Genomic DNA, 62636 nt, shown 5'->3' with positions numbered 1-62636 from the left:
GATGACACTACGGAGTATTTCGTATCCATGCTTAGGCTTGGCAGAATGCATAATTCTAGCCAACTAAGTTTTGATACGCTAAAGAATCTGTGCGGAGCCCAAGATGTCAGATGCTATGCCACTGAAGAGCAACCTTCAGTTGGAGTAATCAACATATGGGGAGTTCACTTTGTGAGCCTTTCCCTATGTCAGAGCAAGTGCATCTTGGAGGTAATGGACTATTTGTCCAAATGGATGAAGCACTTCCTATGTTGCGGCCGACTCGAAGAATTCAAAGAAGATGATTCAGGAAATCACATTTCCTTGCTTTGAATTTCCAAGAGTCATGCTTGGTAGTGAAGGCTCACACTTCACAAGACAAGACCTACAGGAAGTGTCTCAGCGAATTGAGAGTAAAACCACTGAGCTGCTACTCCATACCATCCCTATACCAATGGCTAGGTGGAACATCTAAAAAGAAGATCAGAAACATTCTGCAGAAGATGCCATGCGGAAAGGATGGAATAGCATGAAACCCAAGGCACTCTGGGCATATTGAACAACCATCAAGACACTGATAGGACAAACACCGCACCAGCTGATCCATGGCAAAACTTGCCATATACCAGTTGACCTTGAGTTGAGATCCCACAGGGCAATTAAGAGGTGAATAATGGATCTCCAATCAGCCAGGGTTAAAAAGGAAAATCCAATAGGCTGAATTGGATGAATGGAGGAAGAAGGCCTGCCACAGCTCCAAGCTCTACAAGAAGCAGATGAAAAGATGAGACGATAAGCGGACCAAGATCAAGCATTTCAAAGTGGAAAATAAGGTATTCTTCTCTATTTCCCGCCTTCGTTTGCTCGGTCTGGTAAGCTTAGAAGTAAGTGGAAAGGGCCTTGTCTAGTGAACCCTCCAGGACAATGCCGGGAATATTGAAAATGTTCCTCGAGCCCAAACTATCGGAACTCAAAGAAATAGATGTCTTCGAGTTATCCGAGCTAGAGCCCCCGTCTACGGTCATCGCCAGACCTTAAATGTGCCTTACCCTAGTCTAGGATAATGGGCGCCAATTTATTTCTCAAGTTTTGTTTCAAAAGCGCCCAATTATGTTTGAAAAAAAACCTAAAATAAAATGAAATAAATGCTTCATGCTTGTGCTTTAGTTGGTTGGTGCACATTTGTGTGCCAACCGCCCCCCCCCCCCCCTATTCTAATATTTTTATCAAGTGCGCAGATGAACATCATGAACAACACTGAGACGGACTCCTTGGCGAAGTTGAGCAAAATTTGATGCAACTCAAGATCAGGTAACCAGATTAGACCCGTGCCTAACCAAAACATCGACATAACAACTCGTCATGGAGGTTTGCGACCCTATCCTTCTTTTCCTTCCTGATTTCATTCAAATTAGTTCTAAATAAAAGTAAAATTTGGATGAAACTCATGGAAGAGATGAATTCACACATGACTTCCAAAGGTGCCTAAGTTTTATTTCTTATGCAAGTACTTGTTACCTTTGGAACCTACATGATAGGATTAGTTGAACTTTTGTTTATTGACCCTCATGAAATAATGAAATGAGACACATGTTCTTTCAAATTCGAAGTCTTGGAGTGTTTCTTTAAAAAGCTAAAAGGAGGCAACTCTCATTCACTTTCAACCATACAAAGTCCTATCCAGAACCATACAAGAATAGAATTGAACCCACATAGCTATCTTTTGACATTTTGAGCTTGATCAAACATCATTGCCTTTCGAGAAATGTCATGATCATCGAGTACTTTGGTCATCTACTGTGCATGTTCATTAATAAAGTCCATCAAAAGTGGTCCACCAAAAGCTCCCCATCCCCCTGAAAAAAAAGTGAGCAGCAATCTTACTCGAGCAAAAAAAAGAGGACAACGGGGAAAGATGGAGAAGCCAAAGTTAAACACCACTCACAGGGACATTCATCCCTCACACACACATGCACATGACCAAGTTCTAAAGATGACATGATCTCTCAAAGACAAGATCTTTGATCTTGCAAAATAAATGAGGAAGATATGCAGTTTATCCTTACCTTGAGCCACACAAAAGCCTATTTAAATATAGGAGAGGTTTTCTCGAAAGACCTTAGTGAGGTTCAAACACAAAATGAGAGACTAAGAGTGAGTTGAAAGAGATGAGAGCATGCCTCCTGTTTTGAAAATCTTGCAAAACCTCCAAGTACAGAGAAAAGGAAGTGAATCATGTTCTACATCGAGTTATTCTGGGGATCAATATTCGAAGGTGAAGGTGTTAGCCACCCGGAATCCAAGGTATGAGGAAAGCTTAGAAACAAATCTTATGTATTCTTTGAGTTCATGAAACCAGGCTTCGCTCTTTTTCAACCTTATTGCTCGGGGCGAGCAAAGTCTGGCTGTGGGGCTGTGTTGGCGGTCGATATCGGTGATTTTCGCCGCCAACGCTCCGCCTGATTTCATGAAACAAAGGTCACATTCATGCCAAATTCACTTATATTAACAAGTTCCACGAGTTTTGGTGAGTATTTGAATGCAGGAACAACATGTACAAAATTGGGCCAAAATGGGAGAAAACCCAGGCCGGGCGGCCTAGGCCAGGCCGGCCGGCCTATCCACCTTGCAACTCAGGGTCGTCTTTGGTCAGAGTGCTCATGAGTGCAAATACAAGCCAATCTAATGTGGTTTTATACAAAATGCACAAACAAAGACTGAAAGGCTTGAGCCCTGACAAGTTGGGTCCACCTGCAGTGAGCAAACTCAGAACCAAATCCTAAACCGACATGAGGAGGAAAATACAAGCGTTGATTGACATGTCGGTGGAACGAAGGGCCGAGAGGGGACAACCCCAGGCCGGCCGGCCTAGGCCGGGCCACCCGTCCCCTAACTGCCTCATTTCAGACCGACCCTAGAGCAACCGACTTCATCAGGCAATCAGGAGCATCCATAGAAAGGTGGCACAAAATTGATGGAGATCCTAGGCCGGTCGGCCTGGCCTTGTTGCGCCACGCGTGCAGCCTTCTAGAAGGAGTTACCACTGACATGTGTGCAGCCCTCAAGTGGAGGTTACAACCGCCATGCATGCGTGCACAGCTTTGCTTACAAGTCAAGAGAACCATAGCTTAGCTTACAAGCTAAGCAACCTTAGCCTTGCTTACAAGCTAAGCAACCCACCTTGGAGGCCTATAAAAGGAAGCCCCCACCATCATTTCAGCACACACCATTTGGAGAAGAGAAGAGTCCAAGATGTAGTCCCCCTTAGTAGAATAGGGAGAGTGTGTGGTGAGAGTTTTGGCGAAAGCCAAAGTAAAGGAGTGGTTCCGAGTTCTCTCGGCCTTACTCCATCTTGTAAGCCACCTTAGAGGAATGGAATATCTTCGGAGTGAAGTTCCTCGTCTCCCGTCGATATCTCGCTAGTCTTTCTCTTTACTTCAGTTACTTGTTTACTTCCTGTCATTAATCTGCGGGATCCCTAGTCTGTGTAAGTAGCAAGTTCTACTTATTTGAGAGTGCTTTCTATCTTGCCGGGAGGCAGGAGTGCGTAACTCGATAGTGTTAGGTGTGGTGCCTAGACTTGGTTAGTTACATAGGGTTGTGTTCCACCCCACAGAACCGTTGTGGTAGGCGGCAGGTGGTGACAGCCCTGTCCGTCCTTTGTAGTCCACCACATTTGGGTGTTTTCATAGTAGTAGTTGCACGTTGCTGTTGGACTCCCCTCTCATCCCTTTCTGAAGTCCTTCCTCTTCCAACCGCCGAAGCAGATCAAGATAGTTTAGTTGCAATTCTTCTGGGTAACGAGTTGGCTAACCGACATTAGACCCTCTACCCACTTACCTCTCTTCCCCTGGTGGGTCCGGTTGAACTAGTTCTAGGTTTGGACGAAGCTTTGCCGTTCCTTGGATCCGATATCCCAGGTATACTCCCTGGTGAAAGCTACATCGGTCTTTGTGCGCTTGCGGAGTAATTCGTATAGGCTAAGGAGTGCCAACAGCGACCTTACGCCACACGTTTTTGGTCATCTTTGTGAATCACGTGGTCGTACGATCTTGATTGTAAGTGGTCACTTCGGCCTTTTCTTGTGTTCTTGGCCCAATGTTGATCATTGAACATTGTTCCTTCTTGGGCCAGAACGGAAATTTCTCTTCTTTCCCATTGATGTTGAAGCGGATTTCTCCAACTCCCACATCGATGTGTGCTCCGGCCGTGCTCAGGAATGGTCACCCAAGGATGAGTGGTGTCTCTTTTGATATTTCCTTGTCAAGCACTACGAAGTCAACTGGGATGAAGTAGTCTCGAACTCTGACTGGAACGTCTTCAGCGATTCCCTCTGGATAGCGGACCGAAGAGTCTGCTAACTGGAGGTGAATTGGTGTTGGCGTCAGATGCGTGAAGTTGAGTTTGTCAAAGACGACCTTGGGCATTACGCTGACACTAGCCCCAAGATCACACAAGGCATTGCTAAAGTGTTGAGTGCCAATCGAACAATTGATCGTTGGGCATCCCGGGTCTTCTTTCTTCTTTGGAGGTTGGTTGAGTATAGCAATGCTACATTCTTCCGTAATCTTGACAACCTCCATTGTGGGCAGCGGTCGCTTGTTGTTGATGATGTCCTTGATGTAGCGGGCGTAAGTTGGTACATGCATCACGTCTAGCAATGGGATGTTGACATGTATCTTCTGGATCATCTCAACAAAATGAGTGAACTGCTCGTCCACGGTGATCTTTTGTTTCCGAGAGGAAAATGGGAGGAAGCTTGTATCGAATGTTTTCTATGGATTTTCTTCCTTGGGTTCTTTAGAGTCATCTTGTTCTGTAGATTCATCATCCTCTGCTTGTGGCCTTGCTGCTTTCTCTGCATGGTTAGGATGCGGTGGATCACGAGTGGACTTACCACCCCTCGTGGTCACCGCATTTATCTTTTCTAAAAAAGGAGCAGCAACAGCGATTTGTGCAAGTTGCGTTTCTATCATTTTGTTGAAACTTAGTTGGTTTTTATGAGCGGAAGAAAGAGTTTCAACTTTAGCATGTATACTTTCCAAAATTTTATCATTGGCGGCAAGCTTCTTGTTTAAAGATTCATTTATTTTAGCTTGGCCAAAAACAAGGTCTCTTAAGGAGGTTTGGTTCGAATTGAAATTGGAATTGGAATTTGAGTTAAAGTTGTTACCTCCTCCTTGGAATGGTGGGCGTGCTTGACCCCACCCCTGGCCTCCTTGTGGACGGAACCCGGTGTTGTTGTTGTTGATGTAGGCTACATTTTCTTGGGTCTCGGGGCAGTCATTCCCTGAGTGTCCACCGTCACCACAAACCTCACACATTAAGTACGAGTTCATGGCATGAACGGGAACGAGTATTTGTTTCTGGTTCCCTTCGTCAAGCATCTTCATTAGGAGGTCCAGCTTGGCGGCGAGCATGTCCGTCTCCTTGATGGTATGCATTCCGCCCTTGGTTCTGGGCTGGGAACGTTCCTCATTCCAGCACTGGTTGGAGACCATCTTTTCAATCAAGGTTGTGGCCTTGGCAATTGTAAGGTCCAGATAGGCTCCTCCAGCAGCAGCCTCAAGGTGGGCTCTAGATGTTGTTGTTAGCCCGTTGTAGAAGCTTTGGAGCACGAGCCACTCATCCATCCCATAATGAGGACAGGCGAGTATGTGTTCTTGTAGTCTCTCCCAAGCTTCTGGGATGGATTCCATCCCTGTCTGCTGGAAACTTGAAATTCTTCCACTCAGGGCATTTGTTTTGTCCGACGGGAAGAATTTAGCGAGTAACGCCGTGGAACATTTGTCCCACGTGCTGACGGCTTCCTTGTTCTGATAAAACCACAATTTCGCTTTCCCCAAGAGGGAGAAAGGAAACAGGCGGAGCCTGATGGCGTCTGCCGTAATGCCACGTATGGTTACAGTCTTACATAACTCCAGGAAGTTCTGGAGATGGGCGTTAGCGTCCTCATTTGGCTTGCCACAGAATGGGCTAGCCTGACCCATGTTTACGAGGCTGGACTTCAGCTCAAAGTTCACGTCCCCAACATCAACGTTGGGTCCAGTTGCCACATTGGCAGCTGAGGAGACGGAGAAGTCGCGGAGAGTCTTCTCAACCATGAGTTCGGTGATTGATGGTGCTTGGGAAGCTAGTTCACTTGTTGACTACGAGAGCGGAGGAGGGACGACGCGAGGTCTGACCCTTCTCACGAGCTTCTCAGGATTTTCAACAAAATTTGTTGGCAAGGAGAAACCAGACATACACTACCCTATTTTCATCCAATCAAGAGAAAACAAAAAGATAAACACATTAGCCTGTATAAGCAGTAGCTACCTCTTACTTATATTGCCATGTTTATGTACTTTGTAAATATACTTTACACCTAGCGCCATCCCCGGCAGCGGCGCCAGAAATGCTTGTTGTCATTTCTTAGCATCATTACTAGGAGTGGTTAGTTCCTAGCAACGGCGCCACGAAAATGCCGTGTGGTTTGTCTTAACATTTACAGAGGGATCCGCAATCGCACGGATATACCGTTGTAGCATTTCACCCGGAAGTATTCAGGGTATCGTTATTTATATTTTCCCAAGGGATGGCTAGGTTGTGTAAAGTTTATTTACTTAGTTGCAAAATCATGACACATATGAAGTAAGATGAAGACCACAGACTATACAGGGGTAAGTGATAAATAAATGATAAGCAGGGGTAATGTGACACACATAGAATAGCCAACTCTCATGAATAAAGAATAAACAAGCAATCCTAAGGTTAGTGGGAGCATAGGTAAAGATTTCTAGTATACTATTCATGTTAGCAGATAAGTTACATTAGCCACATGCTTAGAACTACAGGTGCCGGGAAATTAGGGACATCGGGGAGAATGACCCGCACTGGAGAACATCCAGTCTCGTTTCATCTTTGCATGAACTCCTACACAGTACCCGAACGCCGACGAGTACGCTAACCGAGAAGCAGCTTCCCGGCAGAACAACAGGGTTGTCACCATCTGCGGTCTACCCCAGTCACACCATGGAGCACCGTCATATCTGAAGGATCCCGCATACCCGGGCACCATGTCCGCATATGAAGTCACTACCCTAGCACCCCCGGGTCCCCCACCCTTCGGATGGACAGGTAAGATGCTAAGGCAAGCCCGAAAGCACAACGAACCGATATCCTTACCCAGATCATCTGGTCTAAGCAAGCAACTACTATAACTTGAATAAGCACTGATCAAGGCTAAGCAAGCTACGAACATAGCAAGATTACCAAGAACGAACTCTGAATGAATAATATAACGAAAGTTGGAATACAAAACCATACCAGAGGCCAAGGATTGCTCGCCGACCCCGAGGACGACTGGATTCGCTAAGGAGATGAAGTACTAGCCTAGCTCCACTACCCTAAGGAGTATAAGTCACAAGAGAGTGTAGAGAGAGAGGCCTTCAAGTGGTGTGTGTGGTGAGAGTGGTAGGAGGACCCTTTTATAGCTTGAGAGGTCGGTTCCCGCCATCTCTAAACATGGAAACATCATCAACCGCCTTCAGGAGGATAGGATCAAGCTTCCCGCCAAATCTCAGCCTGAATGGCTGACTTGTGGGGGTCAGCCGACCCCCTCTTCCCACCACTGGCCACTATCCTTCTCTGGTACACTGCCTGGTGGGTCCTGATGTCAGATGGTCAGGCCGGGGCTTGGTTGGTCGGTTTGGTCTGGTTTGTGGGCCTCCTTTGCTCATGTTACGCAGGACACGATCGTCTGTGACTTCTGTCTGCGTATTCGTCGTATTTTCATCTTATTCCGGACTTGTGCTCTTGAAATCATGAATCTTCGAAAACAACTGTGGAGCTAGGTTAGTGATACAAATATGCGAGTAAGAGTTATAGTCTATCTTCTTTTATGAGTATAGTTGACGGTCATATTTCGCACTTAACGACCGTCAACAGGGTCAAGATGGAGCAGGATCTGCTTGATAGAGGTATCACACCTGTGACCATAAACTGGCCTGAATGGTCAAGGACCTGGTTTTATGGTCACGAGGGAAGCTTGGACCCAGTGACTGGGGCCTGCATCTATGCCAAAAAATTTAGCGAGCAGCCCAGAGGCTACAGGAGGTTATACAAGCAGTTGCCGAGGGAACATTTCAGCCAGATAGAACAAGGGATGAGTTGACTTACGCCCTTGGGAATCCTGAACATCCGGGGCACACATGAGGCAAAGGCGTGGTTCCGTGGAAGTATGGGTTCAGGGATTACATTGAATCATACAGAAGTCGGCAAAGAAGAAAGAATGAGGAGCGAGAGCACTTGCCAAGGCTAGCGAAACAGCTCCTCTCACACGATGAAAGACTGGCAGAAGAGGTTCAGTGCACAGTGGCCTTAGCAATGAGCCAGCAACAGCAAGCACAAGCGATGCCTCCAGAGCCTAATGTCGCAGCGGATCATCTATCTCAGTGGAAAAGCACCTGCACTTCCATAGACGTTACTGTCGATACAATGGCAATCCCGGCCGCAGTTGAAGTGACAGCAAAGCAGTGGTATCCAGTGGATGAGATCACCCTGTAGACGCCTTGTGACCTGCAGAGTGCCGTCAAGAACTTAAAATTCACAGTTGCGTACAGTACTGCCATGCCAACCCAACCAGGCGACGTGTACCATGGGCAGCAAATTTCAGGTGGATACACTAGAGTTGGCATGGAGTAGTTGTGCGAGGGTTGGGGGACGCTCGAGTTCGATATCCTGGAGGCGACGAGGAGAGGACACTAGTAGATGCCATTTATGGCTACATCCTATGGGATAAGCGCTACATCATCCTGAACTCGGATGATCGGACAACAAGGCCCACATCTCTGCAACCCTCTCCAAGGTCGACATCTCCACAACCCTCTCCAAGGGCACCACTGTCTTCGCAAGCTTCACCGGAACATTCTCCATCACCATCATCTCTTGGGCAGCCAATGAACACTCAAGCCTCACCGTCGCCTCCATGGTCACCTCCTCCACCGCCGACAAAGAAGAAAAAACAGCCGCCGAAGAAGCAAGCACTGGTTAAGGAGCCTTCAAAGAAGAAGGGACAGAAGAAAAAAACAAAGGAGGCTCATATTAAACCCTGGGACATGAGTCTTGAAGAATGTGCAAGGATAAGAGATCACTGTGTTAAAGAGCACTGAAGCCACCAGAGAAAAAGGAGAAAGTAATAAATCTGGGAGATTTGAAATTTTTTATTAGAATGTGTGGATTAAAAAAGAGAAAATTGATTCCGAAAGAGCCGCCTTCAGACTACGACCGACAAATTATTAAGTCTTACAAGAAGAAGAAGAGACAATCAAGGTCGTCGTCATCCGACGTTCCACAGTTCGGAGCCCAAAAGAATCAAACAATAGCGCCTCTCATAGTGGAACAGACGCAACAACAAGACTTGATTACCTTTTTGAAAGAACCAAACCTCACGGGGGCTCAGGTTGCAGGGGGACAAGATATTCCAAAGGCCCAAGTAGTCACCAGATGGAAGTATAAGATGGGCACAGCTCTTGTGCCCCCGAAATCGTGCCTATGCTTCCAACGCAAATGCGAAGGCTACACGAGCAATACATGCTTGCGATGTCCCAGAGCATCTTCATGCAGGGCGCGAAGATTAAAGATGATGATTTCTTTCGGGGAGAGGCCATCATATAGATACATTGGAAAGAAATTTACCAACTATACAATCAGGATGCCCTCGACATCTCTTTGGTCGGCTTGTGGGTTCTATAAGTGGTGTTTTGTTATATTTTACTTGTTACGTATTGTATTGCATGACCTCAACCTATTAACTCTTATTTTATTTTGTATCATGTAGAATGGGGATTCAAACTTGCAGGAGAAAAGGGTACTCCCACCCCGTCTTCATGGACCCAATCACTGTTAATTACAAAAATCTACGTGAAAAGCCCGATGAGATATTTCAAAGCTTGTACAAGTACTTAGCCGTTCAGCACGACAATTACAAGATATTGTTTCGTTACAACTTTGTGTGAGTGTTTCCTACCATCTAAATCATTCTAATTCTGTATAATCGAATTGTTTAAACCATACCGAGAACTGCCTCCTTATAATCATGCAGTGATCACTGGATACTACTTGTCATAATTCCCGAGATGAGCTTAGTGATGGTTTTGGACTCATTGAGGAGAAATCCTCAACAATACAAAGACCTTACTGACATGTTGAAAAAGTAATTCTAGCACAACTCCCTCGATCACCGTTACTTTGAAACCATTCATTACTTCACTTTAATTGTTCTAATCATGCACAGGGTTTGGAAAATATTAATTCAAAATCATAAAGATAAATACAACAAGGAATTGAAATTGAAGACAATTTTTGCGGTACGCACTAGATGATTTTTTACACGTTTCATTACTTTTATTATATATTCGTGTAAATACCTGATAACTTCTTTTCTCTTAAAGTGTATGAGGCTGGCACAAGGCACTAATTTATGTGCGTACTATGTTTGCGAGAACATCCACGGTCTGGTAGATCCTCGGAAGAACTTAGCAGATTGGGAGCTCGAAGTAAGTAAGAAACTTATCAATGTTTGTACTCGTATTGTAATTAGTTGTAATTAATATTCCCATTTTTTTCATAGGTCAAGGCGATGCGCAATGAACTAATACTAGAGGAAAAAATTCTCGCGATTCAAGAACACTTGTCTGTATTTATTGTTGAGCAAGTCCTCGAGCCAAATGGCGAATTCTACTACATCATGGAGTGTCGAACGTCAATAATAGAAGTGAATATGATAATGTGCGCAAATGGCGAATTCTACTATCATGGAGTGTCGAACATCAATAATAGAAGTGAATATGATATTGTGTGCCTAGGTATGTAATTAAGAATATGCATATGTAAATATACATGTGTATATATCTAAATATAGTTATTTATGTGTGTATGTATGTATCTTAATATACCTTCCGCGCCAGCACCCACCGGACCTGCACGGCAGCCCCCTGCACCAGCGCCAGCTCCATACACCACCCCTGCTGTACCAGCCCCACGTGAGCCCCTGCACAAGCCAGGTGAGAGAGAGGTTGGTTGACGTACTATATATGCATTCAATTATTTTTGTGTCCTTTTTTCCGCAATATCTTTTCACTCGAATATTCAGTTCGCAAACGGTCTTCACCACTAGATTACTGACGTTTTTTTGCATCATATGAGATCCATTTTGAATATTTTTTTTGAAAAATTTTGAAATTTGAATCTAAGCATCATAGATACCCATAGTTATAGTCGTAGATGCATCTATCCTGGAAACATGGTATAGAAACATATGTGTCCTGGAATCAGGGATTTGGTCATAGAAACCTGAGCATTTAATATATAAATTGGTAATTTGATAATAGAGACGAGCAGTTTGATCATAGAAACTAGTAGTTTGATCATAAAAACTATTGGTTTGATCATATAAATTAGAAGTTTAATCATAGATTCTGGGATTTCGGTCATAGAAACCCAAAGCATATAATATAGAAACTGGTAATTTGATCATAAAAATTAGTGGTTTGATCATATAAACTGGTACTTTCATCATATATTCTGGGATTTCGGTCATAGAAACCTGAGCATATAATATAGGAACCGGTAGTTTGATCATAGAAACTGGTAGCTTGATCATAGAAATTGTTAGTTTGATCATAAAAACTAGTGATTTGATCATATAACTGGTAGTTTGATCATAGATTCTGAGATTTTGGTCATAGAATCCTGAGCATTTAATATAGAAATTTGTAGTTTGATCATAAAGACTGGTAGTTTGATCATAGAAACTAGTAGTTTGAACATATAAACTATTGATTTGATCATATAAACTGAAAGTTTGATCATAGATTCTGAGAATTTGGTAATAGAAACCTGAGCATATAATATAGAAATGGGCAATTTGATCATAAAACCTGGTAGTTTGATCATATAAACTGGTAGTTTGATCATAGAAACTGGTAGTTCGATCATAGAAACTGGTAATTTGATCATAAACTAGTGGTTTGATCATATAAACTGGTACTTTCATAATATATTCTGAGATTTCAGTCATAGAAACCTGAGCATATAATATAGGAACAGGTAGTATGATCATAGAAACTGATAGCTTAATCATAGAAACTGGTAGTTTGATCATAAAAACTAAGGATTTGATCATATAAGCTGGTAGTTTGATCATAGATTCTGAGATTTTGGTCAGAATCCTGAGTATTTAATATAGAATTTGGTAGTTTGATCATGGAGACTGGTAGTTTTATCATGAAAACTAGTAGTTTGATCATAAAAACTGTTGGTTTGATCATATAAACTGAAATTTTGATCATAGATTCTGGAATTTCGGTCATAGAAACATGAGCATATAATACAAAGACAGGAGCATTGATATTTTCTCGAGCATACAAACATAGAGATACGAGTATGCTTGTGTCTCTAGGTTTCTATGCTCATACCCTTATGTTTCTACGCTTGAAACACTTTCTATGCTCATGTCCCTATGTTTCTATGCTCACATAAATTTTGAATTCAAAAAATTTATTCACAATGGATCTCAAATTGTGCATAAAAATGTCACGAATTTTATGGTGGAAACTGTTTGTGAGTTGGATATTCGAGTGAAGAATTATAACAAAAAACTAAAAGAAAAAGGTGAGTTTGCATGCATGCACAGGTGGGAGGTGGGAGACGGGAGGTGGGAGATGGTTCGACGGTGTAATTGAAATGAAAAATAAATGAGAGAAGGGTCACAGGAAAAAAAAGGGACCAATCAGGACCAAAGGTCTCTTTTAATCCCCTTTTGTCCCGGCCTGGCGGTCTCGGTTTGAAAACCGGGACAACAGAGATTTTTATTTTCTTATTTTCTAAAAATAGGTGCATGCCTCATATGGGCCCTCTGCTAGGAAGTGAAAGGAAAACTAACTTTCTGACAATTTATAGTACTGATCAATAGCTCAAGTTTCTCATCTGAAATATCAATAATGCGCACATTGAAGGATTTGCTCACTTCATCCATTGATGGTTCCTTCCAATATAGCCATATTAATTATCAGAAGAATCTAACTAGTTCTATAATCTACTCCCTCCTTCCCAGTTTATAAGGCATACCGTATATCAAGATTCAAACCTTCTCATCTTTGACTAAATATTTGACTATTAAATTTTATTTTATAATGCAATATTTCATATGATTGGATTCATAATCAAATATAGTTTACAATGATTATAAGCTTATAATCAAAGTGATATAATATATGATAAATAAATGGTCAAAGTGTTTGTTTAGAAGACCGTGTCATGTTCTAGAAATACCGTGCCTTATAAACGGGAAGAGGGAGTATATATAATGCCAAAGAACATATTGAACCAAATGACGTGGATCGAGTTCAAATGACGTATTAAGATGGCATTAACTTCATGAATATGAACATATTGAAACTGCTCACCACCGAACCAAATTAATGACACAAACAAAAGGATACCAGTACATAGTATGGCTGGCTAATTGGCTACCATGAAACTAGCTAGACCTGCAGCTAGCTACAATATATATAGGCAAAGATGGAGTCAGAGTTCCAGGCCATGCTCTAAGCGATTGAGACCAAACTCTCAATGTAAGGCACGATGTGGTGTTCGGATCGGAACGACAGGGGCAGATAAAACTTGGATCCGTCGCGATGCTCGTACATCACGTTGTGCATCTCCACCACCGCTTCCTCCGCACCTTGGTTACCCATGTCGTACTTCCACAGCGTGCCGCCGGCGTGGGCCACCAGTGTGTCCCCGTCGAGGGCGGTCACCGGCATCAAGTTGTAGTGGACGCCGGGGTTCGGATCGAGGAGGTCGATGCGGCAGCGCAGCGACCACCGCAGCTCGTCGTCGTCGTCGGCCAGCCAGACCTGGAACGACGCCTCCGCGGCGGCGTGCACGTAGCAGAGCTTGTTCCCGTCCTGCAGCTCCGCCATGTCGTCGCCGGAGTTCCAGCCGGTGGGAGGGCGCCGCACCACGGCGAACGCCCTGTCCCGCAGGCCGAACCGCATCAGCCGCGGCTCCGGCTCGTTGGCGTGCCAGTAGAAGGCCCGCCGCGTGCACATCGGCCTCTGGACTCCCACGGCGTGCGGCGGGTCCTGGGTGAGCTCCCATGAGTCGCCGCCGGCCCCGAGAGCGAACACCTCGTGGCCGACGTCGTCCTGGCCGCCGCCGTACGTCCGGTAGAAGTACCTGGCGACGACGTAGCGGTTGCGCCACCGGTCGAAACCGAGGGCCACCTGCGGGACGAAATCCTCGCAGTGATCCAGCTCGGCGTTGTGGCTGCCGAGCGGCAGCGCGGCGAACTCCCCGGTGGCCGGGTTGCAGACGAACACCCTGTCCGAGACCGTGGCGATGGCGACCAGGCCGTCGCAGTGCGTGGGGGCGATGAGGCGCGTGATGCCCTCGGGCCACGCCTTCTCCAGGACGAGCTCGGCGTGGACGATCCCCGGAGGAGCCCGTGCCCGTCGTCCTGACGGCGGCAGGAGGAGACGGTGGAAGCTGATCTCCTGGCACGTGGCGCGGTCGTTGTCAGGGACGGTCCGGCGAGGGATGGCGAGCACGGAGGGGTGCTGCTCCGTGCGGGAGCGGGACAGCTCGAGGTGGCGGCGGACGAAGGCGGCGCCGGCGATCCCGGCGCGCCAGGAGCGGCACACGCACCTGCAAAGTGCGAGGGACTTGGCGGGGAGGTGGACGAGGACGTCGGAGACCAGCAGGTCGTCCGGGATGGTGGCAGCCGTGCCCGTGATGCGGCGGCGCTTCTCCATCGTCTGCCTCTGCCTGCTCCTCAGGTAGAGGTGTTAGGCGTATATATCATGGAGGAGGGACGAGGCACGCCGACTGAATCCGGGTCGGAGATGATGATCATTGTGAGTTGTGACCAGAGCCAACAAGCACATCACGAGATCCAATCCAAGGAGCCGAAACCTACTCGGATTCCAAACAGAGGATGAGAAACGGATCGGATTGGGTCTCGGAATCTAATACGGCAAGCACATCACGCACGAGATCCAAGAAGCACTGCGCTGGTGGGCTCCGCCTTCGCCCGACGCCACCTCGAGCTGTCCCGCGCGAGGCCGCCGCCGCCGTCCGTGCTCGTCATCCCCCGCGAGGTCGACGACGACGCGTGGAGGTCAGCTTCCGCCCCCTCGTGCTGCCGCCGCCAGGACGCACCATCGCCGAGGCAGATCTCATGCTCGAGAAGGCGTGGCCCGGGGGCATCACGCGCCTCATCTTCCCGACGCACTGCGACGGCCTGGTCGCCGTCGCCACGACCACGGACACGGTGTTCGTCTGCAACCAGGGACGTGAGGCCGATCTCGATCTGCACGCCAAGAAAGATCAACCACCGCACGCCATCGGGGACGTGAGGCTGATCTGCACGCACGGCGGGCCTTCTACTGGCACTATAATCGCCAAATGGGTGGCCCGGCACGAGCCCATTTAGACACGGATTAATAAACGAATCGTGTTGTGTCTGTCTATGGGCTGAACTGCCGATTCAAATACGGCCCGAAAGTGTTTTAATCGTGTCGGGCCAGCCCGTTTGGCCCGACAGCCTGGTGGGCCGAAAGTGATTTAATAAGATTTGATAATGGGTGGGCTGATATTTAAATAGGTCTATCGTGCTACCCATCGAGCCGATCAGACTGTCTATTCTTGTCTAGACGCGTCCAGCGAGCCGGCATTGAGGCTCAAGCACAGCTCGGGTATCGGACCCGTGCCGCCCGGAGCCCAATAATCACCAGGCCCAAGCCGTGCTGAGGACGAGCTAAATTGGGCCGGGCCTTGGACCCATGGGCATCGAGCCAAATGGCCAACTATAACCGGCACTCCACCGAGACCAGGCCCGGCTGATCCGGCTCAGCCTGCAGGATCGGACCGGGCGTTCGACGTGGTGTCTCGCCCTCCCATCGGCTGGGGCCCCATGGACGACATGACGGAGCTAGAGGGCAAGCTGTGCTACGTGCGCGCCGCCGCGAAGGCGTCGTTCCAGGTCTGGCTGGAAGCCAGACGAGAGGCCCGAGGTGCAGTGGTCGCTACGCTGCCGCATCGATCTCGTCGACACGGTCCCCAATTGCTACTACAGCCTCATGCCGGTCGCCGCCGACGGGGACGTGCTAGTGGCCATTGCCGGCGACAAGGTGTGCAGGTACAACGTGCAGAACGGAAGCGTGGAGGAAGTGGTGGACATGGAACACCGGCTGCAATACGGGCGACCAGACGGATCCAAGTACATGTGCCAATCATACTATACACGCTATGTCGTGCCCTACATGGAGAGTTTGGTCTCACCTCGCCTAGAGCAAACCAGTCGATCGATATTCCGGACCTTACAATTTTTCTAGAGCATTCATACATTGGCCTTGTTTGTTTCTGATTATAAACCGATTCTGGATAAAAATAATCGAGAATCACACCCAAACGCCTAGCTTATTTTTCGCTTACCTAAACCGCCACTTATCTGGGAAAATTGATTCGCTTATCTGAGAATCGCACATTGGCCTTACAATTTTCGCTTATTTTTCCATACAAGTGAAAATTGATTCTTCCCAACGCGTCGCCAGACTCGCGCACGGGAGAAGGAAGCGGATTTTCTTCCTGCAGCCCCCGATACCCCTCTCGTTCCCCCATCTCACGAGCTTTGACCCTCTCTCCTCCCATGATATCTCACCGCCGCCCCTTACCGCCGCCGCCCTCGGGGAGACGCCGCCCATCCTGCGCGGACCCGAGGCCCTCTCCTGCGGCGCCCTGCGGAAGGTCCTGCAGCCCTCCTCCCTCAGGCCGGAACCGCGCCGGCGCTTGGAATCGCGCGGCTCGAGGTCCCTGACCCCCGGATCTGCTGTTATGCGCGCCGCTGCCCGTGGGATGCTGCTACGCGCCGCCCGACCTCCCTATCCTCTGTTTCTGGTTAAACCAATTAAATAGGAGTATCCACCCAACTTTTATATGATGTAGTTCCTATACGCTAACGGGTTAATCTTTATACGCTATTGATTTCATTTGTATTCCAATTCGTACGTATACCCCTGGCCCTTTGTCATCGAATAAGAAAAATGAGAGAGAAAAGAATTAGAAAGAGTCCTTGGTCCGAATGTACTATAATCTTTTTTTCCTTGGTCCGAATGTACTATAATCTTTTTTTTTCCGCGAGTAATATAATTATGCAGTCAAGATACTCAAAAAAATAAGAATTATTCAATTCTCCATGTATTTAGCAAAAAATGAGATATCATCAGTCTCAGAGGCATTTCAGACAATTTACCACTGAACTCAGAGAATCGACTTAAAAATAATCAGGATTGCCAAACACCCAGCTTATCCAGATAGCCGATTCTCAGAAAAGCGAGGTCCGAAAAAGCGAAAACAAACAGAACCTTTGCCGGTTATAGCATATGTTTCTCGGCTGTTTTCATACCAACATAATCTGTTTGCATCCGGATGAATAAAATTCTTTTTTCACTGTAACAATTGGTATCCTCCGTTTGTGATAATTGGTACCAGAGTTAGGTTCGCAATCTCTTTGTGCCCGTGCACACTCGAATGGTGTAGGCCCAAATCCCAATGAACCATGGGTCCCATTTGAGCCCGTGTGTAGGGACGATCACTGGCAGACTGCGGGTGTGGGACTCGGTCAATGCTAAGGGGCACCTCGTTTGTACCTGTGTGTAGTGCCGATCACTGGCGGACTGTGGGTGTGGGACCCCGTCAGTGCTAAGGGGCACCAAGGTGCGACAGGGGAGATTGTTGGGATTACATGGCCCACATTGGTTTTAGGGGAGGTTGAACCAACTTAAAAAGTGTGGGAGTCTCTCACCTCTTGGACTATTTTTTGGGGTGTAACAAAACTTTCTCCGGGTGTACGCTTGGTTGGGTCAACTCTTCTGATTTTAGGCTAACACAATGGAGTTCTTTTCAGGGTGTAGCAAGATTTTCTTGAGATGTACGTTTGGTTGGGCCAACTCTCTTGATTTTAAGCTAACACAATGGAGTTTCTAGTTAGGTGGGCTTGAGCCCTCGTGCTCCTACGCTGGATCTTCCCCTGCGGACCAGTGAGAATCTGACGCCTCAAGGTGGAACGCAAGCTTTAACTGATGCATACCGATTCAAATAAAGGGGCTGTCTCGATTGGATAAAATATTTTCTTTCACTCATTCATCACCACGTAGTAATATGTATCGATATATATTGACCAAGTTTATGAAAAAAGAGTAATAATATTTTGAATATCAGATGATAATAATTAGATTTATTATGAAATATATATTTATAATGTATTTATTTGATGTTTTTTTAGATAAAAAAATATTGAAACAATATCCCAGCCTATATATCAAAGAGATATATCCGGCCTTTATTACAAACTATGAAGAATAAACATAAAGCAAATTACAAGCCACAAAACCTATTGCTAAATTGCCACTCGTTCCACGCAAAGATGTTCATCGCCGTCACTTCCAAAGCGCGATATGCATGTGCAATCAAGCTCTGTCCTCCTCCTTTTGCAAAATCGCTCATGTCCTGGTGAGATGAATGGCCCTGAAAAGGATATGGAGAATAGTTTGTCTTTGAGTATTATGAAAAACTACATTTCTGGATAGCTAGATTGACCATAGAAGCACACATAAACCTGTGAACATAATTTTTTTACTTTCCCACGTAAAACCCTGCAGCCAAGACCCGAATAAATTCTCTCTATAAAGTTTATTTGATGTATTAGATGTTAATATTCTCTCTATAAATTTAGTTAAATTTGGACTAGTTTAACTTAGAGCAAATCAAAATATCTTATATTTCAGGATGGAGGGAGTAAACTACCCGAATAAATTTATTTGATGTATTAGATGTTAATATTCTCTCTATAAATTTAGTAAATTTGAACTACTTTAATTTAGAGCAAATCAAAATATCTTACATTTTAGGATGGAGGGAGTAGACTTTTGTTATTGGTAGGTGCTATCGCCGGATAATAAGAATGCTCCACGAGTGAATTAAAAACATCTCTTCTCTCATCAGGTTTGTTTTGTAGGTAAAATGGTAAAGAAGGTGCATTCGAGGCAGAGGTCTCAGGTTTGACTCCTATGCACCGCATGTCTTCCCCTAGGTTTAAAATATTTTTTAACATCTTACAAGACACTTTAGTCATCATTGATACTAAAAGTGACTTCACCCGTTATTAAACACTGAGATTTTTTCGTTGTACTATTGGAAAACCAAGACTAAAAAGATTTTCAAATCGGTAAAAGTAGCATTCTCTAAAACACTTTTGCCAATAAATACTCGTGTGCGAGAAAGAGGAGAGAGTGGTGCACACTGTATTTGAAACCAGCCCCCTCTGTTTAGTTTCGAGGCTCTAGAAGAAAACTAGGTTTTTGGGTTGGGTACTGTAGCACTTTTGTTGTTATTTGGTAATTAATTTTCAATTATAGAATAATTAGACTTAAAAAATTCATCTCGTCATTTTCAGTTGAACTATATAGTTAGTTATTTTTTTTCAACTGTATTTAATGCTCCATGCATGTATTCGAAGATTCGATGTGATGGGTACTATAGGAATTTTTTTGGAACTAAACAGGGACTTATACCAATAATTCGTGTGTAACCTGATGAAAGCTATAGTAAATACTAAAACACCCATAAAATTATAAATATGCAGAAACAATAGGATTCTATGTGCCACGAAAAAACAGGGAGTTTACATCTGTGCATGCTGAGTATATTCGGCTGCTATTTTACAAAGAGAAAACCTTAACAAATTTAGGGCAGCCACAGCGTGCTGTGCAATATTGATGCCAGAAAGTATCACATCACTGCCGGTGCTGCATTTTGTTTTCTTACCACAGTGTTGAGCAAATAAGCATCGCTTGTGTAGGCCACGCTAGCAGTTAAAGAAAAACTAAAATAACTCTTATCCTCTTCACTGTCAACCTTCGAGCCGGTGAGCAGCAGTACATCAACCCATCATCGATGCAGGCTTTTTACATTTTGAGCACACGGCAAGCAGTGTGCAAACCTCGGCAAACACCGATGCTTGATAAGGGAAGAGAAAAAGGGGAGATTGCTTTTTATACACACTGCGGGTGCTCTTATACACACTAATTGTGGAAGGAGGAGGAGAAGCTTATGCGATCAATATCACCATCCCAACAATCCTTTGGTGGGGGCGCTTCTCGACTTCCCCTTGCTACAGGAGAGAGGGCGACCGGGAGGGCGAAAATCAAATCCGGAGCCAAATCCACTGGTTCTCCTCCTCTCCGGCGCTCATGCCGGCGCCGGAAAGGAAGGGGAACCGGAGGGATTTGACTGCCGGCGATGTATATTACCTTATATCTACTTCATATAGCGGTATGATAATAAAAGGTGGCTCGGCGGCATCGATCCGGCGGCGGCCCGGCCTTCTGCTCCTCCGCATCGGCGACAAGCTCGGCTCCGGCGATGGGGACGTGATCTGGTCGGCGTGCGAGGTTGGTTTGGTCCTTATCCTTTGCAATTGGATGGGATCTTTTGCTATCGGTTTCCCTTGTGGAGGCAGCTGTGGATTCGATTTCTAGGCTGTGGATGCGATTTAGGCTACTGCGGAGGTCGTTCATGGTGGCGCTGGATCTTCACTTTCCAAGTCACCACCGGAATGATGGCGCTGATGGTCGTTCAGTGGGCATAGTACGTTGCGGTGGTCGATCTGCAGCGTTGGCTTTTGCGGCATCTTCCAATGTTTGGAGCTGTACTTCGGTGTGGGCTTGTGGATTTTGTTCTGGGCTGTCTGTTCCTCGTCTTCCCGTGGTCGTTCGGCGGCGTGGTGGGCGACAACGGTGTGATGGTTTCCCGGCGGCACTCGGATAAGGGAGTCGGCGTCGCGTTCGTGGAATAAAGTACTACGGGCTTCTCTCTCCTTCGTTGTCGTGTGCTCTGGCGACGGCGTTGGGTCCATGAGTTTTCTTGTACAGGAGTTTGTCGTCGGTGAAGCTTTGTGCCGCCTCCCTCGCGTGACGCCACAATGGTCAGTACAATGTGCCCGTCGTCTGCAGAACCAAGCTGGCTCTGCCGATATCATGAGGGACGCGATCATTTTTCTGTGTGTAGATGTAGGTCTGTATGTGTGTGTAGGGGTGTGAGTGTGTGGTGCACTTCTGTACATGTATAAGAACAGATACTACATCCGTACTCAGAAAGGGAGGCTTCAAAAAAAATTGTGGAAGGAGGATGGTATCTAAATCTTTCAATCGATGGCATGTAATGTAACTCAGATGGTATTTTTCCTTGAAACACCCAAGCGTCTTACACATAGGGGCTGTTTAATTGGTGGTCAGCATCCTCCACGCCACATAATGGCTCGCCACACATCCGTAGACGCTTGTTTGGTTTGTACTTTAATCGAGGCCGCCACAGTTGCCATCACAGGTTTACCAGTGCAAAATCTCGCCACATGTGTGGCGGCCGTTTCTTGCGTCACAGAGTGTGGCGACGCTACAACACGTGTGGTCGGTTCCGGCTACGAGCCCCCCATATAATCCCTTTACGTAGGATATTAGAAAGATGATCAAAATATTACCTACTCCCTTAAATCAATAAATTGTTTTGAATATTAGTATTTTACATGACACGTTTTTAGTGTAAATTTGTACCATAGTGATTTGGGTTCTTGCCTACCCATGACCAAACTACGGAATTACATCTAAAGAAAAGCATGATCGCATCATTTTCAGCGAATCTACAGGTATTCAAAAAAAAAAACTTCCATGCGTGGCAAACTGGCAAACCGGCGAAAAATCAACCCATGGGCTTCTGCCATCGTGCTGCGGACTTGTCCGAGTCATCGTCTTCCCGGAACCACCAACCGCATTGCCCGTTGGGTCTAGCCGAGCCCGAGCCAGGCGTTTGACCCACCCACACCACGCGGGACGGGGCTCCGACCCCGCGCCGACCTGACCGACGCACTCGGGCTCGCTGCCGTGCCGTGCCGCCCTGTTCATCGGGTCAAATCCCTCGTCTTCTTCCTCGTCGCTTCTCTCTCTCTCTCTCTCTCTCTCTCTCCACTCCCCATCCCCCGCCTAATCCTAATCCCCAATCCGGAACCTCACCGCCGAGAACCCCAGATCAAACCCCTCCCCCCGCCCGTTCACATTCCCATTCCGCCCGCGCGATCCAGCCTTCTTCCCTGCCCGCCAGAGGGTGGACAAAGAAATCGGGCCAGGAATCTCACCAGCCCCCGGGGTTTCTTGATCCGGGCGCGGGATTGGTCGCGCCCAGGACCCAGAGCAAGGCGAATCAAGAACGCCCCGCGGGTGCCAGGGCCGGGGAGGAATCAAGATCGCTTTTTTTCCCCCTCTCTTCTCTTGAGGGCTGTCGCTTCTGTTCCGCTCCCCGCGCGGCAATGCCGGATCCGGCCGGCGGCGCCCCCCGCCCCCACGCCGCCGGGCTGGCATGCCCCGTCTGAGCCACCCCGCCGGCCGCCGCGGCTCCCGATGCTCGTCTGGTCCACGGGGGCAGGAGAGGGAGCAGCGGCCGTGCGCGTGGGCGGCGGCCAGCGAGGATGCAGATCCGCCTGTCGCCGAGCATGAGGAGCATCACCATCTCCACTAGCCATGGCCTGCTAGACTTTATGAGGCTCAAGGCCGCCGCGCGGCACTTCTCCTACCGCACCGTCTTCCACACCGTCCTCATCCTCGCCTTCCTCCTGCCCTTCGTCTTCATACTCACCGCTGTCATGACGCTCGAGGGCTTCAACAAGTGCTCCTCCCTAGGTACCTACTCCACAGAACCTGCAACCGCTGCTGCTGCTACTGCTAAGGAAATGATGCATATAGTTAGTTTCAAAGGAATGATCTTACGCTATTGAAATGCTGTGCTTTGCTACTTTCAATCCTGAAATCACGTGGTGCTGAGCAATGTTAGTATACTGGACAGTTTAGGTAATGCACTGGCTGACTAGATATGCTCCATGTGCCCACGGTAGCATGAATTGTGTGGTTTGGTCGGTGAATAACGGGAATGAAGCTGACAAATTTGGCATTTTTAACCAGAATTCTTGTTATGTTGCACGCACACGTAACTGCATTAGTCATGACTCTAGTGACTCATTACACTTTCTGCTGCTAGAATCTAGGGCCTCTTTGGGCAGCTTATTTGATCGCATACATGCTTTGTGTGCAATTAACTGCCAACATGCCAACTTGGTTTCCTCCTGCTTCCAGAGACCGCTTATTTTGGCCTATGTAGTATAGCATGTACATTAAAGGCTCTCCAGAGGAGGATGCTTACTGCTTATGCCCCATCTTAAGTAGTTGCTAGGTTGCTTCCGGAACACGTTCCGTTGCTGATTAGTAGCATCATGGTTTTTGCATGGTTTAGTGAGAAACTGATTGCATTTTATTGGTAGAACAGCTTAACAAGTTAATATCTTAAGCAATACCCCTACCTTTCTACACTACAAGAAGCCATGGAGGCTGGATTTTGTGCACTTTTTCTTTGATACACTTGTTTTAGATTTGAAGCTGCTGCAGAGAGCAATGATTCGTTTGCCATCCTGAAATGCTACACCTGGATGAACCATTGCTTCCAAATGGATAAGAGTTTATATCTAAACGCTATGTATAGTGGATTTTGAGATCTATTTGCCAGCTTTAGTAGATCATGATCATAATTGATACATTAGTTAAAGTGCCTCTTACTTCTGATTTTCAGAATTCCATTATATATACTTAAATAAAATCTTACTATTGTTGTTGCTGGTTAAAGGCAATATGCAAAAGCATGGGGTGGATTCTCATTATTTGGCTATTTTTGCAACAATTTTTATTCAATGCTGAATTTTGTATATAAAATGTAATTGTATAATATTTAATATGTCTGGTAAACAACTTGTTACTAATCACCAGCTGCTATTATCAGATTGTCTGGGAAGACGGTTAGGTCCACGGCTTCTTGGTAGGGGCAATGATGGTTCCATGGTACTTTTATGTCCTTTAAGCATCTATTTTCTTCCATTTTGAGTATTTGCTTTATTTACTTGAATTTTGTGTTCTAATGTGCAGAGGCTTGTGAGGGATTTGTATTCAATACTTGATGAAATAAATGCTGAGGAAGCTCCTGTTGATTTGAAGGTTCCAGAATCTTTTGATGAATTTATCTGGGATATGAAGAATAATGATTACGATTTAAGGTCATTTGCTTTTAAGCTGAAGGCTACGGTACGCTAGCTTATTTCTCCCCACTGCATTTAAACATTGACAGTACAAGCATTCTGGTTTTGGCAGTAAACTGTTAGCTTATGTCAGTTCTTAGTTATTCACCCATGCTTCGCTGTGAGATTATTATTGATGTTTTCTTGTACTGTTGACATTAATGAAAAGATTTATATACACTTATATATTGTACAAAGGTACTATAGGAATGTTTTGTTTTTCTATGAAAGGATGCCTTTCATGTAATAATGTATATGGTTTCTGTGCTCACAGACTTATGCCTTTTCAATTGAAAGGCATTTAATTGAACCATCTCTTAAGTATTTTCTGTTCTGAAGGTTAATAACTTGATTGAATGATGTAATGACGATGCTACACTAGGACCCAATTTTTGAGTAAATAATAATTATCAACTCAATCTAGCTAACTCTAAATCTGAAGTTATTTTTACAACACTGACAGTATGGTTTTTGTGTAGAAACTATTAACCTTTTTTGCTACTTACACAGCATCCCACAAAGCTGATGCACTTAATGTGAGCGATCACCAACCTAAAGTTTTAATATCAGCTAGTGTTTCATGACGCCCTTTATACAATTTCTCTGCTTCGGTCTTATCAGCAAGCTTCAGTTCTTATACTGATTTTCTTCATTATGCCAGATGGAGAGCATGGATAAGGAATTGAGATCATCAAGGTTATCAGAGCAGCTAAACAAGCACTATGCTGCAATTGCTATTCCTAAAGGCCTTTATTGCCTTTCGTTGCGTTTAACCGATGAATACTCCTCAAATGCCCTTGCAAGGAAACAACTACCACCCCCTGAGTTGGTGCCTCGTCTTTCGGACAACTCCTATTACCATTTTGTTTTAGCATCAGATAACATCCTTGCAGCCTCAGTTGTGGTTAGATCGACAGTTCGATCATCACTGAAGCCTGAGAGGATAGTCTTCCATGTTATTACTGACAAAAAGACCTACCCTGCCATGCATTCATGGTTTGCTTTGAATTCTCTCTATCCCGCTATTGTTGAGGTGAAAGGTGTGCACCAATTTGATTGGTTAACAAAAGAAAATGGTCCTGTACTTGAAGCTATAGAAACTCAGCGCACTGTCAGAGATCGTTACCATGGAAATCACCTTGCAAAAACCAGCGCTAGTGACAGCCCAAGGGTCTTTGCAGCCAAACTGCAGGCAGGAAGTCCAACATATACTTCCGTGCTCAATCATATTCGAATATACTTGCCTGAGGTATTACAATTTTCTTCTTACTATTATCTTAGCTCTTTATTTTCTTAGTGCAGTTTTGTCAGCTCTGGCGTATTTGAGAGCAGGTAAATCATGCATAGTACTTGGTAGAATAGAAGTATGAGCTCAAACTATGAAACACGCAAAATAATCGAAGTATTATTTTAGCTTTGTACTCTGTAAAATTAGCCACTGTGAACCTGTTGTAGTTATCTGGTCCTGTTGGCATCAAGAAGCAAGTGATGCTGAATAAATACATTTTGTTTGTCTTGAGATATCTGTAGCTTTCTCTACTTGTAGATACAAAATTTGTATAATGCAGTCCTTTTTGCTGAAAGTTCCATAACTACATGATTTAACTATAATCTGTAAATGCAGTTGTTCCCAAGCCTCAACAAGGTTGTATTTCTTGATGATGATGTTGTTGTCCAGCATGACCTATCACCACTTTGGGATATTGATCTAGCTGGGAAGGTTAATGGTGCTGTTGAGACTTGTAGAGGTGGAGACAGTTGGGTGATGTCTAAAAGGTTCAGGAATTATTTTAACTTTTCTCATCCCCTCATTGCAAACAACTTTGACCCTTCAGAGTGTGCTTGGGCATATGGCATGAATATTTTTGACCTGAATGTATGGAGGAAGACAACAATCAAAGACAAATACCATCATTGGGTCAAGGAGGTAACAATAGATACTTTTTTTTGTCATTTTATAGTAAAACAAGGGAACATGTATAACTATTAAGAGTTTAATATGCCCATGCCCTACATTTGAACTATACTGGTAGCAAAGTTCTAAAACAGACCAAATAATGAAAATCAATACATGTCCGCTGATCTGCTCGAGAACTAAAAGCTTGATAACAAAAGCTTGTGATAGTTACTTTGTAATGATCTGAATTCTATCAGTATTAATTTCAAGTTTAGTTGATTATAGAAAATATCCTGCAGTTTAGTCTTTATTGTTATATTTTTTATGTTTGAAAGTAACTGATGAGCTTCCATTACTCGTTTGCATGCAGAATCTAAAGTCAAACTTCACACTTTGGAGGCTTGGAACATTACCACCGGGGCTTATAGCATTTAAAGGCCATGTTCATCCAATTGATCCATCATGGCATCTGCTAGGCTTGGGTTATCAAGAAAAGACAGATATCAGTAGTGTTGAACAAGCAGCAGTTATACATTATAACGGGCAAAGCAAACCATGGCTGGAGATTGGTTTTAAACATCTTCAGCAATTTTGGACAAGACATGTGAACTACTCAAATGAATTCATAAGGAACTGTCATATAATGGAGCCTCAGTTGTAGATTGTCGTGACAAAATAAATAAAAGCATATATTAAGTGAAATTAAATTCGTTATTTGGAGAACCAGACATCAGAGAATTCGTTAAGGGTAACCGGGGAGCTTAGTAATCCCCCAGATGGTTACATGCGCTGATGGAGATACTTGATGAACAGAAAGGAAATGTTTTTTCACCCATTACTCTAGGACCTCTTTCTTTTAATTTATTCCATTTGTATCATAGCTCATGAAATTACAATATTGTTTAGGATGGTTCTTTTGTATTTGATGGAGCAATATATAAGTTGCCTGATTCGGCAGAACTGATGGTAGCCCCATCACTATTGTAATTGATGAAGAGTATACACAGTTCACCATGTGAACAGCATGGGATTTTGATTTTGCAAAGGGAACCTTGTAGAGTTGCTCCTTATTTTTATGTCCGATCATCCAAAACAGGTTAACCATGTATATGTGTATCCATTCCATTTGAATATATATTTTTTTACAGAATAAAACTGCATGTTTGACTAATTTTAATCGGTGGGAAGATCAATACAGCTCTGAACAAAAGTATAATTGACTCACAGCCCAGCAAGTTTGAAGGCACAATTTTTCAGGAATTAGATTGATACAGGGAAAAGCTGAACAAATCTTTCTCGAGATGTTGCTGAATTGTACATCAATGAAGGCACGAGGCATTGACATGAATCAGTATAACATTAGTAAACAGGGGACTCTATTTGTTGGGAAAATGTGGCCCCCAATTGGGACAGATCAGAAAACGAAAACACATATCTTTACAGTGTTCGTGTTCTTCAGAACATCTCTACAGTTAATCATCGACCACAAGCTTCAGCCTCAAAGTCTGGGAACACGACGAACGCAATGGTCAGAGGAGCAACATAGATTGGTGAATTGACCGAAACTTCCACAGGATACAATGGAGGGATGTCACCATCTTCAGTGAGTTCTAGAGGAACTCCGTTCAGGAGCATGGTCCGGGCAAAGGGGTCCCCATCTTTCCCCGAGAGATGGTACTCTTCCCTCTTGGAATACCCGTCTGAAGCTTTGCTCCCGACCCAAGAAACTGTCCTTTTAAGGCCATGGACAAACACATTGTCCCTTCTGATCCCTTGCCCCTCTTCGAGATTGACATTGAGGTCGTTCCTGACTGAAACCATGAATCCCATGCTTCGGTGCAGGTTCAACAAGAGGAGTGTGACGCCCCCCTATATCAAGAGCATTTTGGGAGCGATGAGATCAGCATCGGTTGAAGGTTCACTTGAAGACTCAGAATGTTATGTTTGCTAACAGGCTGACATGACTGTGCATTGCAATTCTAATATTTCCTTAGGTTGTTTCAGTTTCGTGGGCACAAATGGTGAGTAATCAAAATATTGGGGAAGAATTATACCTTTTGCTTCCCGCAATGAACATAAGCACGCAAGTATGGAGAACCACTGATGTCTGTGGAAAGAACTCCCGTCCCCATGAGCCGATGCCACAGCAAGGCACTGAACAGATACTGTGGTTTAGTCCAACGCATATGGAAATAGTAAAGCAAGTTTGTGGCAGCATATTCACTATAGAAACTTGCCTGTAGTAATCCGGGTTTGGTACGAAAGTGTCAGTGTCAAGAAGCCCGTAATTGCCACCGATCAGCGACTGTCTGCAGTAAACCTTGGTGTCATACTTTGCTGATTGCCCAAGTTGATCAAGATACCTAATTGAAACAGCAAACATAAGAATAACATAACAGAACAACTGGGTGAAGACAGGACTACTGGTTCATCAGACAAGTAATCACCAGAAGCTATTCAGGAAAGTATTAGACACGAGACGGCTGCCGCTGTTATATGTCCCACCAGCTTCCCCAACCCATGGAGAAGACCATGGTCCATGGCGTTGTATTGTGAGTTGGAGACTTCTGAATGTGTCGGAAGTCCGGCTCAAATATTGTGGGTTCAAAATTCTATTTGGAACTTGTGGATCGTTACCTGATCAACATTAAAGTTATCAGAATTTTGTCATCTTGGATGTAGGATAGAAAACAGAGATTACTTGAGTAGTGCCAATTTTATGTCTGAAAAGGTCTCACCAGCACCAAGGTTGTAAATATGATGAGTCATTGCACTAAGAACATTTGGCCCAGAGACCTTAAGCAGTTGAGCAAACCATTTTTGGTCATAAAATCCTCCTGGTGCTACAACCAGTGGTTTCCTGGAATCTCCATATAACTCGTTGATGATTGTTTGGAGTTCAACTAGGTCCTTTCCATATTGTTCAGCTCCCACACTCGCACCGATTCCACTTCCACTCAATTCATTACCTATGACATGAGCACCGATCTTATATAAGCACTACATGGATGGAAAACATTCCCAACTTTGAGAGCAGCAAAATAAGGATTTCATCACATTGCATACCAAATTCCCAAGAATCTATGGGATAGTTCATTGAAACTGTGTATTCCATGAACTCTCGAGCATTGCTCGAATCCCAAGGACCTCCCCAAACACTTCTGCTTATCTGCCGTCGTCCTTGAAGTGCATTAAGACCAAATGTAACTACTGCCCTGAAGGTTAAAACAAACTAGATTTAGGAAACAGTAGTACAAACTGAATTATGGCAAAGGAACAGAATAAGGATATTCCTAATGTGAAGTCCTGTTCTCATGTAAAAGTTTCAAGATGTGGCATAGTATTCAACAAGCCATGCTACAATAAACATCCTAAAGAAAATGCAGAGCGCAATAAAGAAGTAAGGGCTCACCCTGTATTCAGGAACAGATCATTAATAGCATCCCATCTTTCCAAGGTTATGCATCCTTGAGAAAACCCAAACAGACTGCCTGAAACCTTTGTAAATGGATCGCATGGAGATCCCAAATTTGGTGTGCCATATAGCACCTGATCTTGCAAGGAGCCTCCCACTCTGATTCGCAGTGGGCTAAAGGCTACAAGAACAACAGTGGAAAAGGAATATGTTCATGACAAAATATGCGAAAGTATCATCAAGAAGGCAGACTGCAATTAAGAATTGGCACAGGTCAAATGGTACATTTCAGCAGTAAAACAATTTTACATTAGATTATAAATCAGCATGAATTGCCATCTTCTTCCAATAGATGGGTTTAGTAGATGAGAAGCTCCTCCGTATTTTCGAAAATTATTCTATTAAGTAGTTCGAATATTCACCTTGAATAGCTTTAGCCAACAAAGGATTAGTCAAGTCCTGGAGAGATTCACAGAAAGAACAAAATTTAGTTCTTTTCCGATACACCAAACGCCACATGACGAAAAGCATAATCCTGGAACTTACCAAATTTAAGACAGAGGCCATTCCCCATGGACATTGGTCATAGTTACACTTCTCTGGGGGCCACCAATCCATGGTGGCGCAGATAAACTCATCACTGGTTGAAGCAATCGTCTCAGAGCCTCGAACAATTACAGTCACATCGGAGTAATCCTCTGATCGAATCCGTGCAGCCAGACAGAGAAGAGAAAAGAGAAAGATGAACCACAAGCTCATGCTTCCAGAACCTGCAAACGGTGTGGTGTGGTTCGACAAAAAGGACAATTAGAACGGCTCAGACCTACTACAATGCTGTTTATGTAAGGGAAATAGTAGTTGGTACGAAAAGGTCTAAACTTCCACTCCATTAGTGGAGCAGAAAGTGACAGCTGCCGTTTCAACTTGGTTATATTATCTGCTTTTATTTTAACGGGTCAGAATTCGTGGAACTGTTCCAGCTTCCTTTATTCAAGTAGACAACTTTGTTGATGTCTCAATCATGAATGAAACTATGATTTGCCGTTTGGCACTGAGGCACCTCCAGATATTTCCATTTAACATAGTACCAGGATAAGTTATTCCATCTATATCTTCAGGTAGAGAAAAAAATATTTTTTTTTCATAGAAAGAAGGAATTTCATCGGTTCAAGAGGGAAGCAAAATCCTGGAACTCCAGGAAATGTCCGTTTCGGATTCCCGAAGAAGGGCGTGTGATATTGAAGAAATGTGACCATTTTACTTGTAAATCAGCAACGGACCTAATATCTTCCCGAATCTAACGAAACCATCTCTAAAGACTCGAATCGATGGAAGCTGAAGAACAAGGTTTTTCTCCCACCATAAAGCCGAAAGAGAAATGGAATGGAGAAAAGCCCAAGAAAAACCCAGCTGAATCCGAACCTCTGATGAACCACGAGCACTCTAACAATCAACAAGGCAAACTGCGTAATAAAAGGAACTGAATTAGGCTGGGGGCGATACCTGGACACCCACACCCGACCCCCAAGGACGCCCGCCACTCGGCTCAGTGAGCTCCCAAGAACAGGACCCCCTCTCCTCCCAATGCCGGCGGCAGCGCAAATCAAGAAAAGCTCGAACCTTCCGCCGCAACCCCAGCCCCTCGTCAGCCGGAACCAGGCCCGGAGGGTGGATTCTACGATCGCGCGCAGCTCCTGCTCATGGATAAAGAGTGGGGTTGGGGGAAGGGACGGGGAGATTCGAGGTCTGAGGAAATCTCGGCGGTGGTTGCCGCTTCGCTTTATACTATTGTGCAATCTCTCCCTTCCAAGCTACTCCCTCTCCCTCACCTTGCCGAAAGCTACGCACCTCCCTCCCAATTAAGTACAGAGGTTGTCTCAAAAAAAAATTAAGTACAGAGGCAGGTAGTGGCATGGCTACTACCAAACAGTGATGGTTTTGTTCGCATCACTCGTGTCCGGAGAAGTCACGGCTGTGTTGTTCTTTCCGGGGGACTGTGCGTTTGTTTTCTGTGCAGAGAACACGGCGCCTGAATCTGAATGTGACAGAGCGGGGGATTAAAGAATCACCGCGTCTGGAAACGAGTTTGGATTAGGAAAAGGATGGTATCCTGGCTCCTACTGCGTGCAAGTCGGGCAGAGATGGGATCCAAGGGCCCAGATGCTGTTTCATTTAGTTTCTCATTTAAATCTGGAGATAAATTGTTCATAGACTCTTTTTATCCACTTGTGAAAAGAATTCTGCTGAAAATCACGAGTCATTTGTGTGCAATGGCATCGGACTTTGTAAAGGATCATTTTGCTCTGAGATGGAAATTTCTCAGCAATGGATGGGGCTTCCTGGTCAACTGTGGCAGCCGGATGCAATGCAATGGTCCAGACATGTGGGCTCCAATACTCATCAGGCAACATGGCAGTGGTCCAGTCATTTGCAGAGTCTTTTTCGTGGAAGAACCTTTCCCTTTTCTTTTTTCTGGCTTGCTTACAGCCAAGATAAGCATGTCGTACATCGTAATGATGAAAGAAACAAACATCATCAAGGATAATACGATCAGAGAAACGGTAGATGGACTTCATTGTCATCCATGATCCATGGCTTGAAGAAACAGTAAGCAAGGACTTTGGAGGCTTCTGGGAAGGGATGTCCACTTGCTGATGCAATCGTCAATCATGCAAAGTCCAAGTCTCACGTTTCATTCTGAAATGGAGAGGTGCTTCGGTGCTTCCTGTCCACTTTTTCCTTGTCGACTCATCGTGCAACTTGAGCTTGGAAAAGCATGTTCTTGCTGGTTGGGCGTGTGCAGCTTCCCCTTCCCATGGCTGCAGTTGCAACCTTGGTCTGATCCCTATCTTGTAGGCCTCTCACGTCAGACCATGATGTGCATGTGATGCAAACGGTCACTATGTTTATTCCCAATTCTGTCAGCGTTAGTTTGCCAATGCTTAGCTGAAACACGACATGACTATTATTTGTTTGGTTTGGTTATCTTCACATAATGTTACTTTATGTGCAATTCAACTCAGACCATGCAGTACCCATCACATCGAATATTCGAATACATGCATGAAACATTAAACGCAGTAAAAAATAATTAATTACACAGTTTAGTTGTAAACGATGAGAATTTTTTTTAAATCTAATTAGTTTATAATTAGATATTAATTGCTAAATAATAACAAAAGTAATACGGTACTAAAATCAAAAAAAAATTCACCAACTAAACAAGATCTCAACGTCAGTTTTGACCTGACATGATTTGATCCTTTCATGTGCAGTCGCTGCAGGACACATGGTCCAAACGAGGCCATACCACGTCAGGCATGCTCATCCATCTACATCAAATCCAAAGCACGTCTCTTGCAAAAAAGAAAAAGGATATAGTATATGCCCTGTTCATCCGGCTTGGGATTATTTTGGATGCCTCAACTGCTCCAGAATCATAATTAAGCTGGTTGGTTCCGAGCTGGAACTCTCTGGCTGGCTACCAGCGGCGTCTTCTTGATAGATTTAGTCTTCTCTGTTTCTAGACTAGGATCACATTTAGTGTACAAATCGAGTCTAAGGGTACACATTCTGAGTAGATAATCAAGAGTTCATGCATAATCTAATACAAGATAGAGTCAGAGAGAGAGAGGTGGGTGAGAGGGACGCAGACCATCGGCGGCGGGTGCCGCGGAGGAGTTGCCGGAGGATGCCATGGCGTCGATGGAGTCGAGGATGGAGGCGAGGAAGTCCGGGTTGGCGAGACGCGGATCCGGCGGCGATAGAGGGCGGCGAGGGTACCGGTACCCTTCGGGCCGGTACCGGCACTGGCCGGGAACGGACTTGGCACCGGTGAACGTCGTGGTGGAGGGGAAGAGGCGCTGGCGGAATTTCCCGTCGGCCTAGCGCTCCCCGAGATCGGATCGGGACTGTGGGAAGGGTTTCTGGCGGCGGTCAACTTGGGATACCGTGCCCCGGCCCCTTCCCGTTCTTAATATAGCGCTAGCGACGGGGGCCCACCAGTCACATTGACTGGGCGCCCCCGATCAGGGCGCGATCAAAGGAGATTTGGCCCGATCTTTGGATCGGGCCTGGAGATCACATCCAACATTCTCCCCCTTGATCTCTCATTTTCTTATTCTTGTTCTTTATCTAAGTTTGTCCATCCCATCGCAGGATCAGTGTATAGGGCGTGACTCGTCGTGACAATTATTACTGTCAGATTAACAGCCACAATCATCTTTCTGGTCTGAAACAGAGTCTTTATTCTAGGGCCCTCTTTGTCCAGGAATCATAGTCTTTCCCTTAAACCCATGCCGGCTAAGTGTTCTCTGAACACATTGGGTGGTAGGCCTTTTGTGAGCGGATCCGCTAACATCTTGTTCGTTCTGATATGTTCTAGACAAATAGTTTGATCCTGGACTTGCTCCTTAACAACATAAAATTTGATGTCGATGTGTTTGGCAGCACCACTCGACTTGTTGTTATGAGCATAGAATACTGCTGGCTCGTTGTCGCAGTATAATTTCAGTGGTTTTTCTATGCTGTCGACCACTTTCAATCCGGATACGAATTTCTTTAGCCATGTGACCTGCCCCGAGGCCTCATAACATGCCACAAATTCAGCATACATCGTGGAGGATGATGTAACAGACTGTTTGGAGCTTTTCAACGATATTGCTCCTTTTGCAAGTGTGAAGATGTATCCAGATGTGGACTTTCTATCATCTGTATCTCCTGCAAAATCTGAATCTGAATACCCTTCTATTTCCAAAGTTTCTGATTTTCTATATGTTAGCATGAGGCCAGTTGTGACCCTCACATAGCGTAAAGCTTTCTTTACCATTTTCCAGTGCTCTATGCCTGGATTACTCTGGTATCTGCCAAGTACCCCAGTAACGAAACTTAAGTCAGGGCGTGTGCACACTTGTGCATACTGTAAACTTCCGACAGCTGAAGCATAAGGCACTGCCTTCATTTGCTCGAGTTCATACTGGTTCTTGGGACACTGATGTTTCCCGAAACTGTCGCCCTTGACTATTGGAGCAGGTGTGGGCTTGCTCGCATGCATACCGTATTTCTTTAATACTTTTTCTAAGTATGTTTTCTGTGATAATCCTAAAACCCCTCTTCTTCTGTCACGGTGAATCTCAATTCCTAAAATGAACGAAGCTTCACCAAGATCTTTCATATCAAATTTCGAGGACAAAAATTTCTTTGTCTCCAGTAGTAGATTAACATCACTACTTGCTAGCAGAATGTCATCCACATACAGGATAAGGAAAATAAATTTCCCGTTCTTGAACTTCGCATAAATGCAATTGTCCTCTTCATTTTCTTTAAATCCAAACTTTCTAATTGTTTCATCAAATTTCAAGTACCACTGCCTCGAGGCTTGCTTCAAGCCATAAATCGATTTTCTCAAGCGGCATCCTAAATTTTCTTTGCTTTCCACGACAAAACCTTTGGGCTGTGCCATGTAGACATCTTCATACAAATTCCCATTTAGGAATGCCGTCTTTACATCCATCTGATGTAATTCTAAATCATAATGTGCCACTAAGGCCATTATTATTCTGAAAGAGTCTTTACATGAGACCGGAGAGAATGTCTCATTGTAATCTATTCCTTATCTTTGCGTGAAGCCTTTTGCCACGAGCCGCGTTTTATATCTTTCTATGTTCTCTTTGGAGTCACATTTTGTTTTGTAGATCCACTTGCAGCCTACTGTTTTGGCTCCTTTGGGAATTTCTTCTAAGTCCCAAACTTTATTGGTATTCATGGATCTCATTTCATCTTCCATGGCTGCAAACCATTTGGATTGATTGGCGCTTTTCATGGCTTCTTCAAAAGAGGTGGGATCACCCTCATTCTGTATTTCTTCACTATGATAGACTTCATAGTCTTTAGAAATAGCTGGTTTTCTAGTTCTTTGTGGCCTTCTCGGGGCCACTGCGACTGGTATTTCTTGCACAGGAGGCTGTTGTTGCTCCCCGTCATCCATGGCAGCGGGTTCTATTTGGTCATGAGGAATAGGGTCCTCATTTCCATTTGATGCCATGCTTGGAGGACCAACAACAGGTGGTCGCATCGCAGTTTCCTGCACTGCAACGTCAGGTGGACTGACAACAGGTGGTGGCACTGCAGTTTCCTGCTCTATCGGTGCCACAACCACAGGTAACGAGAAATATGGCTCTTGAATCATCGGAGTGGGAACGTATACCCGCTTCTCCTCAAGGTCGATTTTTCTGGCTACCATGCTCCCCCTGATCATCTGATCTTCTAAGAAAGCAGCGTGTCTTGTTCTACAAACTTCGTGTGTCTGTTGCACAGATAGCCAATAAAATGACAACTGACTGTCTTGGGATCTAGCTTCCCAATGTTCGGATTAAACACTTTGGCCTCAGCTGGACAGCCCCATACGCGAAAATGATTAAGCGAGGGTTCTCTTCCTGTCCATAGTTCATACGGTGTTTTCGGCACCGATTTACTTGGCACCCGATTAAGAATGTAAATGGCGGTTTTTAACGCCTCCATCCATAAATTAATCGGTAGCGTGGAGTAGCTCATCATACTTCTGACCATATCCATCAGGGTACGGTTTCTTCTTCTCTGCTACTCCGTTCTGCTGAGGCTCGCCCGGTGTAGAATACTGGGCAACTATGCCATTTTCCATAAGGAACCTTGCAAAAGGTCCTGGAACTTGGCCATAGGGGGTGTGTCGACCGTAGTACTCTCCCCCACGGTCGGATCTGACTATCTTAATCTTTAAATCATGTTGGTTTTCTACTTCTGCTTTGAATATCTTGAATTTATCCAACGCTTCTGATCGTTCTTTGATTGGATAAATGTAGCCATAACGCGAGTAATCGTCTGTAAACGTTATGAAAGAAACATAACCATCTACAGTAGTGACAGGGAATGGTCCACATATATCTGTGTGGATTATTTCTAGAATTCCCGCACTTCGTTTGGCATCTTTTTTTATGTTCTTAACGAATTTTCCTTTAATGCAATCAATACATTGTTCTAAATCTGAAAATTCTAACAGTGGAAGAATTGATGTTTTCACTAAGCGCTCTATTCTCCCCCTCGAAATATGGCCTAAACGACAGTGCCATAATTTCGACGAGATTGCATCAATTCATTTGCGTTTCTTAGTAACATTCTCATATGAGGAGACATTCTTATTCTCAGAACATACTGCATTCGCATTCTCAGATAATGAAAGCAAATATAATTTGTCTTGTCGGAAGGCAAGACCAACACATTCTGAATTAACTTGTATCTTACACTTGCCATCACCAAAATGACAAGCAATAGCATCATCATCTAATTTAGACACACTTATTAAGTTTCGTTGCAAAGACGGTACATAAAGAACATCTCTCAAACAAAGTACAAAGCCACTATGTAATTCTAAGTGAAATTCTGCAATGGCTTCGACTTCAGCTTCTACACCGTTTGCAACTTTAATTCTTCTTGTGCCTCTTGGCAGGGTCCTCCTCATACTTGATCCCTGTAAAGAATTAGCAACATGAGTAGTTGCACCAGAATCAATCCACCAAGTGGATTTGTCATAACTTAAATACAGGGATTTATCTACAAAATTAATGGTGTCCTCACCCTTTCTTAACAACTCTTTCAGAAATTCTGGGCAGTCCCTCTTGTAGTGCCCTCCCTTTTTGCACTTCAGGCACTGGTCTTGTTCAACTGGAAAATTTTCCCAGTCTTTCTGTGGAGGTGGTCTAGAAGGGCCACTCTCATGCTGATTCTTGCCTGGTGGGAAAGATCTCTTGTTATGCTGGAAGTTCTTATTCTGAAAGTTCTTTTTCTTGTGCTGAACTTGAAAAGCAAGCTCACCATCATTGGAGTTCTTAAGGCGATCTTCTTCTTGAACACACACGCCAATCAGCTTGTCAATACCCCAATCTTCTGGAAAAGCGTTATAATTGACATGAAATGCCTCAAACGCCTTTGGTAGGGACTTGAAGACTAGATGAACAATGAACTTTTCTGGTAAAGGCATGTCCATTGTCTTAAGCTTGTTGGCCATATGGCTCATTTCTAAGATATGTTCTCTGATGCCACCGCCAGTGTATTTCTTGGTGATTAGCTGCTCAGCAAGAATGGCAGCATAAGCCTTGGAAGAACCAGTAAACTGACTCTTCACATTTGCTAAATATTCTGAAGCGGTGTCACAATCTGGGATTGCCATCTTGATGGCATCTGAGGTGGAACCCTTCATGACCATGAGACACTTGTGGTTGGAATCATTCCAACGTGTCTTATCAGCATCATATCTGGTCATAGCAGAGTCATAATTCTTTTCTCGGATAGCCCAAGCAGCAGCTTCTTCATTCTGTGCCCTTACGGGCTTTTCTGGTTCTTGTGGAGCTGGCGTTGTGATGGCCAAATCTATATTGGCCATCGCCAGAGCTATCTCCAATTTCTGGTACCATTTCCCATAGTTGTTGCCATCCAGTTCAGGAATGGCATTCACATAAGTCATAGCATTAGAGCCTGAAATTTGAATTCAAAATTTGTGAGGACAATAATAAATGCATGTATCAATTAACATTGGCCAAAATTAAAACATGCGATATTATGTGCATTAATTCCTAATCACCGTTGGGCAGAAAAGAAATAATGCATAAATAATTCTGGACAAAATTATAATATTACAATAACAACTTTGGTCAGAAATTACAATATCATAATGTATAAAAGTTCTGAGAAACAAAATTCTATAAGCCTCTATTTTAATTATCTCGTTGGTTCAAATTAACATAGAGACAAAATTAATTCTATGCAGCGGAAACATGTAAAATTCTAAATATTCAGAAGCACAATTCTGTAATTTTCTGCTCTGAAAATAATACACGTTGGTGCATTTATTTGCAGAAAACAATTCTAAACAAAATCATCAATTATTCATATTCAAAAGCTTCTGAAAATAAAAGAAAAAAAAACTCAATTCTTCACTGTTCATGCGGCCCGAGACGGAAAACGACCCACGGCCCGTTTCCGCACGGCCGCTACCCCGCGCCTGGGCCCGCGGCCCAGCAGCCGACGGCCGGGCCGCCGAAACGGCCCGCGCGGTGCGCCCTCTTGGGCTTCTTCTGGCCTGCTTGGCCGGCGACCGCCCCCAAACCGTTGGATCAAATCCGACGGCTGGAAAACGCCCTCAGCGGAACAAAAAGGCCGCGGCCGGCCGGATCTCCCGGAAACCCTAGCGCCATTCTATTCCTTCCTCCCCGTTTCTCACGCCCGAGCGAGCGAGCGGCGGCCATGGCGGCCCGGGGAAGTCGGCAGCACGGCGGCGCCCCCCCGCCGGTCCCCTCGCCGGCGCGCGCGCTCAACCGAGTGGGAGCGCGCCGCCGTCGAGCGGACTAGTGGTGGTGCACGGGCCGTGTGCCGGTTCTGCTTGGCGGACGCGGCCCCGCGCGCGGATGCGCGATGTCGAGCGGCGGCGGCCGGTTCTGCACCTTACGCGGGCGAGCCGACGGCGGCCGAGGAGGTAAGTCCCCCCCGGTCGGGTTCTTGATTCTGCAGGTGGGTTTTCCTTGGGTCTAGGGTTAGGGTTCTACTGTTCTTGTTCGATTCGATATCGAAACTCGATTTCTTTCATCTCCTTCTACTTTTTGAGCATAGATCTGAGTAAAACGAAACCCAAAAACCTCGATCCACAACTAGATTGGCGAATAATACCAATGATAGATTCTAGTCTTCTCTGTTTCTAGACTAGGATCACATCTAGTGTACAAATCGAGTCTAAGGGTACACATTCTGAGTAGATAATCAAAAGTTCATGCCTAATCTAATACAAGATAGAGTCAGAGAGAGAGAGAGAGAGGTGGGTGAGAGGGATGCAGACCATCGGCGGCGGGTGCCGCGGAGGAGGAGTTGCCGGAGGGTGCCATGGCGTCGATGGAGTCGAGGATGGAGGCGAGGAAGTTCGGGTTGGCGAGGCGCGGATCCGGCGGCGACGGAGGGCGGCGAGGGTACCGGTACCCTTCGGGCCGGTACCGGCACTAGCCGGGAATGGTCTTGGCACCGGTGAACGTCGTGGTGGAGGGGAAGAGGCGCAGGCGGAACTTCCCGTCGGCCTAGCGCTCCCCGAGATTGGATCGGGACTGTGGGAAGGGTTTCTGGCGGCGGTCAACTTGGGATACCGTGCCCCGGCCCCTTTCCGTTCTTAATATAGCGCTGGCAACGGGGGCCCACCAGTCACATTGACTGGGCGCCCCCGATCAGGGCGCGATCAAAGGAGATTTGGCCCGATCTTTGGATCGGGCCTGGAGATCACATCCAACACTTCTTCCTTCGAACGTTGACTTTGAATTTTAGTGCATTCATCCTGCACATATAAAAATCCAAATTTGGGCTGGCTACACGCTCTTTGGATGGACTAAAATTGAGTTTTAAATTTTAGCATATGTTAGTATTCACATTCCTGCTAAAGTTTTTAAGTTTTTGTTAAAGTTTAGCCCGTCCGATCAGCACTCATATTTGAATGGACTACTACTAAAATTTAGCATTTTTGGACATATGGCCCCGTTTGGTTACTCTCTAGAACTCTCTAGAACGGACTTTGACCGCTAATTATAGTGCCAAATAAATTCAGTTTTCAAAACCAACTTCAAAACCCCTGCGCTAGTAACTCTGAAGAATTTAATGAGGCCTTTGATCGGGTGATTAGAGAATGGTTACTGTAGCATCATTGTAGTCAATCAACAATTAATTATCGTCATTAGATTCGCCGCGAAAAGTTACACTCGTCCCTAAAGAGGTTTTACAAATAGACTTCATTTAGACCTTCATGCAAAATTCTCTCCTAGAAGAGACTAGATTAGAATGAACCAAACAAGACCCAGCACTTTTGGATATTAGCACTTTTTAAATTGGCATGTCCAATTTGCTTGACTGATCCACTTGTAAGCTTGGATGCCTCCATGGCACATTGTTTGCCGCGTCCGGCTCATTGTTAGCAAACTACTCCAAATTGGCAAGTTCCAAAGCACTACCTTACAAATTGCCTGTTGGACTAATCTGGCTGGCTGCTTCGTTCTTCCCTCGAACGTTGACCCTGAATTCCATTTTGTTTCGTTTTTCTCCGTCTGAAAAAAAATTCCAAATGTGGGCCTGCGAAAAAAAAATCCAAATGTGGGCCTGGGCTGTCCGGCCCTTTCCACTACTTTCCAATATGTTGCTTCAAGGGCCCACATGGTTAGGCGCAGCAGCGTTGGGTTTGACCAGGTCAACCCACACCATCTGGCTTTGACCCGGGTTCTCCATGGTCAACGGTCCAGTCAAGCCAGCAACGACGATCAAAAGCTCTTGGAACTTGAATTTGAGCATGTGTAAGGTATGACTTTTGAGCTGCTCTGACCTTTGCAGCTGCCATATAGGAAACAGTGAAACATAACAGGTTCTCCATGTCAGGGAATGCGTTGATGTGATTTATGCAGTGTAACTGTAAAAAAAAAAGCAGTGAAGAAACAGGAAACAAAGAAAGTGTCAGCATAAGATTAGTACCCTGTCAGAAATCCATTGAAACAGTGCATCATCAGTGTAACTTGCTAGTAATTCGTCTGCAACAAAATGCCAAGCCTTGTACAAATACAAAACTTCATAAACTCTTCTTTGATCTAAGACCGAGGACAAAAACTCCTATTGAAAAACTGAAGTTTTTTACAAGCTTTTCTTTCTTATACTTTCTTTATTATTTTTGCTGTAACAAAGGCAAAAGAGAGAGAGCAAAACCTCATTTACAGTCACAAAAAGGGTCCAACATTCTGCTCAAGAAACGCTCATGGCGCCACGCTTGCCGCGGCCACCGGAGCAGCAGCCTTGCCGGTCTCCTGCAGCGAGATGACAGTCTCGAAGGCGCCGACCAGCGCCTTCACCTTGCTCTTCCTCGCTTCGGCCACGAGCCGGCTCGCCGTCTCCTCGATCACGTTGTTTAACAGCACCTGCTCCTGCCTCTTCGTCTCCTTGCCGTCCTGCCGCCGCCGCAGCACGACGACCACGGCGCCAGCGTCCCTCGCCGCGGCGCTGCCGCCGCTCCTCCTGCCGGTGATTCTGATCCCCCTGCTCCTGGCGGCGCTCGCGTCTGCCGCGGCCATGGCAGGCCTGAACCCGAGCCGTCTCGGCGTGCTGCTGCTGCTGTCGTCAGGGTTCAGCACCTTGCCACGGCGGAACGTCAGCTTGCGAGGCTGCGACGCTGGTGCCACTGTGCTTGAGGGAGCGATGGGTGCAGGCTTTGCTCTCCTTGAGATTGCAGTTCTTGAAATGTCAGTTTTTTCTGTAATGAAAGAATTTAGTTGTCATCGTGCACGACAAGAATTTAGTTTACATCAAAGAAGATTTGTAAATGATTAAAACTTGAATTATGCAGCTTCAGAACAAGCATTTACCAAAAAAAAATTCAGAAAAGAATCATAAAAAAAGAGGGCGATGGACATGGTATGGTTTCAGCTTACATTAAGCAGAAGAAATGCACCAAATTCAGAAAACAAATATATCTGCATTGAGAAGGAAAGGATTGTACAATGACTAATTTATTTTGTTGCACAACGAACAATGTAAAATGAGCATATAACATTGGCAATGTGAACAAACATGTTCATGATATTAGTATTGAATGCAATTAAGCAAGCTATGATATAGGAAGCAATCATGTGATTATTTGAGAGATGCCGATGTACCTTTGCGAGGAGGACGGATCTCGTTGTTGTTAACATCTGGTTTTCGCACTTTCGGTGAAGCCATCTTCAAAATTTTCTCCTTGGTATTCTTAGCATCAGCGGCTGAATTTTCTGTTTCAGAAACCTTCTTACTGCTCTTGATTGGGGGAGCAATTTTGTCTTTTCTGATTGATTTCGACCTGAGGCTCGAGATGGACTTGCTGGACATGTTTACAGAACGAGACAGTTTCAGTGGACCTAGTACCACCTTCTCATCTCCCTTCTTCTGCAAGACTTGAACATTCTTGACAGCATTTTTTTCTGTCATCTTTCTTTCAGTCTGTTTCCCTGAGGAAAGCGGTGGAGAGGGAGCATTTTTCACTGTCTGAGACTTCAGCTTTGCTAACCTAGCAGGTTTGGCAGCTGAATCAGTTGCGCTAGAGGATGATGGTACTTTGATCTCCTTAGCTTTTGGTGCAGCTGATGCAACAGTTGAGCTTAATTTCCTCTCCGGGATACTGAACTTTTTAGTAGCAGTACCATCTGCAGTTTTTCTCATTGTCTTTGGTCCAGTGGAGCTTTCAACTGCTGCACCAGTAGCTTTCAGATAAGATGCTCTTCCATTTCTCTGGCTTGAGACAATATTCCTAGTTATATTTGATGTCTCTTTCACCTTTGGTTTTACAGGTTCATTAGCTGAGCTCTTTGATTTAGTACCAAGCGCAGCCTGTTCGTGCTTCTCTGATGCTATCACAGCCTGAGTAGTCCTCTTATCTGAACTTGCCCACTCATTTATTGATTGATCAGGCACATGATCTACAACTGATACATTGTTAGCTGGCAGAATGGCATCCTCGGTGTGTTCATCAGATTCATCAATGTCCTGGATAGCTAATGGCATCTCCAGCTCAATGCTTTCAGCTCCATCGGATGAAACTCCATCTTTACAATCTGCCACATCATCATGAGAAATGACCAAGCATTCTGCATCAGTTGGCTGCATTTCAGCCACAATAGGTTCAGATGCTTCACCTGACAAATCTTCCACGCAGGAAATGCTGTCAAAATGATCAGGTGCTCTTTCCAGTGGTGCCTTGGGATTGATGAATTCAAGCTTACCAGGAGCAGTAGCATTACCATCATTTTCATGAGAATTTTTCAGCTTCTGGTCTTCCTTTCTTGGCCTGGCAGTTTTTGGTAGTCTGATTTCGACTGGGCTATGTTCATGGTTTCCAATACTCGCACGACGCAATTGCTTGCGACTAATAGGCCAGTACTTTTTGGGTTCAGAGGAATGCTGGATCCCATACTTGCAGTTGTCATGGCAAGACCTACTGGACGCTCTTAGGTAATGTGGGACTGGCTTCTCCTTCCTCTTAACATCAGGCGGCATGCTGGTGCCATCTGTGATTACTGGAGAGTTTATCAGGAGGTCTTCGCATTTGGGTTCAGCTGATGAAGGAGTTGAGGTGATCACCTCTTTGATCACTTCTTCAGCCATTAGAAGCACAGAAGCTGCAATTGCAGACACAGATGTGAGCGCCACAAATAGTTGAGATACCAACATCAAACACAAACAAAAACATATAATGGCATAATCTGTATGTGCAAATTAAACAAGCCCTATTTTTAAATCAGAATTATTGTCATCTTTTCCGTGTTATATTTTGTTAATGAATAAACTTTTTCAAGGTGTTCATCACCTGCTACTAAGAAATTGTTATGGAAGTACACAAGCATTCATGGAGCTTATAGTTTCTTCTTCAGTTCAACTGATTCTCACCAAACCTAAATGCTAAAACATTTCCCCCAACTTGATACCAGAAGGCGTGTGCAAGCAACTCGATGCAAGTCAACCATGTTCTGGCACAACTCCAACCATACACCAGAATACAGTGGACCAAAAAATAATTCAGGCTCCAGAATATTCGCAAGCACGCCTCTGTATTTTAATCCTGAGTCCTGACTAGCATAATCTAGCTAATCATGCAGTGTTACTTTATTCATGAACCCTTTATTTTCTTTCTGATATAGTACTGTAAACACTGCAATCAGATTCTTGACAAAAAAAAGTTGTACAGCTAACTAACTGATAATTTTGAGTTAGCCTAGTTCACATCAGTACAACTCAATTTCCAATCAACATTATCAATAAATGTCAAATGATTCCTCAGTCCTCACCAGAATCAAAGAACTGAACAGGCCACAGTGGCATAAAAGTAAACCATATCTGAAAAAAAACCGCACCAACATGAACGAAGGATCGCAACATGAAACACGCATTCTGATCATTGTTGCGTGTTCTCAATAGCTGTGCTACAGGGGAAGGAAAAAGAAACTCAAGAACCTGATCGGATCGTCTTGGTAACAGAGTACCAACGACGGAAATCTCCGGGAAAACGCAGGAACAGGCAGTCAGCCGTCAGAAAGGAACCTACAAGCCAATAAACCTCACCTCCCGCCGATCCTTGATCGAGATGCAGAGTTGCCGGCGAAGAGACAGCCGGAAGACGGCGACGGAGGCAGAGAGGCGCCGGGACGTGCGATCACGGAAGGAATGGCTTGCCTTGTCGCTGCGCCGCCGCAGAACGGACGAGCAACTGGTTGGGAGAGGGAGAGGAGGGGTCGCTGGTTGATGAGTTGGAGCCTTGCCGGAGGAGATGGAAAGGGAGGGAAGGAGGGAGGCGAGGTGTCTGACTTGGGAGGGAGAAAAAGGCAGCTGCACAGGGTCCATGGACCGGTAGAGGTGGTTTCCGGTTTTCAGGTTTTGGGAGTTGGATGGTGCTTCTGAAGGTTGCAACAGAATTGCACACAAGGGTTGCAAGGTCCAGAGTCCAAAAATAGGGTGTTGGTCACTAACAAGTGGGTCCGGATCCACGCGTTAGCGAGCCAACTGCTGAGGTAGCACATTAGAGGAACCGTGTCCGGAATTTGAGATTTGATTTTGAGTGATAGGGTTGGTTCGGGTTTAGTTTACGACACCATTGTATGAACCTATTTATGGAAGGTGTGGAAGTGGAGAGTATCGTTAAAGAGTAGCCTATTAGGATTTAGTTATTTCTTTAAGCAAACATGTATTTTCCAAATTGCGTACATGGTGAATTTTCAAGTCTATCAAGGAATGATATGTTTATTACACACAATCACGACCTATTTTTCTCTTGTCCGTGTCATGTATTAGGGATTTCCTAGTGTTCATCTCTCTTAAAAACAAAATAAAAAAATAAAACTAAATTTTTTTATAAAATTATTAATTTTTCTAATAATACATAGAGATTTTCTTCACATTTAGTGATTTAAATTTATTGCCCTTTTAAGAAGCTTTTTGCTTAATTCCCCTCTAAGGGGATTCAAGGGTACTATGGAATTCTTAGTTACAAGAGATCTGTTCCTTTCTCAATTTTCTCAATCCCCACCAAACCATACAAAGCTCTAAAATGAGATTCTTCATTGAGAAGAGTCCTACCAATATCAAGACCTTTGGTAAAGGAAAAAAATAGAATGCATGATAAGCAAAATAGACTGTGCGATAAGCAAGCAATTTTGCTAGTTTGTTCGATATTTATTACGAGATGTAACTTAATCATTGAAATGTATGCTAGTCTCGTTAGATTTCACATTTTGATAAATCTTTTTTTTTATGGTCAATGGGGGAAAGGCTCCCCAACCTGGATATATTTCATTGAAGTGGCCTTCAAATAGCCAAAAGATACAGCATTCTGGTATCCCTTGTATTGAAGAAGTCATTGATTGCCCATTTTTCGTAAAGTCAAATTGTGCGACAAGCGTGACATCTCAACATCAATGCTAGTAGTGCATAGGCCGAGTCCATGCGTGCAGACCTCAATGGCCCCATCTCCATGAGTCCATGAAGCCAACCCAATAAGCTGCGTATAAAATTGTGATCAGACTGGGACGGATGGCATCAAGCTAACTGAACCCACCGACCTCCCATCTCATCTCCATCTAAACCTGTCCTCACTCATTGACAAATCATCACCATGTGATTCTCACGAGAAGACACTCAACTAACCATTTGGCCAACACCATCAGTACTCTTGCTATTTGTTTATGTCCATGCAGTACTGCTACTTTTCTCAACTCTACAGTGCAGTGTGCCAAATGCAAACTTGAACGTGATCGGATCTCGAGATGCCCTGGAAAACATGTACATTATTATACCCAAAACATGAGTAAGACCATTCAAATGTCCGGAACTTAATCACAAATAAATGTTGTTGCTTTTTATGGAAACAAATAACTGTTGTTGTTAGCACGTTACCGAAAACATTACTTTGGCCATTAAGCAGTAGCATACACCTTATGCAGAATGTAGCGAAGCTATAACTTTTTTTAGAACTGCCCATCTCTCTAAACATGTCAGAACGCTAGTACGATCTACTGATCTAGGGAGGGCCTTTACGAGCATTGTGGCAACTGTTTTTTTATGACGGCCAGGCCCGTGCCCAGGGGGCGTGCGGCTGCACAGCGGCCCCATTTTTTTTCCTAGAATTTGTAGCAGCCCATTAACTTCCTGCATTCTTCCTACTTGACCGGCCCTAATGCAAATGGTGAAACGGACACATGCCACGCCCCTGCCCTGCACAAAACAAAAAGGCCCGCAACACTGAGGAGTCCTGACGCCCGCCGCTCGCCAGTTTAGTTGTCGTGCCGTCTTCCTCTAATCCTGTGCCGATTCATCTTCAGTTCTTGTTTTTCACGAGTCACGACACCAAGGGCCGAGCTGTCGAGGCAGATGCCAGACGGCAGGGGCAGGCAACACCGTGTCACCGCCGAGGCCATGATCGCGAGTTCACGACGGCGATGCGGTGCAGCAGCCGGCCGGCGGCCCTAGGGCAGGCGGAGAATTCAGCAACGACAAGTCGGCAATTTCAACTCTTCACGCAATGGACTGGCTTAAGGAGAAGGTAAATAAATATTTCTTTTTAATTTCCCAACTGTATTGATATACATATATACTTGTATCCTTTGAGTCTTTAATGAATTAATTATAATTTTGTTCTTTCATCTTTTATGTTAGAAAACGGTCGATTGAAGCCATATTTTTTGCAAATCGATCTAGAAAATATGATTCTGGCAGCCAAAAATGTAAGAATAGTTAGTCTAGTAGGCATCACTTTAGAATTTCGCACAGGGCCCTGATTTATGCCGGCACGGCCCTGATGACGGCCTTCTGAATGCCCAGCTCCATAGTACTAAGGAGGCCGTCGTAGGTCGTAGCAGAAATAAGCACCGTGTCGCCACAGCTACTTCTTCTCTCCCTTATCTTTCTCCTAAACTTTTGCAAAGTACTCGACGAGCTCTGCAGCTTTTTTCCAGTCCTCCAATGTAGTGTATGCACTCTTTATGATTAGAATCCCATAAGCAAGAGAACCAAAGAAGACTTGTCGAGAGCTAAACCATTGTTGTTCAACAACTCCAAAATCTTATCTTTTACTCCCAGCAACAAAGAGAGACTTAAGATCCCAATCGCCTTTGCAACATAAACAAGTGAGGGCCCAGCTTTGACAAGTACTTGTGTGGTTTTCGATAGTGCCTAAGAATATTAGACAGGAAAATAAGCAGTCTGTTTGTCATATAGAGAGTAAACTTTTTATCAGACTACTTACCTTTATGCGGATCATATTGCTGATGGCGCTTGATGAAGAGTTGGTGTCCTTCCCTTTCAGAAGCAAGTACTGCACTTGTACCTCTATTAGCAATGGTACTATATACATGTCAAAGAGTTTTGCACTGAGCTGCAGCTTCATTGTAAATGATTTCCCCTGATTCTCCAACAACCCAAAAGTTTCTGCTCTGTTCTTGACCCGCAGGTTGTTTTCATCAGCTTCAGAACATGTAACTAGCTTCCTTAACTTCTCGGCATTCTGAAAGAAAAAACAGGCATCCAAATTAATGAGGTAACTGGATTATTCAATCTCAAAATATCATAGTTGAAATGTTGGAAAAATAGACAACTGTAAGTTTAAATTCCGAACTAGATTTATCATGATGAGAATTAAACCTAGCATGCATGACTCTAACATATTAGACAGTAAGTATAGTATAAACATGATCTCAGAAAACATGATTATGAAACAGATCTGATCACAAAATACACACTGTGTGGGAGCCGCCGGGAAGACGAAAGGTGCAGACGAGACGAAGACGGTCCTTCGAACGGAGCGCAGCAACCGGCGTTGCAGACGACGGTACACCGCAGCTCCTGACTTGGACGGAGGACGAGCCGTGGCGAAGAAGATGAGCAGTCGCGCTTAGCGCTTCCCAAAAACCTTATTCGCCCTCTCCCGGTGCAGGATCACAAGAACACGCGGTTCCGGATACTTGCTCTCCCGTTCGCCGGTGCACGCCAGCGCTCGGGATGGAGAAGACTACGGTGGCGGCGCAGCAACGAGAGGAGGCACAACCCAAACTCAGATTAGATCTTCTTATGAATTCCCAAACCTTGGGGACTCCACGTATAACGATCTATGGTGCACTTTTTCTATGAGTGAGGTGGTCCGTATTTAAAGGGAGAAAACCCCCATACACCCTCGTCCATTAGCAATACGGGACTAATAGATGGTGTACCTCCTTTTAGCGCTAATGGGCCTTTGAGATTTATTAGGATTATTTATATGGGCCAAGCCCATAAATCTAACATGAAATGAACACTTGCATGCTCTTTGATGGCAGCCTCAAAAAGATCAGGGGACTCCCTAAATTTTGCCTCAGCGAGAAACATGGTATGGTGTAAGCTTTTGGATAACGCCTGCAGTATCAGTTAACAATTTCAGAGTGGCTAAATTCAGAACTATAAAGAATTCCTGAATTAAACTGAAGCAAACTATATACTTTCATAAAAGGAGAAATTTTGGTTTCATGACACAGAAAGATCCCAATTGCAAATGTATACATGCTTAGAAGTATAACCCACGCTTATGAAGCGAAAATGGTCCAAAATGCCTATAATGGAAAACTTATAATGCATATATCTCATATAGGGCAACAGATTCACACCTCTCCCCTTTGCTATATGAGTTGCTTAATTTCTCTCTCATCATCTCTCTCAGTGAGATTGAGATCTTCAGTTTCCCTATCTAAAACCCTCATAAGCCTTCTCTCAACTTCCAAGGCTCTCTCTTTCTGTTCAGAGAAATTCCTTTGACACTGATGATTTCTTCATCATTTTCAAGCAAATAACACAGCTCTCCCTACAACCAAAATAGCCTAGTCGCCCCTGCGCTGCTCACGCTCCTTGCCTTTCACACCTCTACCCATCACCATTAATGAGCCCCATCGGGAAGGTCTATGTTTCAGAATCAGCAATCAATGATGTTCGGATCAGGGAGCGCAAGCAGTACGAGTCGGTCCAAGTGTGCTCCTCAATATGAGGGTGACGGGACAGATAGTGGTAGCAATGCCAATAGTGATGACATAAGCGTCGGCAAGGAAGGCACAACTGTCAGCTGCAAAAATAATGAAGTAGCCACCAATGGTAAGATAAAAACTCTCATGGAACTACAGAAGATAATGTTTTATCGATAGTGAGAAATTGATGGTATTAAAGTGTACCGAGTCAATTCAATAGATATTCTAAAAAATAGGATATTTTTTGTGTGGTGGAACCAACTTTTCAGTAAAAGGTGAGCAATTACAAATATAATGTATTACGTATATTACAGCAAAGATATGGCAAAACATAACAACATTAGAATTTTAACTATAAATAATAGAATCTTGAGATATATTGCTTGATTTATGTTGGGGAATGACCCAGCCCATGATATTAATGGGCCTCATGTGGCGGCCCAAGGGCCTGTTTGTAAATCTTTAACTCATGAGGGGGCTAGGAGAAAATTGCCACCCCCTCCCCTCCTATATATATAGATGACCTTAGAGGTCAAGAGTGCTCTCTCTCCCTCATGAGCATTTCTCACTCCCTCTCTCATTTTCTCTTCTCTCGGCTGCCTTGGTGGAGTCTTCTCCCCAACAATTTAAAGTACTATGTAAGCATATAAACAAAAAACTATATAGAAAATGAAATAAAGCTCACATGTAGGGTCTTGGTATCAGAAACAGCATAGAAGACATTGTCACCATTGCTTCCTAACTTTGAAAGTTTTGGCAACATTTTTTTGAAATATATGTCCCATATGACTTTATTGAAATTTAACCTGACCAAAAAGATAATTTCCTTATCATGGATCATGTTATGATGTTTCAGCTAGTTGACATGCTGGAGTCACTGGTTGATTAGACTTGATATTATCGGGTTGGGTAATACTAGAACGAATCCAGATCTCAGAATTTAGTGGCAATGCATTATCACACACCGACGATTAAGTGTTACCGGATATCCATCAAGATGGGAGTATAGGTATATGGAGAGATGGTATACTCACATGTGAGGACTCAAACCTAGGGAGTACATGCTCCAGCACCACCTGGCTGAAAAAGGGCAACTCTCCTTGCCTGTTGTACCTTCCGGCCTACATAGTTACAATATGAGGTACTCAAATTAGCTTTAGACCATTATACTACTGAACGAAGTAACAAATTGTAACATCCCAGTTTTCATCATGATTAAGGGGGAGTGTTGAAATTTATAATGCAAACTTCTAGAAGGTTCTATGAAAATAAGGATAAACCATGGCGTAATTTTGTTCACCATGACAAGGTTCTAGAATGTTCCACAAGAATCATAAGAAGACAAGAAGTTTGGATATTTTCTTGCCATGGTAAAATTTAGAATTTTCTAGAATTAGATATTTGTAGGGAACTTAGATATTTGTAGGGAACCTCCTAGAGTGTGACATGTGTCACTCATCCAAGAGGGTATGGGTGCCTATATAAGGAGGGTGCCACCCCTTGCCATGCCATACTACTCCACTCCATCCCACACACATCCAAGGGCATGGTAGAAGTGAGCATAGGTAGAGTGTGCTAGGTGTGTGTTCCTTTGTTGCTTCAATAAGGTAAGCGTCTTTATAAGTGTTAGTCTCCCGGTTAAATTTAAGTATTTAGTGTATAAATTGTGATCCATCGAAGGTTGGCTCTGCCACCCGGGATCACAAAAGGGTCTGGGCTTCATCGAAGGTTGGCTCTGCCACCCGGAAGCCAGCTTCATCTGTTGGTAGGCTCTGCCTCCCGGAAGCAAAAGGCGGCTCTGCCGTCAAAAGGACCCGGTACACTAAGTAACTAGAAGCTGACCGACTCTGAAGTGAGTTGGTGTAGATCCTCAACTTAGTACGGCCACCTCAAATTCCAACAATCACTAAAATAAAACTTATGTTGCAATTAAACTAGCAACGTAAATTAATACTAACATTATACGAGGTATTACATAACTACTAGGTAAATTATTTTATACTCTTGCCTTGCGTTAGTACATTCGTTCCCTCCAGTAACCAGCATACGCATGCTTGCACCCACGACAAAAATCATCTCGTTTCCATAAAAGCCTCTCAATCACCGTGCCATGCCATAATTCCCAGACAATCATGACAGCGCCTACCTCATTTGCCATAACTTCATCATTCCCTGGAAGCCACAGAGTACCCACACTATTGATCTTGAAAAGACCCGTCATGGCAGCACCCACCTCGCTAAAAATCAGGGTCGCCACGCACAGTGCCGGCCGAGATTTTTTTTCCGCCGAACCGCCTCACCCGCTCGCTCGCGCACGCGCGACACGCCGGCCCCACGACGGGACCGCGCACTGTCGCCGGCATCACGCCGTGCCGCCCACTCCCGCGTCCCCACCTCGCCCACGCCGCTGTAGCGCCCTCGCCGGCTTTGCTGCCTCGGCGCTCACGCCTTCAGTGCTGCCACTGTTCGCGTTGACGACGAGCTGCCACAGCCCACGCCGTCGCCCGTCCCTGCGCAACGCCGCTGCTGCTCTCCTCGCCTATAAAAGGAGCGAGGCCGTGACGAGCCCCGTCACCAGCCCAAGCACACCGAGCTGCTTCGCTCCACCAGCTGAACCACTCCTCCCGAGCCCAGCTCACTCACGAAACGAAGCTCCAACAATTGATCCTCTTCCTCAAGCTGTTCCGCGCCAAGGTGAGATGGCAGGCAGCTCCCCTGACCATTAACTCCACTAATAAAGGCCCAAAACACCCCCAGGCCGTGAGCACTTAATCCAAATCATTCTACCAATCAATACTGTAAACTCAAAATCTTCTTCATATCAACTCATTTTCACGTAACTCTTTTTCCTCCTATTTTCATCTCCATTTGAGCTTATTGCTTGCTTGTGTTTGTTTCCCGGTTGTGTCGTTCTCGCCCGTAGATCACGAAGTGACCGAGGAGGAGCCCGCCAAGGAGCCAGAAGACCCGTACCACGAGCAGGAAGCCGCCAACGACGACGCATACGCAAGCGAAGGCAAGTTTCATCGACCCCTACGTGAGCGGTTGCATCCATGTGAGGACGGTTAGCTGTAGCCTGGGTCTATGATCGATTACATATACCAGTACTTGAGTGATTGAGTGTGCTCATGCATTCATCTGAGTAGTCATGCATATCCAGAACTGAGAATAGGATACGAAGGGATCTGGCTGAGACCAGGGCAGCTGGGTATGCTGGAGCCGGCGCTACCGTGGTGGTAGACTGGCAGGTGAGTGCTACCGTGGTGGTAGGCTCGAGTTGACATGTTGAGGGATGGTTGCTGCCCTGGTGAACCATAAGGACCGAGTTGTTTTGACATCTCACCTAGCTTACTTTAGTACGACCACAGGTTCCGGTATGGGCCGGACTTAGCCTAATCCCACTGGTTAGCCTGGCGGTCGCAGGGATGGTTTACGGGTATAAACCATTGGGGTCAGGGCCCGAGGGTTTGTGCGGCCGGGCTGGGGCGTGACCACGACTGGGTGTCGGCTATGTCGGTTGTCCGTTCGGACAGCCGAGCGTGTGGGTACAGTGTACGACCTCTGCAGAGTGTATAATCCATTCGAATTGTCCGTGTCCACGGTATGGACAGGCTACGGTGTGGTCCTGACAACTAGTGAGCTACCTATTGTGGGTTGAGTCGGGAAGAATTGCATACCATTAGTTGCATTGTTAGTAGAATGTGCTTATTATGTGTCGTGCATGTCAGTCCCCTCCCGTAGGGTGAGGTGGAGCTTGCTGAGTACTTTTGTACTCACCCCTGTTGATTTTTCTCCAGAGGATCCTGACTTTGTGCCAGAAGACTACGAGTAGATTGTGTCCGCACCCAAGCTGATCGAGTGGAGCCGTGATGGATGAACAGTTTGTCCTCCATGTCGTTATGCTAGTTGTTATCCTATGGTTGTTCTGTGTAGCTTTGTGTTGTCACTTTACTCCTCATGTACGTGTTAAATAAAGCTCTGTATGACTCTGGACTCCACTTGATGTAACATGTATTATGCCGAAGACCTTATTCGGTAATTAATACATGGTTTAGCCTTGATCTTCGGGTCGGGGCGCTTCACAAATCGATTGTGACTTACCATTGCATGAGCTTTTTCAGTCTTCTGCATTATGAAGTTCATAAGGCTTCCATTAAAACCAGGGACCTTGCAATACTCCTTACTGTATGTTTCAAGATTCATTGGTAACTCGGATCTCTCGAGTAAGCTGTAGAAGATCATATTATCCTGTGTCATTAGAGTTTCTCTAATGAACTCCAAGTTCATTGCATCGTCGTCCAAGGACCTAGGCAGCAGAACAGCAGTTTTATACAAAAAAGACAGCATTACAAGAAAAAAATAAAAGGCAAAAATGCAAAGAGGGACATAATCTGGGACCATAACAGATCATCTGTCTACATGGAACTCGTAATTTAGGAGCTACCAGCACCTGAGTGTTTTGGTTAAACAAAACACACAATTGGCCAAAGTAGCAAAATGGAGTGCTTGGACAGGTTGTAGCACTCAATTTTTGCACCACCAAATTTGATTCTGATGGTAGAGATTTAAAAAGGCATAATAGGCAAAATAACTGTACTGCAAATAATAGGCAGAACTTGAAAATTAATAAACAATAGCAAATATTTCTATGGTCAGTCAAATTACAAATATACAATATTTCTTATTGAAACCTGGCAGATGCAAACTTAAAATGCAATTGCAAATTATAAGATAACAGATTGTTCTACGATCAGTAAAATGACAGATATGTGGAATTGCTTAATGAAACCCGGCAGATGCAGATTGGCAAATATGCCAACTAAATGATAAAAGTTAAATGACAGCATCAAAATTAGGAAATAACAGTGACATTATCACTATAAATTCAACTAATTGTGATTATCGTCACCATCAATATCATTGTTAAATTCTCCTAAATCTTTACATCTTTTACGTGCCATCCAAACACTGACCAGTAACTAATAGGAGCAAAATATCTCACTGGATAATCCTAAAAAGATTAATAAGCAACTAACACAACTACTTGAAGACCACTGGTGAACAGGAATTGTGATTCCATTTAAAAAAATAATTACCATGTTGAAGTAAATAAACTAAATCATGACTAAAACAAAAAATATGACACCTGGGTGTTTCAGAGCTGTCTAACACCCGGACATTTGGACAGCATGGAATACTCGAAGAATATGATCAGGGGAATTCAGGTGTTATGAGGACTGAGAGGATCTGACACCCAATCTTTATCAACAGTAAATTAAAATATGAGAGTTTACAAACCAAATTAAAATCCAAATTTGTGTACATATTCAGATTTGAAAACTGATTCATATTCAGAGTATGTATCAGACTGCATAATTTAGAGACTGTGTATCAGACTGCATAATTCAGAGACTGATTTCAGAGATAACTATATAAGACTACATCAATGAACTAACAAAAAAGATTGAAGCAAAATTGATAGAAAATTTGTCTCCCTACTTAACTACTATTCTGAACTACCAAATTGATATAAATTTTTCACTATAAAATCAGATTGAAGCAAAACAACAAATAGGTGGTCGCGTCACAGATGCTGAGCGATGGCGGCAGCGGGCGTCAGAGGTTGCAGAGCATGAAGGATTGAAGGGTTCTGGAGTCTTGGTTACGAAAGGGCGGGAAATGGGAAGTAGTAGTTCGGGGTGGTGGTGGCAGCCTCGCCGCCGGCACCGATGGCGGGATTGTGGCGGCGTGCGTTTGCGGAGCTATTGCTTTTCTTTTTCCGGCTATGCTGAAATGGGCTGGGCCGGACCTTCCCTTCCCTTCCCTTGCTCTCCCCTCCGGCCCACAAATCTAACAATCCAATGCCTATCGCGGCCCGCAGCTCTTCCAATGCAACAATTGGGACTGGCAACGTGATCAAGGAAATACTCCTAGATATACTCTTATTACTATACGCCGTGGAGAGGAAGAGCTGAGAGTAACCGGGCGCTCCCTGAGTGACACATGTCCCTGGAGAGAAAGAAAACCCGACATGGGGAACGGGTTTGGCGTCCGCTCCTTTCCCCACAACGCCGCACCTACCGCGTTGTGCTCCTCCGAGCCGCCCGCCCGCACGGAGCTTGGAGCTTGTGGTGCCCGAATCCGGGCGCCTCCATGGGAGGGCGTAGGAGGATGGAGGATGAGGGGGGTGGAGGGCCGGCTGCTGTAGATCGACACACGGAGCCGCGAGGAGCTAGCGTGGAAGGAGAGGGAAGGCGAAGAGGAAGGGGAGGAGATGAGAAGGACGACGGAGGATCCGGCAGCCGCCATGCCTCAGAACTCGGCGCGCCCGGATCCGGCTGCTGCTGGAGCTCACCGCCTCGATTCGGGCTGCGCCTGCTCGCCGGCGTATGCGGGGCAGGCGAGCCGGGGAGGTGAGGAGGCGACGGCAGCTCGGCGCGCCCGGATTTGGCCGCCGCCGGAGCTCGCCGCCTCGATTCGGGCCTCGCTGGACGCGCCTACTCGCCGGCGTGCGTGGGGCAGGCGAGCCGGTGAGGTTTGGAGGTGGCGGAGGAGGAGGTCGCGCCCGGATCCGGCCGTCGCCGGAGCTCGCCGCCTCGATCTGTGCCTCATCGGCCATGCCTACTCGCCGGCGCGGGGGGGTGAGTCGGAGGCGGGGAGGTGAGGAGGAGGTGGAGGTGGAGGAAACGAGGCAAGGGCGGGCGGCGCGCTCGGTGGGGGAGAGAGAGAGAGTGGAGGGAGGGCGACAGGTGGGGAAATAAAGGAGAAAAAATATGATAAGCGGGTCCACTGCTGGTAGTTGGTATAGTGTAAAAGATATATAGGATGATGAGTGCGGGAAATCTGCATATAGAGAAGAGAATATTGATAACCATATATGAATATTCCTTTTAAAGGATAAAAATAAAATAACACTAGTGGGGACGGTCTAAATCCATCACCACGGGACGCCGCACGAGCCGACCTACCGCACCGCCCTCCAAAGTACCTCTGATCCTTCTCTATATGTATACGTAACCGTCAACACATCAATCATTTTACTTCACATTTTCAACTGGGCGCGGCGTAGCGCGCGGTTTACCTAGTAGATCTACGGCAACGAGTGCTGCTCTCCACCCCATGGCCCATGCCAAGCGATCGACCACAAGCTCCGACGAGTAGCAAGTGAGATCTCCATTCAGACTCCGAGTAGCAAACGAAACATTCAGATTCTGAGTAGCAAGCAGATTTCGAAACGAAACATTCAGACTCCGAGTAGCAAAGTTGTCTTACCCCGACGAGTTGAAGAAGGTCCCAACGAGCAGATGGGGGCGGCGGCAGCTTTCACGGTGGGAGGAGAAACCCGTTCCCCACATACTACTGTGAAAAACATTCAGCTTTCACGGCGGCAGCTTTGGTTGTGCAGCTGGCCCCAGCTCTGTTCCCCCACTCCAAAACGCATGTATGCAACACATTTTGTTTGTTTTTTTTAAAAAAAATTATTACTATCTCTCTGTCCACGAATGTTGGGCAACAATTTTATCTGGGCACGAACCATATTCCTCTATATCCCTCACTTGTAAGCTATAGGGGTCATGCATGTTTTTTTTTACCTAGGAATGCCAATGTGGTTCGATTGTTTGAGCTATCCGGGTTAATTAAGCACCCGTTACCATCTGAGATCAACGGTGGATAGATGCAGGCATGGTGGAACACGTACGCACACACATCGATCGATCCCGACCGGAGAGAGATATTGAAGTCTAGAGAGAGAGAGAGAGAGAGAGAGAGAGAGAGAGAGAGAGAGAGAGAGAGAGAGAGAGAGAGAGAGAGAGAGATGGTACGTGTAGATCATCGATCACAAACCATGGACTGCCTATACGGAAGACGAAGAACCAGCTGACTAGCTAGGATAGGAAGGATCACTGATAGATCGAGCATGCATGCACGTTTGACCTGAGACCCTAATTAATCTGTTTGGTTCGAAATAAATCACGTGATGTCGTGAGCACAACGATCGGTCGGTGCGGCCCACGCGTCAGCTTGGAGGAGAGGATGGTGGCGTGGAAGAGGAGGGGAGACAGGGGTTGCAGCAGGTGGGCCCCGTTCGCTGATCATTCTTCTTGGGGAGGGGGTTGTGGTTCTCTCCCGACGATGACGTCGGACCGAGGCAAAGAGCTCAACTGGATTGGGTTTTAATTATGTAATGATATACTGCAACTACTATACCATCAGGCCTCCTCCAGCGGTCCTGCTAGTGCTAGCGACGCCGGATTTTTTTTATTTTTAACTATTTTTTGATAATATTTTAAGTTTAACCCGTATTTGTTTTTATTTGCAGAGCGTAGCCCATTTGGTCGTGCCATCCCTCATGGCGCGACAGATAGCCTCTGTCGTGCCAGTGCATGTGACGCGACAGGGTGGCCACGCTGGCGGCCCGAGCCAGCGCAGCGCCGCGATGGCGATGACGTGGCCCTCCCTGTCGCGCCACATACACTGGCGCGACAAGCCTGTCGCGCCATGCGGGCCGGCGCGACAAGGCCAATGTCCTGGGCCCGCGCCAGCCTCCTCTCCCCCACCCTCCCTTTCTTTCCCTCACTCCTCCCCGACCAGAGCTCGTCCAGGGATCGCCGCCGGCCGCCGCACCCCCCGATCCCCCAAATCCGGCCTTTTGGGGGGGGGGAGAAAAGTTGGGGGAAACGTTCCCCACCCTTCCCCGAAGGTATTGCTCCTATTTTTTCCTCATTTAACCGTGCACATTTGTAGATATTAGGGATTCTTGGTGATTAGGGTTTGGTTGTTGATTTAAAAAATCATGTCGTAGTTGATAGTTTTCTCATGATTAGGGCTTTAGATGATGCGTAGATGGTACTCTGCTCTCGATTTGGACGTGAGGTAGCACGTGCATGCATCGATTAATATGATTTCTAGGATTGAGTAGTAGGGATGTTAATATGAGTTTCACTCATGGATACTAGGCACCGTGAAGAATTATTTTTGTAGTTCATTTCTTTGTATAAGTGATGAAGGTACTCCGATTTATTTTTTGTTGTAAATGGACGAATTAGTTCGGGTTTTTCATGGTGGTATGGTTAAGGAAACTGGAGAGTTTGAGAATATGGTAGAGGATATCGAACTGTTCGATAGTCCTCCATTGTTAAAGGATTTGGTAGACCGGGTGGTTTCAAAACATTCATGTGGAATTAATGAAATATCTCTGAGGGGTAGATTTGATTGGGGTAAAGCTAGAGCACATTATGTTTTGATGACATTGAATTCTGAGATGCATTGGAGAAAGTACAAGGATATAGTAGCTCGTGCAAATGTGGTTTGTTTAGAGGTGGTTGTTGAAATAACCCGTAGAACAAGATTAGAAGAACCAGTTGGGATAGTAGATGAAGTTCAATTTCGTATTGAGAATATAACTCAAGAGTCAACTGTTGTAGAACATGTCCCAAATCTCACTTGTCCTAGTGAAATTGTTGCGGATTATGATATGGCCGTCGCTTGCGATCATTTCGACAGTGGTACCTTCGAGGAGGAGGATGAGAGGGGTGCTGGAGAGGATGATGATGTTTCTTTAGGTTCAGAGGACAATGAATACGATAGTAGTGATGATGAGGACGATGATGAAGGCACTGGGGAAGAAGAACCGGAGGGTAATGCTAGGGCGCCCCAAGCAGAGCAGGAAAATGATGATGGCGACGAATCCAGTCCTAGTCATGAGGAAATAAGTGGTGATGAGGAGTGTAGGGATGGGGCAATGGGTCGGGCTGTTAATAATGCCGAGGCACGATTTAGTTATACCGCTGAAGAGTTGCGCATGATGAAGCTAGCCCACGTTGAAGTCCCGGCGGTTTCAAATGATAAGGATCTTAGTAGGATCCATAGAGCAATTTGTGACTCATATGTCTTTGAAAGCGAGTCTGTAATTGATAGTGACAGTCCAGAGATTCGCAAGGGCATGAAGTTCAATTCACTTCCAGAGTTGTAGTTTTTGTTAGCTGATTATGCAGTGCGTCATCATCGTCCATTTAATGTGGTTCATTCGGACAAGAGCGTACGGTACGATGTGCTATGCAAGCAGGGGTGCTTATGGGGTGTATGGGCACGGATTGTTAGGGGCACGGGTCAGTGGAAAATCACCAAAGTCAGACAGCCTCACACATGTGCATCCTCCGGACCGAAGCAAGTTCACGCACAGTGCACGGCACGTTACCTAGCACATCGCATTCTTGGTATTGTTTGGAAGGACAGCGACACATCCGTTCCCTCGCTTATGGAGTCAATTTTCGGCATGTGTTCTTACAGGGTGAAGTACTCGAAAGCTTGGCATGCAAAACAGCATGCTATAGCTCTTTGCTGGGGAGATTGGCTTGAGTCATATGCAAGGGTGCCCAGAGTCTTGACGGGCATGTCCCTATACAATCCAGGGATTACATGGTTCATACACACGGGAAACATGATGCTTCCTCACAATGGAGTGTACAAACATGTTTTACAAATGGTGTTCTGGTGCTTTCCCCAGTGTGCTGAATCATTCCAGCATTATCGACCTGTGATCCTCGTGGATGCCACATTCTTGACGGGTAAATACAAGGGGACACTAATGATGGCAGTTGCCGTGGATCTAGAGAGGCAACTAGTTCCGTTAGCATTTACTTTGACCGAAGGAGAAAACAACGACAGCTGGTCCTGGTACATGAAGCTAGTGCGGCAGTATGTCTTGGGTACCTCCAGACAAGTTTGTATGATCTCTGACCGGCACCATGGACTCTTAAACTATGTTAAAGAGCACATGGATGGATTTCCCCCTCTTGTGCATAGGTGGTGCATGCGACATTTTGCAGCAAACATGTGGAGGCGTCAGAAAAAGAAGGAACTAATTGGGAAACTAAAGTTATTGTGTTCAGTGCGCACGGAGAAAGCTTTTGAAGAAAAACTTGCTGATTTAGAAAAGAAAATGAATGACACGGCCAAAGAGTGGCTGAAAGGCGAGATGGTGGACAAGGATAAATGGGTTCTTGCTTATGATGAAGGGGGGAAGCAGTATGGTATCATGACCACAAACAATGCTGAGTCATTAAATAATATTTTTAGGGGTATTCGGTCAAGACCTGTTGCAGGCATTGTAGAGTACTCCTTCGAGAAGTTGAACGAGTACTTCGTCGATAGATGAGGTAAAGGTAGAAGTTTGTTGGATAAGGGTGGACAATGGGGACTAATAGCGGAGGAACACCTGAAGGATGCTGAGGATAGATCGGTGAACCAACTTGCAGCACCTTACGGCCGTGAAAGAATGATTTATAGTGTTAGATGTCCAGGTGGTACAAATATAGGAGGAGAGAGTCATGGAGGACGCCATTACAAAGTGGACCTCAGATCTGGCGAGTGCACTTGCATGACACCACAGCTGTTACACCTTCCATGCTCGCACCTAATAACGGCATGTAGAGCTCGAGGACTTTGTTTCAAAAGCCCCACTTATTTGAGTCCGTACTACGGTCGGTCTAACACAATTTTGAGCCTTATCTCGATCCGTCCCAATGGCCCGAGTACAAGAGACTAGAGTACGTGCCGGATGCGTCGCTATTGAAACCTAAAAAAGGAAGGAGGCGGAAGAAAAGGCTCAAAGGTGACATGGACAAGTCGCAAGGTCGGGCTAGTGCGGACTATGACACCAGTGATTTCGATGAGGACAGGAGCCAGAACCGTTGCTCCAGGTGCCATAGATTTTGTTCTCAGTGCAAGTGTAAGAAGAAGAAAAAAATCTAAACGAAAAAGAACGTCCACAACAAGCGTTAGAAAGAGGACTAGGCATATCACACGGAGAGAGGTACAGTAGTTTGTGCTTAGCACAAATATTAATATATACATACAGTGTTTTGCTTATCATTATTATATGGGTTTGTGTTGGTCTTTATTTTTATCTTATACTCATGAAGTTTTGATTCATCATTGCAGGATGGCGCACCCCACGTTCCCCCTACTAGAGACATTGTACGACTCCAAGCACGGAGCACACGTCCTAGTTGACCGTGCCGAGGTTAGTGTTACTATTTCTCAATAGTTCAATTTAATTTTTTAGCTGCCTGTAACGACTCATTTGTTCCCATATTAGGTGTTGGCACCCCTCCTCCTCCGCGCACGTACCCACTCTCCTCTTCGGTGGGATGAGTTGTATGTGCCGTACCGCGCTGGCCCAGGTGCATTTACTCCCTAGGGCCCGCGCGCTCTCTCTCATCGCTGCAAATCGACTGGAGACGAGTTCGTCGCTAGCTGATCCTCTCTCTCCTCTATTTTTCCCTCCCCGTCAGCTCCGAAGCTGCATGCGAGCCTAGTCGCTAGCGACGTTGCCTCCCTTTGCAGGAGGCCTCAGGATTGTACTAGTTCCAACACGCATGCCACCGTTTTTTTTTATTGTACAGTCGGAACGTGCCATTCTAGATGATGCGTCAGTTAGCTCGCAAACACCGCACCGTTTGCTCCCTCTTCTCCATCTCGTTCGTTCAATGCTGCCGCGCGCACGCTGCAAGTGCAGGCGCAGAGCACGTACGCGTGCTGGCCGGCGCTGCTCCCGCTGACCGCGCGCGGCCTCGTGCCCTCGTCGGATGCGCAGGCCTTCGCCTTTGGCAACCGATGGCTCGCGGGACCGAGCAAAGGTTAGTCTACTAGTGGATTGCGCGCGCGTAGATCGGTGGTGTTTATTGGTTTAATTATTAATTTGTAATATACGATGTTAAAGAAAATGTAATGGATCTCAATTTAGATGAAGTCGAATATTCATGTGATGGGCCATGTAATCTGTAATGGGCTGCAGTCCATATTAAATGGCCCAAAAAAGAGTATACGTTTGGGGGCTCTGTTTCATGAGATGTGCTATGTAATTTGTAATGGGCTGCAGTCTATATGTAATGGGCCAAAAAAAAGTACATTTGGGAGCTTTGTAACATTCGAGAGGTAAGATATAGTTTAGATGTAGTAGACTGCTATATCAGCTTAATAATAGGTATTTCTCAGTACATTGATTATTTGGAAGCAAATATATGATGCTCGAAATGGGATTAGTGCACGATAATATTAGCTTAGTACACAGAGTGTAGACAGTGCTAG

General features: G+C 45.3%; 4 protein-coding genes and 1 non-coding gene across 7 annotated transcripts; 2 read left to right on the top strand and 3 right to left on the bottom strand.

Moving 5' to 3' along the window:
• The first annotated feature begins 5610 nt into the window (after positions 1–5610).
• LOC120668314 lies at positions 5611–5717 on the top strand. The gene has a single exon (XR_005672406.1). It is a non-coding gene; the product is annotated as a small nucleolar RNA R71 (small nucleolar RNA).
• Positions 5718–13568: 7851 nt separating this feature from the next.
• Positions 13569–14777, bottom strand: LOC120667998 (putative F-box protein At1g32660). Its single transcript, XM_039947965.1, has one exon. The coding sequence runs from the start codon at positions 14775–14777 to the stop codon at positions 13569–13571; it is 1209 nt and encodes a 402-aa protein (XP_039803899.1).
• A 7192-nt stretch (positions 14778–21969) lies between these two features.
• Positions 21970–27163, top strand: LOC120666583 (probable galacturonosyltransferase 13). Its single transcript, XM_039946459.1, has 6 exons — positions 21970–22751; positions 23899–23957; positions 24042–24197; positions 24852–25439; positions 25815–26117; positions 26458–27163. The coding sequence occupies exons 1-6, from the start codon at positions 22541–22543 to the stop codon at positions 26746–26748; spliced, it is 1608 nt and encodes a 535-aa protein (XP_039802393.1). The 5' UTR covers positions 21970–22540; the 3' UTR covers positions 26749–27163.
• A 160-nt stretch (positions 27164–27323) lies between these two features.
• Positions 27324–31332, bottom strand: LOC120666582 (heparanase-like protein 2). 2 transcript variants are annotated; one of them, XM_039946458.1, is made up of 10 exons: positions 31006–31332; positions 30049–30272; positions 29925–29961; positions 29500–29683; positions 29154–29302; positions 28826–29056; positions 28535–28724; positions 28325–28450; positions 28142–28241; positions 27324–27956 (listed from the first exon to the last, which is right to left on the bottom strand). In XM_039946458.1, the coding sequence occupies exons 2-10, from the start codon at positions 30259–30261 to the stop codon at positions 27564–27566; spliced, it is 1623 nt and encodes a 540-aa protein (XP_039802392.1). In that variant the 5' UTR covers positions 30262–30272; positions 31006–31332; the 3' UTR covers positions 27324–27563. The 2 variants fall into 2 exon arrangements, with proteins under 2 accessions (XP_039802392.1, XP_039802391.1); XM_039946457.1 differs by having other exon boundaries at positions 30049–30290; positions 31006–31319.
• Positions 31333–41029: 9697 nt separating this feature from the next.
• LOC120666580 lies at positions 41030–44938 on the bottom strand. Of its 2 annotated transcripts, XM_039946455.1 has the most exons (4): positions 44629–44938; positions 44355–44403; positions 42195–43688; positions 41030–41791 (listed from the first exon to the last, which is right to left on the bottom strand). In XM_039946455.1, the coding sequence occupies exons 1-4, from the start codon at positions 44905–44907 to the stop codon at positions 41298–41300; spliced, it is 2316 nt and encodes a 771-aa protein (XP_039802389.1). In that variant the 5' UTR covers positions 44908–44938; the 3' UTR covers positions 41030–41297. The 2 variants fall into 2 exon arrangements, with proteins under 2 accessions (XP_039802389.1, XP_039802390.1); XM_039946456.1 differs by lacking the exon at positions 44355–44403 and having other exon boundaries at positions 44629–44815.
• Positions 44939–62636: the final 17698 nt, after the last annotated feature.

This window comes from Panicum virgatum, chromosome 3N, assembly GCF_016808335.1.
Source record: "Panicum virgatum strain AP13 chromosome 3N, P.virgatum_v5, whole genome shotgun sequence".
In the NCBI taxonomy this organism is placed as follows: Eukaryota; Viridiplantae; Streptophyta; class Magnoliopsida; order Poales; family Poaceae; genus Panicum; species Panicum virgatum.
The sequence above is the reverse complement of the archived record's forward strand: the minus strand, read 5'-3'. Positions and strand labels throughout refer to the sequence as shown.

Coding starts and splice junctions, on each gene's coding strand:
- LOC120667998 (XM_039947965.1), bottom strand. CDS start 14,777: ATGGAGAAGCGCCGCCGCATCACGGGCACGGCTGCCACCATCCCGGAC.
- LOC120666583 (XM_039946459.1), top strand. CDS start 22,541: ATGCAGATCCGCCTGTCGCCGAGCATGAGGAGCATCACCATCTCCACT. Junction 24,198..24,851: donor CTTTTAAGCTGAAGGCTACG/GTACGCTAGCTT, acceptor TCATTATGCCAG/ATGGAGAGCATGGATAAGGA. Junction 26,118..26,457: donor ACCATCATTGGGTCAAGGAG/GTAACAATAGAT, acceptor GTTTGCATGCAG/AATCTAAAGTCAAACTTCAC.
- LOC120666582 (XM_039946458.1), bottom strand. CDS start 30,261: ATGAGCTTGTGGTTCATCTTTCTCTTTTCTCTTCTCTGTCTGGCTGCA. Junction 28,242..28,324: donor CCAAACCCGGATTACTACAG/GCAAGTTTCTAT, acceptor GTATCTGTTCAG/TGCCTTGCTGTGGCATCGGC. Junction 27,957..28,141: donor TTCATTGCGGGAAGCAAAAG/GTATAATTCTTC, acceptor CTCTTGATATAG/GGGGGCGTCACACTCCTCTT.
- LOC120666580 (XM_039946455.1), bottom strand. CDS start 44,907: ATGGACCCTGTGCAGCTGCCTTTTTCTCCCTCCCAAGTCAGACACCTC. Junction 44,404..44,628: donor CGATCAAGGATCGGCGGGAG/GTGAGGTTTATT, acceptor GTTTTTTTTCAG/ATATGGTTTACTTTTATGCC. Junction 43,689..44,354: donor TGTTCAGTTCTTTGATTCTG/GTGAGGACTGAG, acceptor CTGCAATTGCAG/CTTCTGTGCTTCTAATGGCT.